This window comes from Helobdella robusta (assembly GCF_000326865.2).
Source record: "Helobdella robusta unplaced genomic scaffold HELROscaffold_2, whole genome shotgun sequence".
Lineage (NCBI taxonomy): Eukaryota > Metazoa > Annelida > Clitellata > Rhynchobdellida > Glossiphoniidae > Helobdella > Helobdella robusta.
In genome coordinates, this window is record NW_008704083.1 from 7,635,828 (window position 1) to 7,707,916 (window position 72,089).

General features: G+C 31.3%; 4 protein-coding genes across 4 annotated transcripts; 1 reads left to right on the forward strand and 3 right to left on the reverse strand.

Annotated features, from left to right (window-relative positions):
* Nucleotides 1-13,622: 13,622 nt before the first annotated feature.
* On the forward strand, nucleotides 13,623-21,761 carry HELRODRAFT_160655 (hypothetical protein; the record flags this gene model as incomplete). The annotated part of the gene is made up of 3 exons (XM_009017602.1): nucleotides 13,623-13,665; nucleotides 14,194-14,330; nucleotides 16,842-21,761. 3 exons carry the CDS (start codon nucleotides 13,623-13,625, stop codon nucleotides 21,759-21,761), a joined length of 5,100 nt encoding a protein of 1,699 aa, XP_009015850.1.
* Nucleotides 21,762-24,818: 3,057 nt separating this feature from the next.
* On the reverse strand, nucleotides 24,819-26,084 carry Syt7f (synaptotagmin 7f; the record flags this gene model as incomplete). Its single annotated transcript, XM_009017603.1, has 6 exons — nucleotides 24,819-24,929; nucleotides 25,083-25,282; nucleotides 25,386-25,425; nucleotides 25,515-25,590; nucleotides 25,707-25,845; nucleotides 25,910-26,084. The coding sequence occupies 6 exons, from the start codon at nucleotides 26,082-26,084 to the stop codon at nucleotides 24,819-24,821; spliced, it is 741 nt and encodes a 246-aa protein (XP_009015851.1).
* Nucleotides 26,085-33,208: 7,124 nt separating this feature from the next.
* On the reverse strand, nucleotides 33,209-34,851 carry HELRODRAFT_160658 (hypothetical protein; the record flags this gene model as incomplete). The annotated part of the gene is made up of 3 exons (XM_009017604.1): nucleotides 33,209-33,371; nucleotides 33,653-33,759; nucleotides 34,717-34,851. The coding sequence occupies 3 exons, from the start codon at nucleotides 34,849-34,851 to the stop codon at nucleotides 33,209-33,211; spliced, it is 405 nt and encodes a 134-aa protein (XP_009015852.1).
* Nucleotides 34,852-61,537: 26,686 nt separating this feature from the next.
* On the reverse strand, nucleotides 61,538-63,297 carry HELRODRAFT_160659 (hypothetical protein; the record flags this gene model as incomplete). The annotated part of the gene is made up of 3 exons (XM_009017605.1): nucleotides 61,538-62,316; nucleotides 63,048-63,155; nucleotides 63,249-63,297. The coding sequence occupies 3 exons, from the start codon at nucleotides 63,295-63,297 to the stop codon at nucleotides 61,538-61,540; spliced, it is 936 nt and encodes a 311-aa protein (XP_009015853.1).
* Nucleotides 63,298-72,089: the final 8,792 nt, after the last annotated feature.

Genomic DNA, 72,089 nt, shown 5'->3' on the forward strand with positions numbered 1-72,089 from the left:
TAGCAGTAATATTAATATTAGCAGCAGTAGTAGCAGCAGCAGTAGTAGTAGTTGTTATGATAGTAGTAGTAATAGTAGTAGAAGTAGTAGTAGTAGTAGTAAGAGTAGTGCCAAAAACAAAAATGACTGAACGACATGTTTGTCACAGCTACAACCGAAAGATAAAAGTTACTTGTTAATAAAATTAAGAGAAAAACTTCTTTGCAAATTGAAAAATCGTCCTCATCTAAAAATGAGTAAAATAAAAATACCAACTTTAATGACAAATTTCAAATAATGCGCTTCATGTACGAAAAATAAAATTTCTAAATTTTGTTTTTGTAGAGTCAGATTTAAACGGCTTGTTAGCTCCCGTACATGAAGTTATAATGTGCTATGAATTCATTCAAGAATCTCTTTAACGTCTCTGATGTTGATATCACATGTGTGTCTTCTAAACTTTGTATGTCAAATTCTATTATACGTTCTACTCTTATGTATAATTAATTTTAAACTTATATTTTATTTTTTCAGAAACATTTACATGTATTTTGTGGCATTTAGTAATTTTTTTCACTGGTTTAGTAGGAATGTAATTTTTTTTCACGACAAAAATATTTTTCCCAAACAGACAGTCTCATATATATCATGAATAATTCGTTTTTATAGTTTTTAGATCTTTTTTATTCAAACAAAACTCGTCTGGTAATGAATGCTACAAAGTATAAAAACGAAAAAGGTATTAATTATCATTTTGTGCATCGTTAACTGTTATTATTTTTGACAGTTGCAATTGAAGACGGCATTAAAACAATTGCAGTCCCTGAATTGTAATGAATCACCTCTCGCATTTCTCATCCTTTGACGTAAAAGTCATAAGAACGCAACAACATTAATAACAATATAAACAAACACTCAGGTACAACAAATAACAACAAACACCACAACACCATATCAACAAAATAACAAACTAAAATGTTGAAAAAATAAAATTAAACGAATCGACACTTAAAAAAAATAGTAAAGAATAAAATTTTATTAATTTTGAAATTGAGACAAAACAAATTGATACGTTGCATTAAAGCGGAAGGAAGAAACGACTGTACTACTATTTGTTTCGCGGTAATTATTTCGCAGAAAGCAGGTGACCACTGTACATTTTTTCTCAAAAAAAAATTTGATAATGTTATGCGTTGGTGTAGATACTGCTTAACTAACAATTATCTACTGCAAATTTTATAGCAGCGAAAAATATTTTGTCAAAATTTTAAACTCTTAGTTTTTTCAAATAGTAGAGACTAAACAAAATTTTATATCAATAAAAATATATGAAAGTATATTTTCTTAGTGCATTTGTAAGGTAATGCGCGTTGTGGGTTCTTGTTATTATTTACTTGTTGGCATGTTGTTTTGTTATTTAGATTCTGTTTGCATCAGCATAATGTTGACAAAAATAAGCCCTCACAATAAATTTCCGGAGGTGTAAAATGTAAGATGTGCAGCTGGCCATGGTCAGTTACATTACTTTTGAAACGATCTAACGGTTTTATATTTAAATATTTATAAGATCAATTGCACACATTTTTTAAGTTTTTTTTTTGCAAAAAGTAATAAAGTACCAAAAGGAAATCGCAAAAGCACAAGTTATGAAACGCATGCAACGCATCCAGAGATTTTCTGTCATTTCAAATTTGATCACTCCTATTTGTGATAAATTTTCTATAGAAAAAAATTAATAAACTGTAAAAGTTTTTGGCGTACAACTAACATAAAATGAAATAAATTTAATTTTGGATTATAGTAGAGTACCAAGTAAGAAAGGGGAGAGCGCTTGCGACCTTGACATTGACGAATGATGTGATAGCCTCATTTAATTCAATATAATCTTCTCGCTACGACCGGACAACTAACATCTTCGTTACTTGCTCGTCTGTTCAGTTGGGGCCGTTTGAAAACGTCGAACTTATTTTATATGTTATTAGGAAAAACTGCTTAAGAATTTTAGCCATAAACTACGCAAAATTGTTCCCTTATCAACGCGTTTTTTTTGATAAATTATTTTTTCAATTCAATTAATTCTTCTATTTTCTAAGGTTACTTTAAAAATTGTAATTTCTTGCAATTTTTACCTCTTATATAATATTTATTTGTTTATTTGTATTCAAAAACCTACCAATTTTAATGAAAAACTCTTCCTTGTTGTTTATGCATTTTCGATAGCTGAGTTTGTCATGTAGCGAGAAGATGTGTCCTTCACATTTGATTACAATCTATTTACTTCATATTTTTGCTTATTTATCTTTCATTAAATAACGATAAAAACACATCCAAGTAACCCGGGGTGAACAAAAGTCACCAATCAATTTTTTTATCATATATTTTTGTATGTATGTTCACAAAACTGAAATTGGTGATAAACAAACAATTTTATCTAAGTTATGGTATGTATTTATATAAGAACATTTCTTTTATTCATTTATGCCAAATCTGCTTTTGCTTTTTCTGGTCCTTTTTTCTCTGAAACTCTCTACATACTTCTCTGACTACTTCTCCATCACTTGCGAAGTTCAGAGCGGATCTCAAGACCCATCTATTTTTAAAATTCATTGAGGAGCGCTGTTGAACATCGCGGAAATAGCGCTTTAGAAGCTAATTGATTGATTGATTGACTGATTGATTGAGGACAAATTTTAAAACTTTTCAGAAGAAACGGTTTCTATTATGCTCACGTAAATGCAAATTGATTATTTGCATTTCAACAAACGGATTTCTGTTAAAATGAAAAAAGTTAGAAACGAAATAGAAGAACGTCAGATCAAAAAGACATCTCTTTTCATTCTAACAAAAACATATTAAGTAACGCAGAAAATATAACTTCTATATGATTCAAGTAATGTGCAAGTGAAAAAGTTAAGTGTTCAACACGTTGGATGCTGATGCAAGATAACTTTTAATTAAAATAATTATTTCAAATTTGGATTGCCAACCCATCTTGTTACCTGGTTGTTGTACCTTTATGCCAAACGACGAAAATGTTTAGTTGGTAAGCAGGCCAGAGCACAGTATGATATCACAGCCTGTCAGCACTGGACAGGTTGTTTTTAAACCAGGTCATCTCGCAATCACAATGATTTGGGCATGCATTTCTAACATAATTAAATTTAAAAAATGACAACTGACTGACTAGCTGTGAAAAATCGTGCATGTTTAATTTCAGATATTGTCACGCTCCGATATATTCAAACGACATATAACCAATTTAACCAATAACCAAATAACTTCCTTACTTATTCAAAGTCTTCTTTTTATACTACCTTCTCTTTTTTCTCCCAGTGATTTTTGGTATTGTGCAATGAACCATCGTAATGGCGCGCATGCTGTGTAGCAGGGCAGCGGTAGCGCCGGCGAGCACGGATAAATTTTGAGGTGATTACTTGCTACGTGGACAAATGACATGGCCTCAATTCTTCGTCTGTCCATCTTTAGATGCAAGCAAGAAACTAATGATGCAACCATTTTTCGGTCGGAAGTCACGTGGTATAATGATTATACATGATCTTTTTCTGGCTGTGCTCCCTCTTTTTTTAATAATTTTGTTTTTAGCACAGTTTTTAGCAGATACTGTTACAGTTTTTATTAGTTTTGGTTAAAGTTTTGAATAATTTATGAAATCTTTTTAAAAATCTTTTGTTTAAATGACGGACAATTAGTTTAATTATAAAAATTATTCTATCTGGTTGAAAAATCCAAAATTTTTATCAAAACAGTTGAAGTAATGAATAAATTAAGATAAACTTTTATACGTCAATTAACTAGATTAGATTGCATTACAAATTATTAAATTGCATCAAAACTGTTGCATCCCTTTGCAATACAAATCACAACACCAGATAGCATAACATTACATTGCATTACAGTTTATTCCACGAACTCTCACTTTACATCTTATTCCATCACAAAAAATTATCTCAACATATTTTTTAACAATCTCACATCAACTCACACCATAGCGCATGTTATCAAACAAAATTTGAACCAGGTGACGTTGAATCTCGTAACATCAAACCACGTTGCAACATGTAACATAGTATTACAATACATTACATCAAATGACATCAGATCAGATCACAACCTAGCAACACACATATCATATCATCGCATAGCAGTCTACTATAACACATCTCACTCACATTTTGTCAGAGGCACATAAAGTGGCAGCAGTACCACGAGGAGAAGTACGTAGCATTTGAAAGGGCCATAAATATTTCAAAAGAAATATCAGAAAGTTTTTCTAATGAAGCCTATTTCTAAATTAACTTGTAAACCATGCCTTCCGCGGAGTCAAACGCATAAAACTTATTTGCGTCGACATACACCACGCTCACATACACATGTGTGCGAGCACACACACTCACAGACACACATTTATACCGACCTACAAACGCATGTACATGCTTATTCAGGCAGGAACGTTCACGCAAACAGAAACACTAACAATTACATGAAAATTTTTGACAAAAATCAAGTACGAACGCCATTTTTATAAGTATTTCATGTTGATGTTTAAAAAAAAATGGACATTCATAAAAAATGTTTGTATGTTACAAACTCGTATAAAAATGTTTCAAGCTGAGGTGCAACTGACTGCACAGGAGTGTGGTTTGTCAAGTCAGAATGAAGTTTCATGATTTCAATTCTAATTAGTTCTGTAAAAAAAGTATGGGATGAAAAAAGTTTTGGTAAATAAAAATTTTTAAATTATATAATGAACGCAATGTTATCATTTTATGTGGGGAAAATAATATTAGATATTGTTAATTCAATAAAACTATACAACAACAACGTAAACATTATATGTATCAGAAACGAAAGATTTTGAAAAATTTCAATTGTAATGCTCTAGCCAAATGAATAAAAAATTTTCTTTAATACTTTTAAATTTTCGAGAAGTGACAACAATGAAGACGAAATAATGTCATAATAAAACATAATAACCACGATTGCCGTATAATCTGATTTGAAGATAATTAGATAATTTATTGAGAGAATAAGAAGGTTTTATATAAGATAACAAAAAACAAAATGTCCAATTGATCAAACCAAATAAATGAAATAAGTAATTTTAACATTTGAAGGTGGGCAGATGACGATGAGGATAATAAAAATTCAAAAATGGTAAAGATGAAGGAGATGAAAAGGATGATGATGATGATTATACAAAATGAAGTGCTGATGATAATAATTCACGATAAGATAACAGCGGTAGATCTAAATTTTCAATTGTCAGAAAGTAATTGGTTTTTATTTGTGCATTCCTCATTATGTCCCAAGCAAATCATTTCTATTTATATTACTTTCAAACTTTTTCGTTTTTCACAAAATTCGCAGAAAAAAAATTTTATGAGAAAAAGAATTTTTTTTTCAACAGCCAGAACATAATTTGCAATCTTTTTTATGTTTGCTCAGCGGTTAATGCTGTTTATTCATCAGATTTTTTTTCAACTTCTTCGAAAATTTATGCCTTTTTCCAAAACCGGCTCGGAAATGCTAAAACGGTCGTAAGAGAAGATAGTTTATTTAGCTATTCACTTGTGAATATGCCCCTCTGTGCTGAAACTTTTAACGAAAAGTGCTTTCAAAATATTTTCAAAAACGTGGAAACAAAATAGAAAAAAAAAGTTGACTGTGCATGAGTTTTTGCCTAGAAACTTTTTATTTGTAATTAATTTTTGTGATATTAGGCTGTTTTCGAAACTTTTTGTTTTGTTGATGTGAATTAAATTAAAATGAAAAGTTTTTTATTCAGTGTCGTTTGGACTTTAATTTAATTAAAAACGAACAATTTATGAAATAAACATATAAATAAATTTTTACGACTTAGATTTTTTTCATGGAGATCATAGTTTAATTTGGTCAACTGGGAAGGCTTTAATCAATTTTAAAAAGCAAATTACGTAAAAAAACGCCATAAACAAAAACAAAATGAAATTCAGTTGAAAAACGTTACGAATATCGCAACTATGTGCAATGCCGAACCAAACAATGAGACAAAATATTTTCCATCCGCCCACACCAACGTATCATCAGCGACATCTCGCACAAACATGGATCGCCAATGATGACACCACACAAAAGGTGCCCCGTTGGATGGTTGGTTGGTAGGCATGGAGGGTGGTGTCATGTAGCCGACCCAACATGGCCAAGTTCAAATATTGTAGCTTTCAAAAGTTGATGGTGTTGTTTGTTTTATCAGATGTGTATTTTGATCATGTTTGTATGTGTATGTGTTTGTGTGTGCGTGCGTATTCAGTTACTGTATATTTTTGCGTATCCAAAGTACATAAAAATCTGTATGCATGAGTGTTTCAACAAGTGCATATTTTAAAGAAGACTAGGTTGGTGTGTTTTTTCAAATATTTGAAGAAGCAAGTGTATTAATGAACTTACGTGCATGTGTATCTGTTAATGTTTGTGTGTGCGTGTGTGTCGGCCTGCGCAATTATTAATATTTGTGTAGTGAATTAACTAAACGATTTCTGTGAAATTTTAATAAAATGCACTTTATGGCGTTCAACACAACGAGTAATGTGTGTTTGAGCGTGTTTGTGTGTGTGTGTTTGTGTGTATATATGTGTGTTATTGTTTGTATGTTTATACATATATCTGTATTAGCGGTGGGCTTTCAATTTTTGAAACGAGAAGTTAGAATGCAGCCTTTCCCTATGTAAGGATTTTAATTAAAAGAAATGTGGAAGGGATCCAGATGAAATTGTATGCTTGATTCAACATATCCTCGTCATTTATCAACGCTTTGTGCCATTGGACAACAACTGCTAACTTATTTTGACCTGCAAAATATTAAATTCATCTGTTTATGCGAATGTCGCTCTTCTCATTAAAGCAGCACACGCAGCGCTTTGCTTGCGTTATTCTTAATGTGCGTCGAAACGTAAGTTTTCATTTTAATATTTTCACAAAATCTTGAATGGAAACACATTTCAATTTAAAAAATTTTTAATTAGAAGCCCAAATAAATATTTTAGTATATTCAGAAACACGTTCGGAGGCCAAGGAAATTGCAAAAAAAAATGCGCGTTTGTAATAACGCAGTGCGGCTCAAACTAACAAACAAGAAAATTATTATCAACAACAACAACAACAAACTCTCACCACTGCTACTTATCACCATCGCCACCAGCAGCAACGACAACTGCAGAAACAAAAGCAGCAACATGATCAGGACAGCGATGTATGTAACGCAGCAAGGTTCTCCAACATTAATCTAAGCAGCACATTAACGAAGGAGGCAGGAAGAAGCTTGCGCCAACCAAATGGTAATACTTGCCACAAACGCGCGCATTATGCCGCAGGACTCATAAACCAGAACACACGTGCAAGATCACATGCAAACACTGTGCCAAGGTCAATGTCATTTACTTGACATAACGCGTCAGTTTTCCTTTAATAAGACATTCGCGTGTCTGGGCAGCTGGAGCTGTTGATGGAACAAATGTGTAGTTGGTTGTGGTGGTGTTGTTGTTTCTGTGCTAGTGCTTTGCGCCAGCAATGTAGTTGGTTGGTTGTGCTTTTGTTTTTGTCGTAGTGCTATGTGGCTTTTGTGTGGCTGTGTTGTAATTTCAGTATTTGATTATCGGAGTGAGAAAGCTTATTGTGGGGCAACTTAGTGTGGGCGTATACTTTTGTTATGGTGGTGTCGCTGTATTATGAGGCTCAGCAGTTACGAAGCATACTTGCATGCTTATAACCTATGTTATCCATCGCTACACGCATATCTTATTCACATTACTTTATTTACAACCATCAAAACGCAGCAAAAGTGTAATGAATGATTTAATAAAACATGGCATTCGCAATAAATTGTGACGGGCGGAGTTTAAATTATCAGAGCCACGTTGCAGGTCGCATCTTATTCACGAAAAACTGAACGATAACATACGGAATGTTGAATATAAATGAATGAACCTTGTTTAGATCATGCATAGATCATGAATGTTTATGTGCTGGTCCGCTTATGTCCAGGCCTCTCTGCTCTTTAATGTAGATTCTCTGGGCTTTTATTGCTATCAATAAATTGTAATAAATCTATCATATGTACTAACGTGTATCGTGATAAATGTGTGTGTGTGTATATATATATATATATATATAACAACAAATATGTATATATATATATATATATATATATATAACAACAAATGACTGATGGTATTGAAAATAAATGTTATATGATGAGTTAAAGAGCTTTAATGGACATATGAATGGCTGTGCTCGATGAGTTTTTTTTTGACTCTTCCTGGCCATCCTGAGTATTGTTCTTTTTATTTCTTTGAGGGGTTCTAATGTGGTGGATCGAGAAGTTTGCGGTGGTGAGGGTTTCACACTTGTGAAGACGGTGACCTTTCTTGCTGATTCCCGTATTTTCCGTTCATTCCAGTTTTTGTAGGAGAGACTGATTTTCGAAATTCCTTATTTCGTTTACTTTATTTCTACAGTTCTCACAGAATTTTCAATATTTTCCTCTTTCATGGTCTGCTGGTAGAAGGAGGGGGCATCTCCCTACGCATCCCCTTGCTGCATTGGCCACTCTGTGTTGTTACTGGTGGCATTGTTGTTTGTTGAGGACGTTGATTCTCAATCATATTGAAAATATTTAAAATATTCCAAAATTTGTGAAAAAACTTGCAAAAAATTAGGAGAATGCAAATTGTAATTACAATAAAACTATTCATCAATACATATTTTTGATTGTTATCAAAGCTCAAAATTGACACACACAAACATATCCTGTCTTGAACTTATCACTGCAGATGTGAATAAAGTCCAAGGCAGGCAGATGTACAGCGTGTTGTTTCTATGGTTTGTTAGGCAAATTAAATAGCAACATTCATTGACACGCATTGATTCTTCGTGTACGCAAGACTTACTTGTTTGTGGGGCTCTGTACAACTCCTGTACACGCAAGTTGTACGTGTGGGGATTTTTTTGTAGTTTGTACGCATGTCTGTGTGGAGATTGTTTATGTTGTGGAGATGTTGTACACGCTAGGGAGGTTTATGTAAGAGATGATGTGTTTGTTGTTAGTTTGTAAGCATGTGGAAACGTGCTGTCTGGCGCTCATTGCGTTCGTCGGTGTGTTCTCTCCTTTGCTGTTTTTCGCGCTTATTTAAAATGCAAAAATACAACTTTGGTGGTTTTTTTAAAATTTTTGGTTTTATATTTTGTAAAATTTAAATAAAATTTTTTTCTTCATGACTTCGTTGTTGACGTACGTACGAAAATGTTTTCTACCATACATGTTTTTAAAACCAGGTTGTTTGTTTGGCTGTGTATGTTGCTTGTGATCTTCTAATTTGAAATGAAAACACGGCAAGACCGTAGAGGCTTGATATTTGTTGTTGGTATGCAAGCAAACAGCGTGTGGAAACAAGCTGCAAACATATTCACACGTACACTCAACACCGTGTACAAATATGAAAGTTATGTCGGTTGGCAGATGGAAATATTTGTTGTTTGTGCGACATCTCAATATGTAACCTGACATGAATTTTTTATCTATCTATTTGTTGGCAATTTTTGTTCGTGTTGGTTTTTTTCCAAAGAATGCTTGTTGAATGTGTGTGTGTGTGTGTGTGAGAAAGAGAGAATTGTGTAGTGTGGTTTGAATTAACAAAAGTCAACTAATCTCAGTACATGTTAGTTTACATAACATGTCTACAAGTATAAAACCCGTAAAGAGCAAATTGATAGAACGAAGTGCAGAAAGCAAGACGAGCGTAAACTGAGCAATAAAACTTATAGAAGCACATAAATAGGGTCTTCCGTATTTATGCATCCAACCAAGTGTAGAAAAGTCCTGAAAAGCGATTCACTCGACGACCCACAATACATTCAGTTTTTCTCTTGTAAAGATAAAAGTAAGGAAATCCATAGCAGTCACATAAACATTAACACGTGTGTGTGTGTGTGTGTATGTGTGCGTGCGTGTGTGTCTTGTAAACGAGCTTTATAGATGATTTGTGTATAGTGTGGAATCAGGCAGAGTGCTAAAATTATTTTCACATTGTGGATGGGTTGATGATGTATGCTGTGTTCAGGGAGCCCGTTTCAGTTTGGGGTGCAATATGTTTCAGCAAATTTTTCCATAATTTAGTGTACATGTTGGTATATACGGCCAGGTTTTTTAAATTAAACCGCCTTTGCCTGTAGAACCATGCTATTTCAGTATTTATAAGAAGTTAGATGGTTGATACTGACATATGTTTACAAAGTTTACAAAGTTATTATTGCATAATCATTTTACAGATTAATTTGAAATGTATGAAAATAAATATTTTTAATTTTTGTTATTTCGTTAACTGAAAACGTACAGCTAGCTTATTTAAGCACATGCACAATGGTAAACTTTCACAAGAACAAACACATAAGCACACATGTATACACAAAACTTAAATTACATATAGATATAGACACAAAAACATAACAAGTTCTCACTTACACATAGATGTTTACATACAGACAAGCATAAATGCAGATGTACAAACAGGTCGCAAACATGCAATCAACTTCCACGCAAACTCATACAAACATGTAGACATCATAAATGATACCATTGCAAATATGTTTGAACATTCCCTTGCAAATATGTTTGAACATTCCCTTGCAAACATGTTTGAACATTCCCTTGCAAACATGTTCAAACATTCTCTTGCAAACATGTTCGAACATTTCCTTGCAAACATATATGAACATTCTCAATCAACACAGTTTTTGTACAAGCATAAACAAATATATACATACACATATACATAAAAACACTTGCACACATGCACACGTTGAGCACATGGCGGTATAAAAGTCAGAATATTTGGAGGACATCTGCTTTATGATACGTGCGAATGAATGCAACATTACCTCCTCAATGTTTGTATAGTGGAATGAAATGAATGAATGAATTATTTTTTATTGTTTGCCTGCTTGTTTGTTTGTTCAGACGTTTGTCTCTTTGTGTTTGTTTGGCTGTTCATCTGTTTGCCTGTTCATATGTTGGCTTGTATTGATATTTAATCTTGCATTTGTCGGATAACTTTGCATGTGACCTGAATTTCTGCATTGTTTGAAGAACTTTCTCATACTTTATTAAAGTGGGTCATTATTGTTTTATTCATTGCTCATTCATCATTTAATATCACATTTTTCATTGCGTGATTAATTAATTTGAACTAAAATATACTTTTGAAATTTTTTTATTGCCTGTTTAAATTTTTTTATATTTTATCTGTTGATAATTAACCATTTCATGTCGTAAATCGCATAATTAAATTTTTTTTATAAAAACAAGTTTAAACGAAGTGCCCATAAATTTTATTAACGAATTTATCATGGCAAAGTGTAGTTTTTTATGCAGCATTATACTTTAATGATTACGCAGATATAATGATGTTTCATTATATTATCATATACTCATAAGTAGCATGATAAAAACATGTTATATTAACTCCTATATCACATCACATAACATCACATCACAGCTTATCATGTTTCATGTGAATATAAGAACATAATTTTTTAAAAATACAACAATCGAATCACCCTACATTTTTAAAAAAAATTTTGTGAACAAGAATGTGATCACAGTAAATAATAAATAATATATTCATTATACATACCCTATACATAGCGTCGGGAGTACTAAACTAAATAGAATAAAAACTAAATGAAATAAACTTGAAACAATTTGCAATGAAATTAAGCATAATAGCTTGTTACATCACATTAAATCACATTAAACCACATTACATCAAATTACATCACATTCATTTCTTTACGATCGGGGGTAGATGTGCATATATTTTTGGCCGCTTTTGAAACTTGTAAATATTTGAAGTTTGGGGTGATATTAAGTCGGGGTGAAATTTTCACAGATTTGTGTGGCGCAGAGAACAAAAAAACCCTCAAAAGTGTCATAAATTATTATTTTTCATTTCATAAAAGTTTGTTAACTCTACCATATTGAAAAAATGTTCTCAAAAATGGTAAACGTTTAGTGCTACTCCTTGGAGAACGCCCTTCTGCCTTTCATTAAATGATGTTATTTAATGCCATTTTTTCCATGGCAATCTGCTAAGGCACATTGTTGTTAATAAAACACACACAAACACACACACAAACACACTACACACACACCACACACACACACGCAGTGTATGCATATTCACGTGAATCAACTCATAACGCACGTTTGCATGTGATAGAAGCTGGGATCTCTTAACATTCGAACCACAACACTGTATCAACGGTGCCAAGCACTTTAACCACTGACCCATCGCGCCGACCAAAATACAAGTGACATTGTCAAAAACAAAATGATGACGCGAGAAAAGGATGAACCGAAAAAATTTCAGGTACTAAATTATTATTCGCGCTGCACCAAGCTACAATCCCTTGATGGATTGTTATTTGCCTGATACCAATAAACGAGGCATAAGTCTTAATAAAGCATGCAAATACACAGTAAAACAAATATAATACGGATTCACCACTAATACTATTACGATGACGACCGCACGTATGCTTCACTATCATCAACATTATTATTACTATTTTTATTTTAACATATTGTGTTTTAATTATTTTTATCAATATCATTGAACTGATTTAATATGAATTATAACTTTACTAGTATCATATTGTCATACTATTATTATCCTTATTAATATGACAAAACAAACCCTTTTGAAACTAAAATTTACATTTCTTCAACAAAAACTGTTCTAATACGAAATGTTTATATTCTTTTAATGAAAAATTTATGCATTGTTTTTCCATATAATTGTTCGTGTAGACGCGAGCGCTGGTGATATTAGCGCGAGAAATTGCCTACACACCCTCAGTTCAATTCACATCATGAACAAGGCAGTGGTAAGGTTTAGTATATAGATATTTACAAAAAATAATATAGAAACGTTTAACAACTTTTTGTTACAGAATATTGCATGGAAAAAACATTTTTTTATTTTTCTTCTTTCCAATTTTTAATTATTAACTTTATTTTGAGCGTATTATTTTTTTAATAGATAAGATGCCAATAAAATGTTTAATACCGGCTGGTCATTAGATCATCGAGCAGAAGTCCTAGTCCTCTTCAAAAGGAGATAGAGAATCGTTAGGGTAGGCGTGCAGCAGCAATAATATCGAAAATGGCTGGTAATTTTGAAATATATTGAACAACATGCTCACAGTTCGCCACATTTTATGAGGCGTTTTATACCTCCAACCAACTTTAAACGGTCTTTACATCGAGTAGATGACTTGTTTATAAATATTTGAACATAAATATAATTGCGTTTTCCAAAAATTTAACAATGTGTTATTCAGTGGAATATCATCATCAAGTTATCCATTATTGGTTCATGTATTTAAGCATAAAAACAATGAACGCCTAGAGGTCATGTTTCCACATCTCTTAGCGGTTTTACTTATTTATTCAAAGCATCGCCCAATACTCGCCACATAACTCATTTTATCGGGCCAGTAGCCTTGGCATATTTATGTCCTTTTGTTATCGGCACCTTCCTTCACGTTATTACACGGCCTCAAATTTCTGTCGACGAGACGCAACACACATGCGCACAACAAACAGACGTAGCTCACTCACATCACGCCACAGTCAGTCAGATCACGTCCACAATTCCAAACAGTGTTCTGTCACTGTGTGCATATTATTCTTCATCAGCTTGTTTCATTTGTGTGCGTGTATCCTATTAACGTTCTTGAACGAGAGAACGGATTCACGTTGTGAGGTTTCACTCGACGTTTCAGTGAATTCTGATTAGAACTTTAATTTGTAGGTCTTCATTCATTGTTAGTGAATAAACAAAGGAATCAGTAAATGGATAAACAAATAAATAGATGAATGAACAAAAAATTAGCAAATAAATGAATGTTAGATCATTATGTTTGCGCTTTCAATCCGTCAATGCCAATGTGTGTCAATGTAGATGCAAATGGATGGATTCTGTTAAACTATTCCTTTCAAAAAATCATATAAAGACAAAACTGATTTATTTTTACAGCTGGCAATTTTTGAATTTAATAAAAATTTAAAATTTCATCGGAAATAATTTATTCTTTACACAAATTAAAACGGCTCTTGTAACATCCTCTCGTAACTTATTCATTCAAAACTTCTTTTAGAATCTACTTCTGCCATTGCGAGTATTACAAACACAACTGGTTTGATGGAGTTCGTGGACACCAGCGCTCACGAGAAAGATAGTGGCATCGGAAGAACTGATGAAAGTACCAAAAATGAGGATAGTTCTGATGAGATGGTCAGTTGATGTGATGATGACATCAATTGTTGTTACGTGATGACGTGTTGATGTGTTGATTGATGTGATGACGAGGTAATGTAAAAATTATCGAAATCTTAAAAAATGTATCGCCATTTTCATTTTATCATCATCTTGATTTTATTTTCATCATCTGGATTTCATAATCATTTTCATAATCATTTTCATCATCCCCTTCATTTCATTATTGTTTTCATCATCATCCTCATCATCATCATCATTTCGTCATTACCACCATCATCTTATTTTCTTCATTTTCATCTTCCTCATCTTTCCCTACCCTAGCGGTCCATCGATGAGTTACCTTCAATAAAAAAAAAATTGATGCAGTACGTTTCGCACCTGGAGACACATGAACAAATGCTTGTCATCTGCCCTGGCCTCATGCTCATTTCAGCGCATCCACAAACAATTCATACAGCATAAAACACACAATCATATATTATAACATACAACAAACATTGACCATTGACTTGTACATTGCACACATTTGCGTGCAAAGTTCAAGTCAAAACAATTACATGTTTATATTATGATTGTACATAAATTAGGATAAATAACATATGTAAAACATTTTATGAAACAAAGCTTTACCTAATAGAAACTTAGAAACTTAATAAAAATATAAATAAACGAGTCACGTTTCGGAAGAATTGTCAGTTTATAACAAACAAAAAATTCATTTTATATTTCTCTTTCTTCACGAATCATTCTGGATCTAAAAATTAAATGATGCCATTGTATACTAATAGCTAAATTTTAGAATAAAATTGGTGATTTTGACTTACGGCTACCGTTGCAATTGAGCCATGTAGTTAATTTGCATGTTTATCGATGTAACCGTGCTATTTGATAATCTATCGCTACAGTAATAATACAGTATATTGAAAAGAATTGAAATGTTTTTTTTTACCTCCATAGCAGCTATTTCTATCTTTTTATTACTAAAAATGTTGTTTGAAATAAACGCATATGAATTTTTGTCATATGAGGCTATAACGACACGTCAGAACGTGGAATTTTCATTGTTGTGTATGTGTGTGTTTGATATAGTGATTGAAATGATGTGTGTGTGCGTGATATTATAATCATATTAATGTTTGTGTATGTGTGTGTGTGTGAAATGGTGATTAAAATGATGTGTGTGTGAATTGATGACCACATTGATGTGTGTGTGATATGGGTGTGTGTGATATTAAAATGTTCTATGTATAACATAATGATTGAAATAATGAGTTATGGTGATCATGATAATCTACAACAATGGTTATAAAGATGTACGCATGGTTGTTTGAACGTCTAATGTGTCTGTATGCACAGTAGCAGTACGTGTCTATTCGCGAAACCCATGTAATGGCATGATAGAAGAACAAAGTATTGGTTCTCTGCAATCGGAAACTAACTGAATCAGCTAATTTTGTCCAAATCCAAATTAAACGGTCCCATGAAAATTTTCGTAGTTTTATTTTTTTATTTTTAAACTTAAAAATAAATTTAAATAAACAGCTTTGGTTCAACATTACGTTTAGTCGTTTTCCTTAATATCTCTAAACCAAATATAACCATAGTTATTAATAAAAATACCAGCAATGAACATACAGGGAAGTATTTTTAAACAAATACAGAAAAAGCACATCATTGTAGACGAACAAACAAAATAAAGCACTGAACATAATCAAACTCGATCATAGATAAGGCATTTAATTATTCAGTCCAATACACGGTCACATTTAATGGATGGCTCTTTATGATATCTCATCTTTATAATTGCTTCCGTACCGACTAGCTAGATGGAAGGTTATATCGTTGAAACATTAGCATTATTTTGCCCACATGTTTTTGAGACTTGTAATTTTTTTTTAATTATTTTCAAAATTTTTTGCAGCCTACATTAATTGTTCTACATCTTCCTAACGAAGAAATTAATTAATGTTGAATCTATCACAAAATATTCTTCCAAATTATCAAATGATTCTCCAAGAACAAAAACGTCATGTCAATCATTGATTGTTTAATAAATTTTAATGGCTGTCAAATCTGTCTAGAAGATAAAAGTGCTTTATTTTTTGCGATTGTTTTACATGAGCTAACCGCTGACTGACCTAATTTGAATGCACGTCTGTCTGATCATCATGCTAGGATGTGTTGTATATACTTCTCTGTGCTGTCTTTTTCCGGTTTATAAGAATTTTTTTGTTGAATTTGTTGTTGCAGTTTTCAACATGTAGTTGTTCATAAAACTTTAAATGATTGTTTCGTTTTTATTTTAACAAATTGAATTTTGTAACTTATTATTTGCTGAAACTATTTATTAAGAAACTGAAAATAATACACGAATGTATAAACTAATTTAGCTTTTAAAAGTTTTAACAACAATTTTTAATTGCTTCTCATTTTTTTCTTTATTTTCTACAGACACGCGTGTATTCACTTCTTTTAACGTAATCTTAAAATAACCTTCAACTTCACGAAAAACAAATAATTTTGCAGGAAAATATTGAGAATCACTTCAGCGATTCGGCTCCTGTTAGGCACACAAAGCCCATTCATCTCAACAATCATTACCACCATCATCCTCAACATCAACATTTTCCAGATTCCCAATCGCAAACGACGGTATATCTGACTCAAATTCCAATTAATCTGCACCATCAACAACTCCAACAACAACAAACACTTTTGCAACAACATCGACAACTACAACAACATCGACAACTACAACAACATCAACAACTGCAACAAACGCGTGATTTTATATTGTGTCCTGTTGAAAATAGTGGCTACTATCGTTTCTATCAGGAACCAAATATATCGCCGAAGAAGATAAACTTCAGCAAGCTCGAGAACGTTCACCAGCTCAACAACTACAACGCAAGCCAGCGCGACAAACATCACCCAGCCCACAACAATCACAACCTACACAACGGCACTAACAATAGCGTTTGCATTTTAAACAACACCAACAGCAAGCAGAACAGTGGAGCTAAAAAAGATTTGAAGGAAGCATACATCATGCATGACAGTTGCAACACTAATAAACCGTGGATATCTGGAGTAATTGCCAATCAGAAAACTTGGTTTAGTGATGTCGAAAGTTATATTTACGACCAGCAACAACAACAACAGCAGCAACAACAAAAATATCACCTACCACGCTATCTTGCTAATAAACAAATTCAACAAATGTATCACTACTACAACCAATTTCAACCAACAGTTGGCAACAAACTGTTGAGAAAACGAGATGAACAGTTGGAAGAATTGGAAAGAATGAAATGCCAATGCCAGTGGAAGTTGCTCGAGTTACAAATGTTGAGAAACAAAAAATGTGTTGGCAACAATGTTGCTGTAGATGACAACTGCGTCTCATATCAGTTAAAAAATAATTTCAATGACATTATCAACAACAACAACTTACAGTCTAACAACAATAACTCCAGTAACATCAACATCAACGAGGCAACTTCAAAATACTTCTTCCTACAACAGCCCATAAAACCTTCATATCAAGGTATTAAACAACGATCTAAAAGCAGCGAGATTGATTATTATGCTAATGACCGATCTGCACTTTATATTTCGAATCAACATAATTGCAACAACTGCAACGGCAACTGCAACGGCAACTGCAACGGCAACTGCAATTGCAATAGCAACTGCAACACTAATAAAAATGTTATTGACGAGGATAAAAAAATCTATAATAACAACAAACAAAACAAAATTAACAACGTTATTATAAATAATGCAAAAACTAATATTAACAACAACAACAATAAAGTCATTGGCAATATAAATAGTAACAATAATGACAACAACAACAACAAAAACAACATCTGCAACAGCAATAAGAAAACGAGGAACGTCGACAGATCACACGCATCAGTTAACTTGAGTCCATTCCGATATGCATATCCTAAGATGGGAATAACCCAGTTGGAACAATGCATGAAACTCTTTCAAATAAACTCTCAGGTATTGAATGAAAACATCGCAAATAACATTTACACTAACAATTTTTACAACGCAAGACAGGTTCAGGATTTAAGTAAGGGTTTTTCAAATATCAACAACAATGGAGATATCACTACAGCTAGTATAAAAAACACATCTCATAACTCAATTTACGAAAACATAAAACATTTCAACTTAAATTTAAACGTCAACACTTTAACTGAGATTCAACATTATCCACAAACACAGCAACAAATTCAGCAGCAGCAGCGACAAAAACAACAGCCACGTACAAGCGACAACTTCATTAGTTCGCCCGCACGATACAAACTGCATAATGGCCGAATATTGAGGGTACCACTCGTTGCTAAGCAAGTCGCCAAGATTGATGACCCACAAAACTATAAAAACAAAAACACTCTATCAGACGACGCAATGAACAACAACACAAACAACATTATCACGAATAACAACATCAACAACAGCAACATAAACAACAATAAACTCCACAGCAATAGCTCGAACAACAGTAAAAATGTCATGCCCCAAAACACTAACAGCCTTAATATACACAACTTGATTAACAATAAAACTATCCAAAACAACACAAACAACAACAACAATTATAGCATAAACAACAACGTAAAGGATAAACATACCAAGAGAACAACATGCAGTAGACGGGATGATAACGTGAGTGAGTTTGTTAATGAGCGAGACATCACCGACGATCAGTGCATTGATCGTAATGAATGTGATCCGATGAAAACTGATGAGCAGACGGAAAACAAGCTAAAAAACAACAAAAACAACAACAGCAATACTAACGAAAATAAAAAAATTTGTAAGAAAAATAATAACGTGAACAAAATTTACAGCTCCATCTTTAATAATCGGATCTTTCGAACGGAGAAACGTGATGTGAAAGGGCCTGTTGGAAATATTTACAATGAGAAGAAAAACTCCAGTGCCGATCATGCCAAAAAAAATTCTCTTGCCTGCATTGCTACTAACCATGAAGATAGCACTAACAACAACACATTAAAAACTATCAACAAAAACTCCAATGACATTAAACATAATAGCAGCCAAAACCAGAGAATCAACATTTTAAATTCATTTTACGTCAACGGAGACGATATTCAACAGATCCTTAATTTTAATAATCCTAACAAAAATACTGACAAAACGTTTGAGAATAATCCAATTGTCAAAAAGAAACAATCTATAGACTGCAATAACAACAACATTAACAATTTCAATGACATCAACAACATCAGTCTCCATCACAACAACAACAACAACAACGACAACAACGACAACAACAACAACAACAACAACAGCCTAAAAAACATGAACATCAAATACATTAATACCAACGACATGAACAATAAAAAAAATACTAACAATGGCGGAAATCAATGCTTAGTGGATTCCTCAGAACCGAGTTATTTATTATCTAGGAGTCCCAAGTCTAAAAAAGAAAAATTGAATTTCAGCAAACAACAACAACAAAATCAACCACCACCACTACAACAACAAAAATTCCATCAATTGTTACAACAGCAACAACAACTAAATGAGAGAATGGAAAACGAATCAATAAATAACAATCAATATGCGGTTCCTTATAATGTCAACGACGACATTCAGAACAATAAAACTCCCAATGTAACCTCATTCCATTGCATTGCTGCCAGCCATCTTAATGTCTTTAACAATGCAAATAACACTGGAAAGGGAAATGTTAATGAAAATTTCTGTCACAACGACTCGATATACTGCAACACTTCAAACTCTTTTCCCCTTCCTAATGACGAGATGGCAGTCAATACATATCAGCATAATGAAGATTGCAACAATAACAACAACAGTAATAGTAAAAACAACATCAATAATAAAAACAATTACTTTCTTCGTAATATCATCAACAACAACATCGACAACATCAACAACAACAACAGTAGCAGCAGCAGCAGCGGCCACGCAAACGGCACCGCCAAAAACAATAACATTGATGAATGCTACAATTCCTTTTTTTACGACGCAGAATTCAACAAAAATAATTTTTACGACGCTGAAAATTGCAATAACGCGTTTCAATTATTTTACGAAAATATTCACGAAAATTTCCAGCGAGCAAAAAATCACGGTGACAGAATGTTTCAGCGGAGGTTCTCAATGTCAAATGCCGACATCAAGAACAACAATGTTTCCTTTTTTGGTGACAATAATGACATTAACAACAACATCAACAAGGACGCAAACAGTCGAGATACTTTTGAATCTTTTCCAGACATCATATCCGCCAGCAACCAGCAGTGCAAGTTGGCGATGGAGAACATTAAAAATGCCAATAACAGCAGTTATCTGCCTGACAATAATTGCATTATAAACGATTGCATTAAAAGAAATACTAAAAACAAAAGCCCTACTAACAAAAGCAATCCTTACTCTAACAATAACAATGACATTTACTTGACCGGCAACAATTTTTATGCAAGCAATAAAATCTGCCATAATTACCAAACGATAGACAGACATGATTATGATTCCAGCAAGTTCGGTGAAGAAAGCGATTGTGATTACATTGAAGTGGATGAAATTGTTTTCAATAGCAGCAACAACAGCACCAGCAACTCTAACCAAAACACCATCACAAATGCCGCCACAACTCAAAAGTCAGTTTCATCATTAATGACGACATCTACAGCTACAACAAATACAACAACAAACTTGCATTCGTCCAATCGCAGTAATTGTTATTTGAATTCTTCAAATTTAACCGAAGCTAGTCGGGAAAATGTAAAAAGTACAATGAAACAACAGAAAAAACTACTTCTCAGAGAGCGAGCCAGACAGTTTGAAGAGGAAAGAAGCTCGAAGAAAACAAGCAGAAACATTAGAAACATTAGCACAACAGTCAACAACCACAACAGTAATGAAATGTTGAGCAGTGGATATTACGGGACAGGATTTGGTAATTACAACAACATAAAGACCATTTCATCTTCGTCATCGGAAGATGACAGCGCTTATTACGACAGACGATCGGACGTTCACAGACGCCAAAGGAAAAAATTAAAAAATTCATCAAACAATTTAACAAGAATGACTGACCATAATTGTAACATCAACAAGAACTTCGACAGCATTAACAACAACATTACCAACATTTCGTTTGACAAATCCTTTTTTATATCCAACCAACAAAAGCATTTTCTCTTTGCCGAACAGCTCGCAAAGTTTCGAAAGTACAACACGGACACTGAGATCATAGCTGCCAATATGTTGAACCACGAGAGAAAAAAATTTTACTCTCCTGTCCGCTGGCCACTTAACCTCTCAAAAGTTAGCGACACGTGTGGAGTTGGAAGCAGTGGTAGCAGTAGTGGTGGAACGTCTGCCGGCGATGCTACACTTAATCATCAGATAACTTCTGCTACAACTGTCTAGATAGGCACTTTTGCATATTGCCGTTGTTGTTGTTGATGCTGGTTACTGAGGTTCATTGTTCCCACTGTTTTGTTAGTTGCGTTTTCGTAACGCAGGCAGACAGATGAATGTTGTTATGAATAAGTACAGATAGCGATCTTAATGTTTATAATATTAGTTCGTGCGTTATCTGGAATAAATAACCAGGGCAACGCTAATGATCAAATCAATCAAATGATTCTATTGCAGCTTTTCATGCTGCGATAGACTAAGGAGGACCACAGAAACATTTTCATCTTCAGAGTTAATGTTATTGCATTACAAGTAACAAATAAAATCTATTAAATTAGAAAAATTGTCTTATATTAAATATATTACAAATAAATTAAAACCTTCTAATTCAGATAACATGTACAAGTACACATGATAGATATAGGGATGATGAAATCTTATACGCATTTTAAAATAAAGATCACAAGCCAATATTATTATGCCTACTACTTAGATGCATCTAATACATTCAAACTTAGTAAAACCAGTAAAACTTAAGTATTTCTAGAAAAATATAAAAACTTTGTCATGGCTATTGATGCTAACTAGTTTTACTACTTTTTGATCTTAATTTATTAGCAATATTGCACTTATTTTAAAATCATTATTGTTATTATAATTACTACTACTACTACTACTACTACTACTACTACTACTACTACTACTACTACTACTACTACTACTACTACTACTACTACTACTACTACTACTACTACTACTACTACTACTACTACTACTATTACTACTACTACTACTACTATTACTACTACTACTACTGTTACTGCTTACTACTACTGTTACTGCTTACTCCTACTACTTTTTTGCTAAGACTTTTACAACTACTAATACTACTTCAAAGGTAATAATAGTTAAACAACTGTTTATTTTTTCAATTCTTCTTAATATGTTAATAAATCAAAGACATTAATAGGATCGATAACGTTTATAACCGTTTCAAAATTCCAAATATATATATATATATATATATATATATATATATATATATATATATGTTAATTAGTATAATACATTGAATTATATTAATTGAGGCATGTTATTTCAATTGTGTGTTAATTAAACAACTTGTTTATTTTTAACTATGTAATTGGATAGGTCATTTTAAAAATTAATTGAATTCATCTGTATAGTTATTAAACTTGTTAACCAATTACTGCATTTATCAATATAGCTATTGCTGTTTTTATATACTATCATATCAAATTCAACAATTATAGTTAATTTTTTAATTATAAAAATTTAATTGGTTGAAGAATTTTTAATTTTGTTTTGTTTTGTTCATAAAATATTTGCTAGGGTAAAAGGACAATATCGTGCTAGACATTCGCGGTTACTGTTGAAATATTCTTGTTGAAATTTTTAAAAGTTTGTCAATTTCATTGTTTAGAATTGTCGTTATTGTATTTTACTGTTAAGAGATTAATGTTTCCAGCATCAACGTTTAATATAACAGCTAGCTTATACTCGTTGTCTTACAAAAATGAATTTTTAACTGTAACGATCTGTCTAACAATAATGATAACGTTGCTCATATTCCAACAACTAACAATAAATTTTTTTTATTTTCTCATTTTTCCAAACCCGGGAATTTCGAGAGAAAAAATTAATTGCATGTTCGTCTTCGAATGATTTATAAAATCAAATCAAAACATGAACCAAGCAAGTATGTAAACACAACAGAACTTTCTTCGTGAAAAATATATAACAAGACAGCTTAAGGTAAGAGTTTACCACTATTCGTATTTAACAGTTAAACATCATTCAAAGCAATGTTAAGATCGTATATACAAGTTTGAAATTAACCATAAAGAGGAGTCAATCCTTCCCTTAAACTTTGGGGGCAAATTACCCTTTTGGTAAATTTTTTAATGACGTCAAACTCTTTAACGTTATTGGCAGCAAATGGTCTTTATTATGTAAATAGCCACACAAATTAAAGTAGTTTCAAGCAGTATTTTTTGTCAAAATTTCACCTTAACTTTCTGTAGACCACTTTGCCGCTCATGGGCCATCGCGTGTTGAAATACAAACCTATATATGATAGAAGTATACCACATCAATAAATCATTAGGGAATATCTGCTAACGCTTCTGTTACTTTCAAACTGTTTATTATTGCTAGCCACTGCTCTACTTTAACAAAATGTATCGAGTGTAGTCTGTAGATCTGTAATCTAAATGTGATTTGGATTATGATAATTCTCTAAAAGTCTTCGGAGCGATCAAACAATAGAAATATTGTCGTGCAATATTTTCATCCAAAAATATAATTTTGCTTGAAGAAACCGCTGCATCTCACGGAATTAGTTGAAATAGTTAGTCTTCACCAGTCTATCTGTGTATCATCCACATTTAATATTTCCTATGAGTATGAGTGAGATAGGTTGAAGAAATTTCAGTGTTAATTGAGTTTTTCTAGCATAGCATAAACGATTGTTATATATATGTAGCAATAAATGTTTAAATTATATATTATATATTATATATATATGCCAGTATTATCTAGTGATTACTTACATGATGAATGTGAGCTAGAAACTACTTGTGTTACAAATACACATCTGGTTAAATTACAAATTATAACAAACAACAGCTTCAGTGAACTACATATTAACATTATAGTAACAGCAGCTACGTTGTACGTAAGATCAGTTATTTTTTGACAGTTTGTGAAATTAATTATTAAGTTATGTTACGACGGTTCAGTCTGTCAAATCGCATGTTGTGTCGGTTATCTGATAAATAAATTGTTTCTGATAAAAATCTTCTCGTGGAAAATATTTAAGAAATGTGAATTTTCATAATTAAATTGTGAAAATAAACTGAAATCATTTATAGAATTTTGTTATTAATTTTAAATCATGTTAAGCTCATCATGTGACTAGAAACCAACATAATAATATGAAGTGTTGTTGAAGAGTGGAATGATGATAGTGGAATGACAGAAAGAAACGGAAAATGAAGTGACAGAACGATGGAAGGTGAAATTATGGAATGAAAGAATGAAAGATCAACTGAAGGATTTCAACATGTGCCACTTCTTCACATCAGTTTTACTTTTTGAGAACATCTCGTTCCAATGTTTTATCTCCATCGGACCACTTTTACTGCCGAGTAGAACCTGCAAAATTTGTTGTAAAATTTGTAAATTTTATAATACAAATAATTTCAAATGCCTTATTTACATTTGATAGTTTGAAAATGATATTTTTCAACTGAAAAATGCATGAATTGCGGTTCTAGATATTCAAGTGTAAACATTAATCTGACCTACCTGACCAATTAGTTCGTTTCGTCCCATTCTGTCGTAATCCATGACTGATATGAACAAACTCGTCTGGCGGATTTTTTCGTAAGGAACCAGAAATGGAAATTCTTCGTCAAAAGTTGGATTCAAACATTTTTCTTTTATTCCAGTTTTTCTCTTCTCAATTCTCTTGCCATCAAACATCAACCATATTTTTACGTAAGGGTCTATGCAATGATTTAAAATTTTCATGACAATCATTTAAAATTAGGTTTTACTTTTGAACTAATATATTAATAATTTTTAATTCAAATGAATTTTTATGATCACCTGATTGGCCGTTAATATCTTTAGCCTTAAGATTTCTTGCCTGAAGAATGCCAACAGTGATGACTCCATGCGAAGGTTTGTAGTTCAAGGACACTAAAAGTTCACCTAGTATGCCCTGCATCAATGAACCCATTTAAACAACGTTAATGAAGACATTCTTAACAAAATTAGAAAATAGAAAATGTTTTCGTTCGCCTCCATTTTTCTTTCATTTATAAAATCTTTTCAAATAGTTATTATTTTTGGTGAATAATTAATTTAAAATGTTATATGAATGTGGCAGTTGCCTGGTGTCCCTTGCAAGGTTCCAGAGTCTTCCACATGATCTGGCCAGTGGTCGAAAGTTGAAGTTCGCAGAGGGGTAGGGAAACCTCACCGATCGGATCGTCCCTGCTGAATCGGTCGTAGTCCAGCACTTGCAGGTACAACGTTCGGTTCAACAGTTTTGTGTAGGGAAACCCTGTATAATTGACACATATGCAACTATTAAAAAATGAACTATGGGATCTAATCTTTCAATAAACCTTCGAATAAAAACGTTTCGTTCCATTTTGGATTCAAGTTTTTCCGTTTAACTTTAGTCGTAAGTTTATTTCTTTTGTCGGGCAGTAGTAATATTTTGACGTAGGGGTCGCTTGTGCCACTGAAGTCTTTCGCAACTAATTCACTCGCTTGAATGATTTTGAGCGTTAGAACCATTTCACGACTGTCGTATAAAACTGCAACCTAGCGAGACGAATTAAAAATATTTTTATTATCTACTATATTATCGCATTATGATGGTATTTTGCTATGAAAATATGAAAGATAATGCTCGAATGTAATTTTGTTCAGAATATATGGCAAAATTAACCTAAAAGCTCAACAAAAAATAATTTTACTTGAATTTTTCCTAAATTTTCTCCACAGTACAGTACGGTTCGACGGAGAAGACGTCGTCGCAACTGTTGCTGCTGTTGCCACTGCTGTTGTTTGTCGCAAGTGGCGATGTTGTGTCGAGCATGCTCGTCATTGCTGTCGGCTCGGACGACGTCGACGGATCTTTCGCTCGCGGTGGAAATTTTAAAAAATTGTCGTCGATCTAACAATTTGAAATTTTTTGAAAATGTTAAAAGGACTTCAAGGATTGTTTTACATATCCCGGGCCCGGCATAAAAATGTAATTGCACAGGAGAGAAGAACAAGCAGAACCTTGTCTTGGATAAATTTGCAATGTAAGTATGTCGGCTATAAATTCTCAAAAATGTTTTTGTCTCTTACCATGAGGATTACGTTCTCTTAAATCAAAAATTTTTCATGAAAAAAAGATTAAATATTTATTTAAGGAAAAAGTTTCAATTTGCTATAAACATAATGATAAGTTTCGCTTCAAGGTAACTACAATTCTTTCAAACACATTTTAAATTTTAGTGTTATGTTAATTTTAAACTTTCATTTTTTTTAAAATAGCAGTTTTTGTTTTTAACAGTGAAAGTAAGAAAAAATTTCTCGGTGACAATCACAAAACATGAATCTATCTACTATAATTACTTATTCCTTATTCTCACCGCACATAAACTAAGGTAGTCATCACAATATTTTCTTCAAAAAAGTTTTGCTGTACGTGATACAATCTATTAGAAAATTGAAACTTATGTTGAGTGTGAGCAAGACCGATGGAGACCATCATTCCATCTATTCCTCATGCACAAAAGTAAAAAATTTTTGAAAGAAAAAATTGAAAAAATAAAGTGATGGAGAAAGAAAGGAAGAGTTAAGGTGGAGATTGTAGGAGATAATAAAAGGAGGCGAGGCTCTCATCACAGGAAGGAAACACATCAATCAAAAGTCGTGCATCTCTACGCTTACACGGATAAATCGTTCTTAATTACCATCACATACACAAACACACACATCCATACAAACGCACAGGCACACACACACACATCCAAACATGTACACATACACACGTTTATATGTAATAGTTTTTATTATATTTCTCATTTACCGTAGAGTATAATTTATTACTAAAATATAAGACCACTTTTTAATAGCTTGCATTATAACAACAAATAATGTAAAATTATTATCACGATGTTTACAATAATTATAAACTTAAACTATGGAAGGCGATATTTGTTTCAAACCAGCGACGTGATTTCTATCAGAAAAATATGAAAATGTTCGGTGATGGATGAGGCATTTGCATCTAAACCCAAGAGCGCACTTGCGATTTAGCCATTTTCTTTCAACGAAACGTTTTATAGAGTCCTATTTTACTATATGTTCAAATAAATGAAATCAGATAATTGTTCACACTGGTCATATAACCTTTTTAAAGACGTAGGACGCTGCGCTGTTGACAGATTGGTTGTTCTGTGGTGAAGATGACGAGAAAGAAGATGCAAGGCCATGAAGTTCTGACGAGCGGTTGCTACTGGTGGTGGTTGTGGTGCCTGACGCTTGATTGACGGCTCCTGATGTAGATGTGCCTGCTGACTGGTCGGCTTCCAGTGGACCATCTTCAAGGTGACTGTTATTTGTTATTGTTGTTTGTTTGTTGTTGTTATTTGTTGGCGGATTCTTATCTTTTTTGTTATTTTAATTTATCAATTTATCTTCATTTCATAGACCAAGCATGTTGTGAGGTATGTACTATATTATGCTATTGAGATTCATTTAAGAAACAAGCTAGTTGCCACTTATCTTTTATTCATTTCAAGTTAGCTTGAGCAGAATATTTTTGTGATTAAAATTATTCATACATTGAAAAAAGAGACTTGAAAAACTATTTTGAAAATAAAAAATTTGTTGATTGAACTCAAATAACTGAAATTAATATTCTTTGGACCACACAATAATCAACATAATGATGTTATGCGATGAATGCAAATGAACAACAAGCATTCAACGCATTGATGGCATATAATACATGTGTTCATGTACTGTACACAAAACGCAATCATTCATCACAACATGATGTCATCTGATGTATTCTGATGCATTCGTTTATTCTCTTGCTTGTTAATTATAAAAAAAATTAGCTTGGAACCTAGAAGAAATGGCATCTGCACGATGACGAATGTCCTATGCAAAACAAAATGGAAGCCACATTACATTTTTTGATGTGCTCTATAATTATCTCGCTGGCAGGAATGACAATGACGATGAAAACCGGGAAGATGAGGTAACAAAAGTATGATTAAATAAAAATTGTATGAAAATTTGAAAGTAAGTTGATACATTATTCTCGGATTTCTCATCAAATGCATGTATTTTTACATTTATTAATGGATTATATAAAACAATGCTCGTATCATTTAAACTGTTATAGAAAAAATTTATTTATATTCAAATTCTTTCAAACGATTTTTGACACTGAATTGAAATTAAAGACATCCGTCAGATTTTGCGAGAACCAAATTTCGTTGTTGTCTATTAACTTGCAACGGCAAAATTGCTTGCTGGATAACCTGACCGCATCCATCTTGCTCAACTGAATCCATAATTCCATCAATCTCAGCTGTCAAAAAATCTACAGTACACAAGATCCACCAGCCAACCCCTCAGACCTAATCATTTGATTCTCTCTTTTTTGACTTGATCAACCTGCATGTACGTTATAATGCATTGTACAAGTCGGTTGTGATACATGCTTCATACACCCACACACATTCACACACACCCACACACACACACTCACATGCACGCTGAAAAACAAACTCTCGAACAGTCGATCTGAAAGCGACCACACAAGAACATATTTTAATGAAAGATTTTAACAGACGTTCGCTTCAGAAGTGTATGTGTTGGTGTTTGTGTGTGTGTGTGTTTGTATGTAGTATGTGTGTATATGTGTTTGTGCGAGCCTGCATGCTATGTGGGCGCATTAGAAGGTGTAGTGGAAAGCATGCAGGCAGATGTTTTCTTCCAGTCGGTTCATCCATACTTTTTTGCTACTGTTCTATTATTGACATTTGAATATATGCACTTCCGTTTTTAAATAAATATAATTGTCTTATAAGAAGTACATGTATTGTTAAATAGTATTTTATATATCCAAATAATTAGATGTCGAGTCCAGTGAAATAGAACGCAAGCAAAAACTTAATCGCCATATCTATTGAAACAACACCAACAATTTCAGTTCAATAATTTCTTGAATTCATCTTCACATTTGTGTAACAACTCCAAATTTTTAATTTTTTACGGTGATATTTTAAACCAAACTAAGGATAAAAACTAAAAAATAAAATTGTTTTCAAATGTTTGCTGGAGCATGAGTAATAGCATCCTATCGTGTCATAGTTAGTTTTTGATAGAAACTAGAAGATGATGAATGGTTGAGCATTAACTTATCGGAGGGAGGCTTTGCATAATTTTCTGAAATTTAAACTGAATGGCTTTGGGAGTTTGCAAGTCAAGTGATTGACAACTTTCAAATACAAGCCAATGAATATGGAATATATATATGCTTCAAATCAACTTACTGGTGATGAAATATGACAACTTTTTTCAAAATAAGCAATGCAAAAAATTCTGTTATTGAAATGATTATATAAAGGTAGAACAATTCACACAAAAGTATTATTACTTTGTACGAAAATTGCAAACAGCATCAAAAAATTTACACCAAACAAATAAACTGCGAGTGAAAAAGCTATTTCTATCGTTACACGGATGGACATATGGACGAATAAAAATATAAACAAAAGAATTATAAGCAAAGAGAATAAATAAACAGACAAACAAACATAAACAGTCGTAAGATCAAATGTGCTAACGTACGAACGAAAGAACGAACAAAAACAAATGAATGCGTGAGTTAATTAATATATGAAGGAGAAAAAGATAAACAAACACTCCCGACTACACCTTTATATGATTGATGCGAAAATAATGATTGTTATTTTTCTCTCTGTTTTCTCAAATGTTTGCAGTCGGAATAAAATAATGGTAATATGAGAATAAATATTTTCAAAATATACATAGAACTTATAATGCAATATCAATATATGTACAAATACATGTAAAGTTAGTAAATTTTGTCTTTTAAAAGTGGAATGAATTTAATTCTTAAAACATGACTTTAACGATGAAAAATAAATAAGATGCTAAAATATTGCATTTATTCTCTTATAAATGTAATCTAGAATGCTAACGTGATAATGAAAAATCAACATCACATTGTCAGCAAATTGAAAAAAGTTACGAAAGTCAATGCCATTTTTTCAAATGTTGTTATATTTTTTGCTACGTAATCTGAAGTTATCAAAAAGTTAATTTGTTTTTAGCAATGATATCAAAAAAATTAAATAAGATGTCATGTACACCTGACGGCACATGTTAATTAATAAGCATAATTATTCTTTCTGATAACTTTGTTCTATAATGTTCACGCCATGCTAGTCTCTGATTTTTTATTAAAAATATTTATAATTAATATCTTTTTCACTCTTATTTATTTTCTTAAAAAAAACCACAAAAAATCTAAAAATTTTCTAGCTTAAGAGATTTATGGTTAGAAATATAAAATAATTTATTTTCCAACTTGTGCCATCTCTGATATATCTTATATAAAACCTAATGTTGTTTGTATATAAGTTACTTATAGATAAAAATAGATACAAAATATTTTACAATTGGATAGAATATAAGTGTGGCGTTTTGTATGGTGTGATTGAAGTTGATCATTTAAACAGTTTTTTATTTATAATACACGGTTCGTTATAATGTTAGAGTCCTGCTAGAGCTCTTTTTTTTTTATTTTATATCAAACCGTCAAAGGAAAATTAGAATTATGAACTTAAATTTCAAAAAAATTGTTAATTTATTTGCTTTTAATGGTTTTCACTACAAAATTTATTTTGTTATTATTCTCTTATTACACTTTTTAGCTACTTTATCTTTGTACTTACTAGAATCGTTGATGGTCAGACGGTTGAAAGTTAATTTTAGTTTTATTTGACGAATAAAAAAACTAATAAAAAACATTAATAAAAAAACCATAACACGAAATGGCTATTTTTCTGACATAAAAAAAAATTTATGAAATATTGAGAAGCAATCAAAGTAGAAGAGAAGTTTCAAGTGTTTCTATACGATCACTCTCATGGTACTATTTCCACTTTTTACGATTATTTTCAAAACAACTTCGCTGCTAAGTTAATGACATTGGTGCTATTTTAGTGTAACGAATGTGTTGTTGATGTTTTCATTATTGGTGTCATTAAAGTTTTTAACGTTTTTTTAAATTATTTACGGTAGTAATGTGATTGCTATGTATTTGTTGTTTCCATACAGGAGCAACATATTTCTTTTCATTTTTTTAAACATTCCATCATGTTAAAAATGAGATTTTTCAGCATTAATCATAAAATTGCATGGTGTTTTTATTCTCTTTCATATAAGCAAAAATTGTTCAACAAAAAATAAATTGGAAATATTTAAACAAAATTTCAATTTTAAAAATTTTTGACTTAACAAAGAGGCGAGAATTTTCAATTATTCAAACACGAATTACATTTTGGACTTGAAAAATATAAATTAGGTGATTAAGATATAAATTTTTTAAATAAAATTTTCAAAACAGATAACGCATTTAAAAATAGGAATTAACATGAAATGAAAAATTGTATACTAATAAAATTGGGCAACAGTTTGAATAATGTCTACAGTGTTTACAGAATTATAAATTAGCAACAAAACCAAGTATGCCGACGACAGTTCTAACAACTCCACCGGCAATCTGTAATGACACTCATATTATAACATAAAAAATACATTAAAAACTATCCCAGATCTGAAAACGGATTGTGCTCTGCTGACATTTTGCTAACTCTATTGAATGATTGCAAACTTAATTATCAAGATGTTAGGACAGTAGCATAATGAAATAGGAAAAACTTAAGTTTTGAAAAAATTCTCAAAAGTTTTGATGATCACTGCAACTCAAAATTTCTTAATTTTAATGTCTGTGTGGATTTTTATAAACAAAATCATCTATTCAACCGTGTAAGAACTCTGCACTTGAAAATTTTAAAACATTTTTTGTTTCTACGTGTATTATTTTGCTTTTAGTTTGCTGTTGCTTTCAATTATTCTTTATATTGAATTTGACGGCAAGATTATCGCCCCGTCATGCATATCAACATTTTAATAAATTCTTTCAATTTTGTTCAGTTCAAAATTTTTTGAAAATATTATTTTTTTTCGGTACGTTTGTAATATGACTACTATTGACGATAAATTCAAATGGAAACTTATGAAAGTATTGAAATTGATGGTTTAAACAAAACATCAGCAAATATAAAGATACGGTACTGTTTGTTTCAGGAGCTAGAGACTTACGTTTACGTATACTTTTTCAGATGAAAAAAGTTAATGAAGCAAGAAATTTTAGCCTAGGACGTCAATCGTTGAAACTGATGAAGTTGTTTGATGAAGCTGCAATGAAATTCATGCCACCGGTTATCCAATCCATACATACGTCAGCAGATGTGTTGCGTGGAGGTGATTATTGCTTGAAGGTTCAATTGAAGGTATTTTCAAGACGTGTATGTTCGAAAAGTGTGCGTCCAATTTATTTTCTTAAAGTACTTTTTTGAAATATTTGCTGACTAGTGTTGTGTTTTATAATCAAAAATTGTTTACAGCTCATTTTAAAATCGATTTTTTTTTCAAAAATGTTAGCTTTGCTAGCAAATTTTTGGCTTACTCTTTTTTAAATTCTCTTACGAATTTTCTGTTTATTCGAAATGTTTTAGCCGGCTATTATTTTTGATTTTTTGTTCGCAAACATTCGTTTAAGAATCCTTATTTAGCACCTAATTTTTTCCTAATTTTTAACCATTTTTAAGTAAACCCTCAAAGTTTTTTAGCTTCCTCCATACATTTTCAGTTTCACATGACATTGTTTCATTTGTACCAAGACTTTCTGTACTCAGTTGCATCTCTTTCAAAAGTTTAACTAAAATAAGGATCGAACTTATTTTCACGAATTTGCTTCTAAAAAAGATATGTTTTAATAATCGTTACAATTGTTTTATGTAAGTTTTTAAGAAGAACTGAAGGAAGTTTGCATGTTTTCAAAATAGTTCCGTAGTATGATTGTGAAAAATTTCATTAACTTGGTGAAAAATTCATTTTATATCGTCGTTAATTTTTTCTACAATCATTTGTTTATAGTATTTTCAATATCCGTTATGAGTATTTTTAAACGTCAACTCAAGACTTGTATGTACCGTAAAGAGCAAATTTTGGTTGGAACGCGAAATATTTGTAAGTACCTTTTTATGCAATTCGAAGTGCACTTTCTCACGTGGGCGCCTTCAATAACCTTTTCTAATGATTTCTTGAGGTGCCCAGCAGTGCTCACGTTGATTGCTTGATTGACCTTTATTTTAAGCAAAAAAATAATTTTCTTTGTTTTTCAATTTAAGTATGTTTTTTTTAGAAAATTTTCTTTTTCGATCAAATATCCCATTATATATTTTATATTAACTAATTATTGAAAATATTTTAATTATTTCTAATGAAATCATTTAAAAATATTGAACTTATCTGTTTTTGTCAAATAAACAAAAATGCTAGCCTATAGAAATATATATATATGTATATATATATATATATATATATATATATATATATATATAATTTGTATCTCTCCGATGTTTGAACATAAATGGTCACTGTCATCAGCACAAGCTCAGGTTTTGAAATGTTCTTATCTTATTCTGAATATTCGAAAAGCTCTCGTACCGTTACCTGGTTCAATCACCACGTTTTTTTTTTACAAAATTTTTCAACTAGGCTCATATTATTTCAAATAATATTTAAATATAAAAAAATGAAAATAAATTTTTGGCAATCCTTGAGGCGCAAAAAGAAAAATAAAGGATAACGTTATTGGCATGATTTGGTTTGAACTCAATGTAAACATAATGTTGAAATGACTTCCTATGATGTTCAAATCCAAATGACTATAAATAAAAAGAAGTACAACAGTGATGAATGGTGCCGATAAAAAAAATTGTGAATGTTTACCAAGCTGATGATAAGGATATTCAAACGATGAAGAAGAAGCAAAACGCAGCAAAAATTATGAAAATAATGATAAAGAAAAAAATGAAAATGTTGCTAAAGTTTGTTAGGGAGACGATGTCTGTGATGATCCTTTTTATTGTTCGGTGATGATATTTGAGCTGATGATAAGACAAATCAGTTGATGACAACAATGATGACAATGACGATAAAGATGATGATGACGATGATGATAAATATAATTATAGAGACGATAAAAATAATGTTGAGTTAGACGATCGCTGGTGACGTGGCTGAATGTAGAAAGAACTTGTTTTGTGTTACAGTAAGCATTAACATTATTTTTCAGTGTTATTAACGATGACTCCGACCGTGTATTTGCAATCTTTATGGCCGATGAACATGCAACTGTGTGCATAATGAATAACATGCCCTTCCATGCCATGTTATTCAGTTTATACCGACCACATCTGTATTTGTAGTGCACCATTCAAATGATCTTCTTGCCTCCATTTTGCTGTTGGCGTGTTAGGAATCGGCATTTTTTGTGTTGTTGCTAGTAGAATTACTTTTATAGATATTGGTATTTCATATATTTAATTTAGTTTTTATTGTTTGTTTTTTTTAATTCCGAGAAACTAGAGTACACTTTTTACTTCTATAGACAAACGATTTTGCTAAAATTAATTTGTGCCAACTGAATTGTGTAAAGATGCCTCGCTAATGAAGTAAACCAACAGAGCGAACGTGTTGAGAAAATGAGAAATAATTACAAAAACTTTGAGGAAGTTTAAGTTGCACGCCTGCGTTGAAGTACCGTTCAAACACGTCAGCAGTGGACAGATCTATCGAGAAGCAGGCATTCAACTTTGTAATCCGCATTATTAAAACTAATAAAAAAAACAAATCAAGAATCAGAAAGTAGATCAACTTCTTTTTAAACAACTTTTGCATAATTAAAAATTTATTAAACTGTCTATAAAAATGAAAATATGTTAAATATATGAAATGCAAAAATGTGTTAGCGTTCATACATATGTGCTAGCAAGATTTAAAATAATTCGTTTGTTTGTGACAAATACAACTCCACACTCCTACCTCACACGCAAACTGATCAACTTTCGATTGCAAGTAATGAAAATATCGATTCAAGTTTTTTTTTTAAGAAAAATTACTCACCATATAACAAATTTTTTCAACAAATAATTTTCTAAATAAAAAATTGCAAAAAAAATTGAGTGGCTCAGCTTAAGGATTATTTTTTCAGATTATTTTTTCATTGCAATATAAAAACGCAAAGAAATAAATTATGCTATGAGAATAAGTTATTGATAATTAAGAATTGTTTACTTCCAACACAAAACATTAACTAGAAAAACATTAGACAAATTGCATTAGCCAGCAGCTAGCAATAAATTCAGATAAAAGGAACAACACTGTATACATAAATATAGACATATATAAATATTCAGTAAGATCTGTCTTTAATACAATTACAAAATTTTGTGGTTGATTTTAAATGTTTCTAGTTGATTGGCTGATACTTTGGCAAACTAAACACCTATTACAAATTTGTGAAGATGTAGAAACTAGATTTATGTATATCTATGTACAACATTCAATAATGTATTAGTTATACAAAAAGTTGTATTTGAACATTCATTTATTATTATATTTCTACATAAATATGCACTTTTGCGTTATCTAAACCTGATGCATTGGTGCTATACAGGTTAGCACGAAGTAATAATGGGAAACTTTTTCGAGCAGTTCTCAAAGGATAAATCTTCGTCATCAATTACAGCGCTCAATCAGCGCTCCATCAAGCCGTAGTCACTCAGGTGCACAGAGGACAACGATCCATCCATTCATCTATAGTTCGTTCAAGGCTATTTTTCAATATTTGACTTTAAACGTTGTGAACAAAAGCTTGCTTGCATTTCAAATAGTGTTAAGTCATTACGCGTAAATCTAAGTTACAAAATTGCCTTGTAAAATGGAATAGTGATTCATGACTAACACAAATTTAGTGAACTGTGCGTGCAATTGTGCGTGTGTGTTTGTGTGTGTGTGTGCGAACGTGCATGCGTGTGTGGGTAAAATTGAATGATTAAAGGAGCAGAGATGCTTAACAGAGAACGTGTGAGACAAAATTTTGTGTTGGCATGACGGAGCGCATTCATCAGAGGACATGGAGCTTCCCTTGTTTCATTTGTTGGGCTCTCTTGCTTATCAACTCCGCTGCTTCTTCTTTACATATTTTCTCTGTGTTAATTTTTCTATTAACACACATAGGTCATTACATTTTTTCAATGATTTTTTCAACGATTTATTCTGAAAAATTATCATGAATGGATGAACTAGCTTACGAACGAACTCACGACCGTAAACGAACGAATTAGTGAATAAATAAATGAATGGATGGGTGAATGGATGGATGGGTAAGTGGATGGGCGGATGGATTAATGAAAAATAGAGTGAATGAATGAATGTAATCATGTCATTTATAATGTGAGGAGTTTCGATGCAATGCGACGTGATGTGATACATTGTTGTGTGATATACAGCAACGCCATGCAATGCAGTGTAACATAATACAATTAATGTTTGATGAATATGTTTGATGAACAGCGATGAATCGATTCCTTCATTCACCTGATTTGATGGGTCCCTGTCAGATATCTTGAATGATTGTTTCATCTACATTTGCTAGACTTTCCCATTATGTAGTACCTGTTTTGGTAGTTGTGCTTAAGTTTTTCTGATTTTATTTATCCTTGGATCTTGGGTATATTGCGTTTTTTTAATTTTTTTTAACATAAATTAAATTAAATTATGTTTAAAACTTTTTGAAATTAGCTTATTAAATCAAAAATTAAATGGCTATTTTTTCAAATTTAATAAAATTTAAATTATTTTGAATTGCCACGAAAGGGTTTCATTCAAAGCAAATATAAATACAAACATTCATTTTTTACTTTTAAATTTATTAAAATTTGCTCATGTGGTGCTAAATTATTATATTTGTTACATAGCAGACGTTGTTCTTGTTAAAATTTTCAAAAATGTTAATGGAAGTAATAAAGTAGAAGCCCGCCGGCTGGCCGCAAGGCAATATGTTACTGGCTCCAGTGCAGTAAGTCGAAGAGAAATTAACGTGACCAGAAAACTAAGAAGATGGCTCGGTGGGTGAGATGAGCTCGATGTTGTGCTGTCCCACTGACAAAGAACACTAATCAGCTCTAATTTATCAATGCTCCAGTTTCAGTAGTTCACTTTTTTATTGACAGTAGCATGTTTTTGCATGAAATGATGGATTATGTAATAGAAGCAGCACGAAACATCACATTCATCAAATGTAAGCACACACACACGTGCATATCTGTATAAAATGCTGGTGACGTTTTTATAATTATTTTTTTTGTTCTTTCTGTTGTTAACCTTTTCTTGGTCATTGGTTGTTGCGGTGCTTGTGTAAGATAATTACGTAGTTTTACGATCGTCTTGGATGAGCTAGCTGAATGAACGTTCGTCGCATGCAGTTCGTTGCAAGGTCGCTTCAAATGTTGCCGTCTCTGCTTATTTTCACATGCCTATTCATTCAGTTGTTGAATCTTTATTAATGTCACTTTGCTGCTTAAAACTTTATTTTTTTTTGAACAATTCAAGTCTCTTGGAATCAAATATTTATTTTTTCTGACAAATAATAAATTTAGAAAAACATTTCAGATTTCAACAGTAATGTTTAAGAAACCTTCGATTAAAAGTCAATATAATATCTCACATAGATATCTCTCATAAAATCCTAACAGATACGTACATTTTTTTTAAATATTATGTTTCAAATTTTTAACTCTTACAGAAGTTTTAAATTACATGACTCTTTTGGAACTCAACAAAATTTATTGAATCTTTTCAAATCAGCATTCAGCATTCACCTTGCAAACTAAATACTTTACAATTTAAAAGCAAACTGAAAGACAAATCTTATTAATTACTGACCAAACATTTTCGAAAAAAAAACATACCCAGATAGTAGTTGCAAAACAAATGTGTGCTGTGCACCAGATAAACACAAACACATAATAAATATACACAGCGCTGGCAACATAAAACTTCCAACTCATGTTTTCCTCGTGTAACTATTAAACAAAACTTGCGTCCAACACGTTCACAACGCATAAAATTCTAGCAAAACATTGCAAACAATGAAAAATGTAAACATGAAGACTTCAGGAAATAAATAGGTGTGGCACATGCATGCATGGCAGATTTTAAGCAAATATGCAAATATACATTTCACTCACACGGGCACAAAACATACAAACACTATACAAACAAACAAAATTTCATATGTGTAACAACAAACAAGCAAATATGCAAATATGCAAATATATATTTCACTCTCACACGGGCACAAAACATACAAACACTATACAAACAAACAAAATTTCATATGTGTAACAACAACAGCAACAACAACAACAAACAACAACAGCAACAACAACCACAACAGTAGTATGGAGTACATACAAACCCCCATCTGACGATGCTACATCATTCTCATCTCACTGGCAAGTGTTCAGGTACTGCTGTTGAAACTGATGTCTGCGGTGCATACGATGGCAGTTTTTGCCCCAAAAAATAGAAAAAATAAAATACAAAGAGAGAAGTAAAATGAAAAAGACGGGCGGGTTGAAAAGAATTAATTATTTAAGTTGATAAAAAAGATGGAAAAAGGAGCATATGTCAACTAACCTGGATGCTGTGACAGCTTGAAAATGAGAAAAAAATTTAAAGTATCATGTTTAACTTTTCACAGAAAAAAATTTTTAAATTTTAGATTAATAATCGTAAAGAAAAATTTTGGAAATTTCAACTTATGTGCGTTGTAAAAGCACTACTGGGTAGATGGTTATTATGTTGAATAATATTTTTCATGGTTTTAGTTAGAACTGTGTGAAAGTCAATTCGTGCTTTGAATAAAACTTTTATTTATTTAATTTTAACTTTATGTTCTTTTAATTCAATTAACGTTATTGCTTCTTAAAGCTTTCATGGTTTTATAAACTCAAATTTTTTAGTGAAATTAATAAAAGTCATCTATCATTATTAAGAAATAAAGTTTTAATTTGACATCACAAAAAAAAATTTTAATTATTCAAGCAGCCTACCTAACTTTTGTAAAGTTCATTCAATGAGAGTTTGTTTGCTGAAGTTAGAAAATGAGTGCATTTTTGCGGCACACGGGTTAAGAAATGTATTATAGCACATTGTACATATCGATAGATAATTTATGTTTTTGTTTTTACAAACGATTCATTTGTTTGAAATTAAATTTATTATATTGATAAAAATGTTTTAATATATAATTTCTGTTGGCTGTATTGATAATAACAGCCATCAAATCTCAACGTAATAATAAGAATGATGGTAGTACTTGTAGTTTTAAACATGAAGAAGAAAGCGATATTCGTGATTAATTAATAGAAAAAAATGATGGATGACATTCAACAGTTCTTAATCCCAAAAGTCATCATTGACATTCGCGAGATTAAAGATTCGCAATCATTTATAAAAATTTCAGTGTCACCCTTGTCTCATCAGCATTCTCAATCATCTCCTTTTTGAAATATTTAATTTAATTCTTCAATATTTATGATATATACATCATTAATATTTTCTGATAGATTGAATTATATAGATTCAATTGAATGATTTAGATTTGAACTAGTTAAAATGGGTTAAATAATCTCGTTAAAATAAATGGGTTTCATTGAAAAAGATGAGATTAGACTAAATTGAAATTAATTAAAATGGTTGAAATCGGATGGATTGCATTAGATCGACTTTGATGCTTACCTCCAGGAAATAAGTTCTTCAGCCGAAGGATGTACCAATAAGTGGTTGTTGCTGTTGTTCAGGTGCTTATGGAAAGAGAGTGTGTTTGAAATATTCTATGCACTCTAACGTTCTCTAGTATGATTCAATTGTGGATTCAAGTCCGAGATGAAACGATGGAAACTGATGTGACAAGTAGAACAAGCCTAACAAATTATAACAAGATTTTCATTTGGTCACGAGAAAATCATGGTTTCATTCAACATTTGCTTTTATAAAACTGTGTTTAAAAATTAATTTGTAATCAAAAACTCCAGAACCATACTAACTCTTTTCCTATCATATTGTTAAACATATTACTATTGATTATTCAAGTTAAACATTGAATAAAACTCATTATAAACAACTAGTTTGACGTGTTAGAAGCCAGATACATCACAATTCAAAGTGAAAATTCGAAAATATTTTGTGATAGTTAAAACAAACATTGCTGTCGACTACCACAATTGAATTTGTTTTCAATTCATTTTAAAAAATAAGCCAATAATAACGACTAAAGTAATTTTTCCATCTGAAACGTTGTGACAGTAATAGCTAGAAAAACTTTAAGAGACAAATAATAAAACGTAATCTGCCAATAAATGTTATTTAACTTTTACAAATTTCGTTCCAAACGTGAAATTGACAATAGTAATAGGAGTTTGAAAATGCAAAGTCGATGTAAAAAGGATTAAAAAAATGAAAACATTAGCCAACAGTTTTGAATGTTAACAGAATCCCTTTGAAAATGAATTTTCAGAATTATAAAATTTTCAAACTTTACTTATGGGTGCGAGCCATTAGAAACGAAACTTCTACATAATTTCTTTGCGCGGTGGATTATAAACAATATTTTTCAAGCTAAAGAGACGAATAAAATAATTGAAACTGTTTTTCACATTACAAAGTAACAAAATTTTCTAAAATTTTCTGAGTTTTGTCAATTAAAACTTAACATATTTCTGTCAGATTTTTTTTTCTCAAAAAGCAGACATGAATTTTAATAAGGTCCTCTACGCAAATTTTTATTTTCTACACAAAAGTTACTAACAAAAACTTTTTAGTTTTACAAAAAGTAAATGTAAATTGAAAAGATATGTCGATATGTGAATTAGGGAAATTTTCTCAACAAAAGAATAAATTACAACAGGAGTGGGCAAACTTTTACCGCCTATGTACTTAAATAGCAAATTTTTTCGACCCGAGGGAAAATTTTTTAAGATTTGTGGCTCCTTTTTTTTGGTTTTAATATCTGGCTGACAACCTTTTTTGAGAACAAGGCCTCACCGGCCGCATAAAATGGTTTCTGCGAGCCGTAGTTTGCCTACCACGGATTACAAGATAATCTTTAAAAGTGTTAAATTATAAAATCATTTAAGATTGAAATTAATGGATTCAAATACCGATTTAAAAAATTTGTTATTAAGTCAACTTTTAATTTGTTAATCATTTTGACTTTTAGGTTCTACTTCATTATCTCGATTAACCCAATGATTTTAATTCAATTTCTTCAAATTTATAGATTTTCAAATAAATGGTATCAATAACAGAAACATATCAATCAAGAACTTGATGAATGTTCATACCAAGATATTTATAGAGATGACAGCAAATTTTACTTTATTAATATTCAAATAAAACACTCCAATTCATCATCATTAGACCAGCCCCATCACATCCATTAAATGATCACTCAGTGCTCGCTGTCAGCTGCACGCATGTGTTACATGCAAAATGGAAACTGTTCCTACTTGGCATTTCATGTTCGCACGCGTTCACTCACGTTCATTCACGTTCACTAATGTTCATTCACTCAGAACCCCCACTTAAACAACAGATGTTTTCGGGCTTGTTAATTTTTTACTTGCAGATTTATTTATGTGGGAGCATGTACTATAAATCAAATGGATTTGGTTTGGGATAGCGGGCAAAAGATTTAATGCAAGTAGGAATGCAGCATTATTTAGAGTAACAATAAATTCACTCTGATGCTTTTTGTTTTAACGTTGAAACTTTTTCATAAATATTTAGAAAAATCGAAGTGATCAGGTTTTAAGAACAATTTAGTATACAAATCGTAACAATTTTTAACAAACCGAAATACAAAATTTATAGTGTGATGGCAAGCCGATGAGCATTCTTTCAACTCGTATAAAAAATACTTTAAACACAAGAGGTTGCCGGAACCGTTACATTCCTATTGTAACATCATGACGCAAAACGGAATGTTCTCGTTGAAAGATTCCTAACGGGAGATTGGACAATTAATTCTCCTCCATGTAAACATCGGGCAAATGAAATTACATGCACCTAATTAATGGTTACACATTAAAATGTTACCGACGCTCCATGTTCTGTGAAGTAATTCCAGGGCAGGCGCGATTGGAAATGTGAACGTTTAACGCGTTCATTCAATTAGTTGACATTGGTTAAATTTCAGAATTTTTTTCAATTTATTTTAAATTGAATTACAAAAATTGCGGATATTTTATTCTAATAGAGTTTACGTAGGAATCAACTAAATTTAAATAAAATTAAATATTCAATAACAAATGAATATTCATTCTACATCCTTACTGAAACTAAAAATTAAAGAACTCACACATAAAGATCATAATACCAGGATGACAATGATGAAGGTGATGACTATTACGATGATAATAAATAATGATAATGCTGGTAACTACATAACTATGATAATCATCAAGCTATATCATCATCGTCGTCGTTGTCATCATCATCATCATCTTTGTCATGGTCATCACCATCATCATTTTCTCCTTCGTGTGATCCAATGCAGACGGCAGATAGTCATTTTTCTTATCAATACGTTTTGACATGGATATAGAAGAGTGTAGACCCTATTAAATTGTCAGTTCCACATCCTATTGAGTTCATCATCACCGTCATAATTATCGGCCTCATCGTACTAGTCATCTTCATCATCATTCATCGTCGTCGTCGTCATCATCATTCATAGTCATCATCATCGACATTCATCATCATCGTCATCACTATTATCAATAGCATCACTATTTTTGTTACCACTGTTACTGACATCATCGTCATAATCACTACAATCATCATCGTCATCATCATCGCCACCATCATTATCAACATTATCAATGATGTTACTAGAATTGCTAGTGTTATTATATCATGAGAAATTGCATCACCAACGTCATCATCTACGTCAACATTGTTTATTATCATTTTCCAGGGAGTCAGAAATTCTATTTCCATATTTATCGAATTTATGATAATAGAAAAAAATCAAATATGTGAATGAACTATAACAAAAATATTTTCACCATCGTGCCACAATCATCATCTTCCTCATCGTCAATGTGAACATCATTATCCGCATCGTCATCGTCACCATCATTTCTTTTATCATCATTATCGTCGTCATCAACTTTTCTCTTCATTTCATCATGATCATTATGTGTTTTAATTAATTTATTTTTTATGTTCATTTTAATAGTAAAAATTAATAGTAAAAAACAAATTTTTTTTAAAGGCATTCAATAGCTTGTTATATAACTACACACAAGATAAAACACATAATTATAATAACAAATAAAATAATTTCATGAATAATAAACGCTCTCAGAGTTGAATCATCGAGTCAACGACAGAATTGTTTTCATTGTATGTACGCCGTACATCGTACACACGCGTCCTGCACATCTGATGTACGTAACAACGTAACCATAAAGACGAAAGTAGGTATGGTTTGACTTCAATGTTGCGCAACTAAATTTGGACGCATTCATTGGTTAGCACGCAATAGAATTTAAGTTAAGCGTTTTTCGGAAAGTTTTGGACAAATTTTATAATGTTTAATATATTTTAATTGCTAGATGAAAGCATTAAAAAATTGAAACCAACGTGAATATATTAGATCTATTAACTTATTCTAAGCAACATTAATTTAATTTAAAAAATAAGAATAATAATAATAAAACAGAGAAATAAAACGCACCCGATGCCAAGGAACTCGACCATGTGACGTATAAATGGAAGCAGACGTTCTTCAAATAATTCGTAAACATTCAGGTAGTCGGCCATCTTGGAAAATTTTGTTTACAATTTATTTTTATTTTCAATTGGTTACATTCACATGTTGAGTCGTGTTTCTATAACGTAGCAATGTTTTTAATGTTTGTTTGATGTGAGGATTGGCACGAAAAAGTTATGCCTAATTTTGGTGAAAAGTTTTGGCATTATTATTCAGAACACGTCGTGAATACGGCCACACACATCCTGCTCAGCAAACAAGAGAATGCGATCGTCAGGGGTCATCGTAATAATGATAACATCAGTTTTGTGTTTCATTGTGAACAAGCAATCGTTTCAATCACGAAATAGTGATTAACATTATAAGATCTTACGACAAAAAAATTGAAGTTAAATTGAAAGTGACAGTTTTAACTTTACCATAAAATTTTTAATTAAAAAAAAATTGAAAAAGGAATCCGTTAAATAAAAATTAAGATATTTTTAAATTCTCCTAATTGTTGCTCATCAAACCAAGTTAGTGAGGCACTTAATAAATAAAGAACATTCACATTAGCAGGCAAGACTGGCCATTCGTGTGCATAATTTGTTGGTACCTGCTGTTTATGGCGATGCCAGCATGCCTGCCATTAACAGCACAACTGTTAACTACAGTAATTTCATGAGAATCAACTTACGGCAATATATTTGACACGTAACGTGCAATTAAAAGTTTTAGAATCTTGCAAATCCAATTTGTCCTACACATTATGAAATTGTTGAGTGTATCACAGCTAGCGTTCTTACCTATTGAGTTAAAATAATTGTTTTAATTATACATAATAGTTTCTATAATAAAATAATGATAAAATAAAATTGTACTACACGATGAAAATTGATTAAAATCAACATAGTTTTGCTATATTAGTTTTTTTGTTCATTCTGATGTTTGCACTGAAGCACATAATTGTTTTTTTCAGAAAGTGCAATTTTGAGAGAATGTGCTAAAGAAAAAGATTTTGAAAAATTACAATAAATGTTTACTGAAAAAAAATTTGTCTAAATTTGTGTAACAAACTTGTCTAACTCTTCAAAAACAATATTATTTTTCTTTATTTTTTAAACGTTCTTAAGCATTAGGGAAAACATTTCAAAGTAATTCAGACTGGACAAAAAAAAAGTTAATCAAGAGAAAAAGAATATTCAGGAAGAATAAAAACATTGGCGATGCATGAATCCGTATAATTTATATCTTGAGATGAGCTCGGAACGCCTTCTTTAATTTCAACTGACGCCTATTTTATCTTAATTTAATGGTCCATCCAAGCCCATTCTACATCACTCCAACTATACAGCTAGACTTGTCTTCTTATCCTACAGCATCTAATTGTTCTTACCAATTGAATTTAAGATTGATCTATTAATAACACAATTAAAACAATTAAAACCTTAACAAGAAAAACATTTAATGATCATTTCTTGGTTTAGAAATGTTGTGAAGAACATTTTAAAAAAACTTCTAAAATACAAAAATTATAAAGTGCAAAACTGAACAGTAGTAATCTGGACGGCGCTGAAAATTTATTTTATTGGTAAACAATAGGAATTTTTTTTAGAAAATATTTAAAGATTGTTTCAAATTTCAAACGGTTTTATAATAAAAGAATGTGTTTGATGTTAAAAAAGCAAAAATTTTCGCCCATTTGTACACATTCTTAAGTAATCTTATTCAAATAATTAATATTAACAAATATTAAATCTGTTAAAAAATTCGATAAAACAGGAAAGGAAAGTGGAAAACATTATTCTTTTAAACGTTGGTAGGTAAAAAAAAGATGAATCGGATTAAAGGCCGATGAAAAAATTGTTCAAGGGGAAAGGATTGATTAAAAATTTTGCTTAATGCTGAATAAATATAACTCCAGATCTTAATGTTACCGATGTTTGCTTATTATTTTTCATTGGTTGCTCTGAATTTTGTGTTTTTGCGTTTTTGTTTCTAATGCCTTTCTCTGTCTTTTGTGTGTTTTTTCTGTCAATATTTATCGTCCTTATCGATTTCCATAAATGTTCATAGTTTTTGCAATGCAATTCATTTTTGTAGATATGAAAATTTATTTGAATTGGTTTTTATGCACGTTAAAATATATTTATGAACCAACCTTGTGGATTTATTGGCGATGTTGGAGCCTTTCTTATAATATCATGTTGTTAAATTTCACAGATTAGAACTTGCAAATAGTCAATATCATAAAACTTTTTCAATAGTGGCAATTTTTTTTGTCACATTGCATGCAATGGCAGATTAAAAAATTATAAGTTTTTAAATAATAAAATTACTTTTCTAAACATTTATATTTCCACGTGTCGTTATTTGCGTTAGTTTCTCCGACAAGTTCTTCTGTTTTCTTAGGAGGAACGTCTGAGGGGTAAATAGGTTTGACGAAGAAGTTGTTTGCTATGCTTCTTCTTCAGATAACAAGATGGCACTGGCGTCAAACAAAAAACTTACAAAATTTTAATAAACTACGTACACAACTAATTATTATGCTTACGTGAATTTATGTATGTATAAGTTGCAAACAAGTTTTGTATTGAATGAAATATCCCTTCTAGGCCTGATAAACCATCTGCATGTTCTTCAAAACATCAACTCTTTATAACTTTAACGTGATAACATCATCAAAACACTTTATAAGTTGTAATGAGTTTTTCTTTTTCAAACAATTAAGCAATGCAAGATATAAAAACCAAAACTGAAAATTTTAAGTGATCGGTTTTTTCAATTATGGCTGAGTATTTACTTTTCTTTATTTCATTTAGTTCCACAAAAAAAATGTAAACCAAAATTACAAACCTTTAACAACATTACAGATAATAATCTAGTTAGTTATTAAATCGAAATTTAAAAATTTAAAACGACGGAACTGAACAAAAATACAAGAACGCGTGTGTTGTTGATGTTCTCCCACCGACCAGATGAGATTAGATGAGTTGATATGCGCAGAACACGCACAAGTTGCTTCTGTTCGAACGTATAGTGCACTACTCTTCATATGTTTGTTATATACATATATATTATATACAAACCTGAAGATTTTTCTTCAAAAAACTGCATAATTTTTGAATGATGCTTCCATTCAAATAATGATTCACCTGAATAATTTTTTCTTTGTGATAATGAACTCTTTGAAATTACATAATATTTAGATGTGGTTTGGTTATACCTTTGCTATAATTCTATGTTGACTGTCTTAACGGTAGCATAAGTTTATACAGTTCAATTAAAAAAGTGTGGTAGAATTTGTCTAGAAAGCAACTTTTATGTTTTTATATTTTGTTTATGTGGCACAGTAAAACCATTTTCCACGCGAATAGATGTAATTTAAATTATGCATAAGACACAGAATCTGGCGTTCTTTTGATGTTGAAAAACAAGACGAGGAAAAATATTTAAAGAGGTTTTTCTAGTTAATTTGTGTGGGATTTTGTTGATTGTGACGCAGAGTCTTGTAAATGATGGAAAGAAATTTTGAGAAATTTTTCGCTTGATGTGACATTTTTTGAGGTGTTATGAATAACGGTTTAGGAAAACTTGAGCATCTAGTGCTGTTTTATAAAGCTAGAAAATTAAATTTAACGCTTGGATGATAAAAATAACAAATGAAATTGTATAAACTATGAAACAAATTTACAAAAATTTAGTAAAGAGTTTTTCTCAATTTCTAAATTAGGTTAATGGCATTTGAATTAGTTGTTTTTCATATAACTATACCGTGCTTGAACTATTTACTTAACAGAGGTTCTAATTGTTTGGTCCTGAGAGAATAAGTAGGTAAAAATTAATAATGACAAAATATAACAAAATTAATGTAATGCGTAGTAAATGATCTTTTAGTGGAAGTTTTATTTTAAATTAGATGATAAACTTTATTTTCAATGTTGTTACATGCACTGTATTGTTTTTAATTCGTTTCTACAGCGGCTTCTAGGAATAAATCTGCTCTGCATTGAATTTCTCCCAAGTTCAATGAAACATAATTTGTGAAATTTTAAAATTGAAAAACAAAATAATACCTTAAAAATCTGACGTTATTTGCAAATGAAAATTTATCATCCCTGATAAATTGGAAGAGCCCAAAAAGTGAAACAGATGTCTCGTTCTCATTCCGTTTTGAACGCTGACGTTAGTGGATCTTCTTTCTTTATTTCATTGAAATTTTTCTTTCAAGTTTTGAAATGAAATATAAAAATAAAATTTTTTAGATGTTTTTGAACAAAAATAATAATATAAATATAATAATATGTTTAGATATAAAAAAAAATCGAACTATTTTGGATATTTGTGAAAACTCGGTAAAATTTGGCACCTATGTAACTTTGATTTGTGTTATAATTTGATTTTCAACAATATTATACCATCTAACAATATTTTTCAAAATTTTTCATATAAAACTAATCTTGTTGAATAAAGAAACAACAAAAAAAAGGGAATTTTTTGAAAGTTTATAAACCAGCACGTTTTGCATTCATCTCAGTTTATACAAAAAGAGAGACCAGGCTCACAAAACCCGCATTAAGTTTCTTCATCCTTTTTCATGGAAACTGATGTGAGGTGATCTTTTGGTTCTGTGAGAAACAAACTAATTAATTGAAACGAATAGCCAAACAGATCATGTAATTTATATCTGTTTCATTATCTGAATTGAAGAATTTGAATTCACCACATATTCGTTATTATATATTGTAATACGTTCATTTAAATTAAATATTATTTATTTCGAATTTATATTATCATATTTATTTAATAATAATTCAATAGTTAATATGAGTAAATATCTAAAAATTTGTAGCCAATATTATCATGAAAAATGTAGAAACCAGTATAGAGCAGCATTAGTATAAACGACAGTACATGAATTGAAGATGTCAGTACGGATAATATTAACGATAATGGACTTTCTAACCAGCACTGATGATAACAACTGTAATATTTTCATTATCACCTACAATGACGGTGATGGTGAATAATATCATCTTTATCATCTTTAATATTCAATTTGATATAGAAGAGTTTTATTTAATTTGTTTAATGGGGTTTCCCTTTGAGATTTTAACTTAACTGACGCTATGTCAACAGTAACAATATTATAATTAACGTCACAAACACACAAAAAAATATTTGAAATGTAAGAACTAAAGTGAACAAACTCATCTTATTCACCGTCAATATCATTGTTGTTATCATCATAGTCATATTCATCGTAATAATCACCACCATGTGTATTAGTTCATTAACTCGTTCATTAATGTATTCGTCCATTCAACCATTCATTCATCAATCCATCCATCCATTTCCCACTCATTTATTCATTCATTCATTCATTCCTGGTAGATTATTAATAGTGGCAGCAGATGCGGAAAGATATGCGACGTTAAAATAACAAACGAACCAGTCCTATTAACTACCATACACAATGCAATATTTTCAAACATAAAATAATACAATACAAAAAGGTGTAATACGTGATACAAACAATACAATATACAATACAATACGTGATACATGACATTACATAGTACAACACAACAGCATGCTATAGAGAACGTTGCTTGTACAAAACAAATATCATACAAGATATGTATAATAATATGTCTTTAAGAGATTCAAAAAATTAGATAATGCAAAATATCTATATAAAATTAAACATAATTGAAAATAATCATAATATAAATTGTTTAATAAAATACATTATACAAAATTGAGTGGCAATAAGTAATTAAAAAGTGGCAAAATGCAGATTAATAAATACAATACAATATTTAAAATACAATACAATACAAAAATCCAGCACAGTCAATATAACGACAGACAAAATAATAATGTAATAAAGCAAACAAACTAGGAAAAAATTTAATAACTATATCTCTATATTAGAAAAGCTAACAAATAATTAATAAAATGCATAATTTCAAAAGACGACAAAATATATTTTGGCAAAATGAGTTTACTAATATTAATGTGTTGTATAAGTGTTTTTTTGAGTTGTTTTATTTGTTTATTGGCGAACACATGAAAGACATTTTCCGAATATAACATTCAAATTGATTTTGTGACACTAACAGGTGTATTTTTGTCTTTTATTCTGTAGTCTTATATGACATCTATTAACCAAAAAAAGATTGGTTCCATTCAGTTAATCAAAAATGCTTGAAATAATGAGTTTTTACCTATCAACATGACATTATTCCAACTTAACAGACACATTAAAAATTTAACACAACCGGCTTGAGACGACCTGATCTCAATGAATTTTTAAAAATAGGTCAGTGCAAAGTAAAAAAAAAAGTCCTTATAATTATTTAGCCATTCTGACAACAAAATGTTGAAAAACTAATTAATGTATAAACTTTTTTTACTAATAAGTTTGTTTGTACAAGAAAATGTTACTTTATAAATTTTTTTTCAAAATAAAAGTCTATATCAGCTAAAAAAAAGCCGTGATATAACATGAGCTCATCTTGCGATTTCATTATTTAAAATCAGCCATCGTTTGTTCAATATTTTTTATTTGCAAAGTTTAGATGTGTTAGAGGAATGGGAATGTTTGATTATCTGGGTGTCTCGATAATATGGCCTGTGTTATGCAATATCATGAATAAAAAATTGACAGATACTAGAAAATAAAATATATAAATTTGTCAATTGAAAACAAAAAAAAATATTATTTATCAAGAAATATATTTTCGCAAACGTTTCTGCTGTGATGGAAAACCTGGAAATGAATGCTGACACGCGCAGTTGATGCAAGAAAAATTTGTGATTACAAAAAAAAATTAACGTTTGTTCGCTCTATTTAATCTTGGTTATATGGTTTTATTCATTCCTTTTACGATGCATACTTGGATGAAGAGTTGTTTATTTAATTACATCTAGAAATACCAATCATATTTCTCTACATACATTTATACAGTGGCGGATGAAAATAATCTTGACTGGGGAACATTTTTTGAAAATGTTTAAATTTTGACGGGTGGGGCAAAATTTTGACGGTTTTTTTTTCTGCTTTTTACTGACTTTTAATAAAAATACTGCCCACCGTATCACCACCACCCTCCCCATATCCGCCCTGCAGTCAAAAATGCTACATTAAAATGTAAGGGCTGAGATGATCGCATACTTCCAACTTGCTGATGACGGTGAATCAACAACATGCGGTTTAACTAATGCAATTTTTAAGCAAATTAATTCAGCTAAGCGTAAGAAATATACTTTTTAGACAAAATAGTCACCATTTTGCAAGTGTTTGGTAATAAATTTTTTATATTAAAATTTTTTCAATGTTTTTCTCAATGTCAATTTCTTGATTAAAAACCAATTTGTTTTCTAACTTTTATAAAAGCAATGTGAGTTATACTTTTATGTCTGTTCTTCAAATGTTTGCAAATGTTTTTTCATGAAAGATTCAAAAGTTGATGATTGTGAAAAATATCGATCGCAAAAACTTGCGTAGTCCAGAAAATTATCAAACTAATTTCTTCTGTTTTCATTTCATTTTTGTGTAGTTGAAGGTCACATTACTTTGCAATTTTATAGAGAACGACGCATAAACAATGTAAAAATAATAAAAACAGTAAAAAATGAGTGTTCTTTCTCTGAAGCAGACGATAAAAAACTAATTTCATTTGGTACGGAAAAAAATATTGTGTCCATAAGAGGAACATTTTGCCGTTTAATTACATTATTGCACCGCCAACTCGAGATGTTCCACAAAACAAGAAACCAATCAAAATTATTGAAATAAAAAAGAACAAATTAAACACACGTTTAAACACAGAGAATGTCTTGAATATTTCAGTCCAAAGAGCTACAGAGTCCATCAAATTTCATCATACCACACAACTTAATACACACACCATACATCTCGCCACGCCAAACCACATTACGCCACACCCACCACACCACAACACAAGTAACCACACGACGGCAGCTACAAACAACAAGCGACTGCAAATATTTCAACATTAGCGTTATCGAGTAGACGACCATAATGAATGTAATAAAGTAACATCGTACCGCAATTAACAGACCTACATTGGTTGATACAGAAAACTATCAACCTAAACTCAGAATCTTTATTATCGACTAAATGTTTTTTAAATACACAAACATATGTACACAATTGTACACAAAAGAGACATACACCAAAATAAACATCTTGTTTGAAACTATATGCTATATAGGTCCATATTTTATTTAAATATTCAAATGCTTAAGCCAAAATATATGATAGAATTACGAGCTTTAAATTAAGAATCTATACTTGTTATGTTCTAAGTAGATATGGATACGCAGTCTGGCTAAACTTATTTTAATGGTGTAATAATATTCTTAAGTATTCTCTGGTGCATGATTTGTGTATTGCGGTTTGTTATAAAAAGAAACTTCCTTTTGTTTTCTAACAAAAAATTTCATTACTCTCCAACGAAGAATAATGTGCGGCAAATATTTTTGTTAACGAAAAATAAAAATTAAAAGGACTGGTAAATAAAAAAGATGGAGTGTGATAACGCAAGGAAGAACTAAAACAACATTCATCTTTTCTTCATATTCTGTGTATTCACTCGTGCGTTTGCTCTTTAAAATGTACGTACACGTATATTCACATTTTTATACAGGCTTATTTATGTATATTACCTATAATATGTATAATAATATGTCTTTAAGAGATTGCAGGCGGGTATTAAATAAGAATTTGCCTTAATTTAAATCTCTAGGAAAGATGGGAGCATTAAATTGCGTCTGATGGATGCATAAAGTTACCCTTTACACGTTGTCGCATTAGGCAGCATTATGCTGAACGTGACGTGAAACTTTGTTGAGGGATGAGATTCATCCAGACGTGCCTCACCTCGAGTCCATTCTGTCTCTCTCAGTATCCAACTTTGGGCTACTCACTCAAGTACATACAGTACAATGTATGTGTACATATTACATATTTCTTTGTTTTCTCCTGTGTTAATTTATGTGGTTAATAGTTTGCAATTACGATATTGTTAAAACTAATTCCAATTAAAATAACAATTTTTTGTTTGTGGACTTTGTTTAAACTTAATTTTTCAAATAAAATTTGCAGCATATCTGCAAGTTGCATGTACTTTTGTATTTTTCAAATATACAATCAAAATCAAACAATAAAGACCTTTCATAAGCTCATTTTTTACAGAATAATTTTACATATGTTCATGTATTGAGTGTATGAAGCTAGAAAACCAACTAAAGACCAAACAAATAACGAACCTCTAACAGCACATTTGTGGAATGAGGATGAATGAATAATAAGCTGAGAAAACCTCTGAATGAAATAACTTTCAAGCGAATGACAAATCATTATTACATCACAAAACAACTACACACAGGCACGTACACACACGCACGTACACACATACACACATATACATATACGCTCACAGGTCAAACAATGCATTCGCACACGCACATGCATGCATGCATAGAGATATACAATCAGCGTTTTGGTCATAAACATATCAGCCGTCACGCCTTTTAAACAAAATACATGAACCAACCCATTAAGAAAGACACCCATATGCACATGTGCGTTCATTTAGTCGGAAATGCAAATTCCACATTCACACACTTTCCACATTTTATAACCACATGGTTATAAAACGTGTAGAAATTATAAATACAAATGCATACACTTGTGTACACATATACATAAAAGTTTAGAGACTCTTGCGCACAAATACGCAAACATGGAAAACGACGTATGCATAAACATCAATAGCGAACGAACAATGAATGATACGTTTGTTTTGTGGTTGTGCTACATACGTGCACGCGAGTGTTGAACAATGATGGCGTCCCTCACGGTCTTTCTCATCAAGTAATGTTCATCTGCTCTCCTAAATATCTGCGTGTGTACGTACGTGTGTGTATGCGTTCATGTTTATCAGTATGTTTGAGCGTAAATTGGGTGAATGAATATTGTTACTCGCAATGCATTTAAGTTATGTTGCGTTTGTTTCTGAGTGGCTACTGTTATGAGATAGTTTTTTCATTTATTGAGTTGAATTAGATGTTTAATCAAAAAGATTTTTAAGATTTTACATTTATAATTATATTTTTTTAAACAGACAAAGACTTTCATTTATTTAAAAATGCAAGCTAATCATTATGTTTTTTTTCAATTTCAAGTCCAATTTCTTGCCAAAGAAATAAACATAACTCTACATTGAAAAAACAAAATCTAAAACTTCTGAAAAATAATAAACAAAGAATGCATTCCACATGAACTTTTGCAAAATTTTTGAACATTGAAGCCCCAATATACAGAGGCATCTTGTCCTAAATAACCTGGCTCCATATATATCAGGCTTGTTAGTAAATCGCAACTTGACATTTCACAGCATTGGTAGAAACGTGAGGTAGGGAAGGTACCATAGCAGCAGTGTATAATCTCGTTTGGCATTCCGTATTCATTAACATCTGATGGTCAAGTTGTTTATTGATGTCGGGAGATCACATTGTGGCGTGACATTTGATCTTCTGTACGGAGGTAAAAAATGGTTTCCGTTGGTCTTTCCGTTGTAAGATGAACATTAGCCGTTTTCATAGAAGAACAATATGTTTCTAATTAGTTGATGCGGAATTTTGTGTTTCTCTCTTTGAAGATATAAAGCTTCATGTTCTGGTGTCAGTGCTATGCAGGGAAGTGTGTTTAAAAAATAGAAAATGACAATTGGAAAGTAATTTTAAAAAGTTTATTTTCTCCAATTATTTTTCTTCGTTCCTAAAAAATAATCAGAACGGAAATTATTTATTTTATGAAAATTTTTTTTAATTTTTTTTTTCAATTACATCATCAAATTCTAGATACAGAAACAAACTTGTGGCGGACGCAACATTTGCGACTTGATTTGAAGACAGTGTAGCAGGTGAATTTGTTTTACTATTTCTTGTCCATTCATCGATTGATTTTTAACATCAAAACCAAATCCTACAACATTTTAAAACTAATTACTGTTTTTTAAATTGATTCTAATTACAATCAAATTTTTATTTAGAAGGTATTTACTATTTTTGAAAACTAAACCAAATTAGAAACAATTTTTGTTTCAAATAACTAAGACCTTCGCTAAAAAATGATCCACTCAGCAAATTGAAATGTCAAACTTTTTCATGATAAAAGTTTGAAATACTTTATTGTAAATAAAAAAAAATCACCACCAGGTAATGAAAGCTATTTCAACTGATTTAACGCAGCTCGTATGTAAATAATGCATATTAATAATGCAACAACTGCTTCATGTCAGTGTACATTCAGGAAACTTGAAAACCGTGCAAACCACGCTAATGCTTATACTACCTCGAATAAAAACTGACTCAAACACATACAAAAAAACATAAACAGGAACACACAATCTCAAAACACAATGACACACAGAGGTATGTAGAATCAGGGACAAGCAGTAACGTGTCATAAATTTATGCCCACTGGCTCGCCGTACCAAATATGCTCGATGCATGGACGTGATAACAATGAATGAGCAGCAACAATGAATGTTCCATTGAATAGTTATGTACATGTATGCAAGCAGCTGAAAAGTGAATAATATTTGAGAAGCCTGGTAATTATTCATACATTTATTATCTAACCTATCAATGCTTTCGTAGAGTTTATGGTCTAATTTATCTTCTCAGTTACGTGCGTACATTGGCAGTTTATTAGCTATAAAGAATAATGAAAATTTATTTTATATGCATGCAAATAATAGTAAATGCATTCAAAAGTTAAGTACATAACCGATCAAATTCAAGAAATTCAATTAATAATAGCAGACACATGCGTAAAATTGATAAACAGTGTTAGCAGCAACCTAGATGTCAATATCGTTGAATGAATAAATATACCAAAAAACAAATGAACAAGCAAAAATTGAATTGTTGGCATGATGAAAAATATGTTGAAAGATAATCTGAGCGGGCAGACAGTGAAGGAGGATTCAGAGGAGAATACTGAATTCATGGTGTCACCATCATAAATTACCTAGCATCGCTCTGCTCCGGTTAAAACATTCGTGAGAAGATTATCATACAAATGTTCCACTTGATATCTGCATACACGTGAGTAAAATAAATATTTATTTGTAATAATAGCCAATGTGATTGCTTTCCAGCTGATCTATTGATTGAGTAATGCCTAGCGCAAACATTGTTCACTGGTGTGACGTACACAATCTTTTGTTTGCCTTCACAGATGAAGTACTCGCGCACGGCAAACAACACATGCAGAAACTCATGCTTAGACACATGTACCAACACATACAAAAACACATACACAAACACGCACACGTGGGATGCCAAGTTTGGAACGTCTGATAGTATTCTAACTTATATTCGTAAGAAATTTTTATAATTTTCTTTGCATGAAAAACTGCGCTTGTGTGGAAATAGTAAAAATAATAAAAAAATTATTCAGTAACATTTATTTAATGTTCTTGGAGTTGTAATGGGTTAGTCTGTAATATGGGACGTCATTATCTTCTTCGTTCTACAGCTTATCTTGATTTATTACATTTACACTTTTCGTGCAAAACTGTGAGAAAATTTGGCAAAGACCTCGTAAAGAAGATTTTATCTAGGAAAACATCAACGTAAGCAGAGCAGCAGCATGAATGTATGCAGGCGGCCATTACACCAACCAGCCGGCATTGTTTGATGGTCGTTAAAATTTGCACCCGAGCCAAGTTATCTATCCATTGAATTTCAGAGACATGTGAATGAATGACCCGTTCGATAAACGCCCTAATGGACGGGCGTTATACCAGGCTTGCAAGTTAATTTTAAAAATGTTTGAATTCCAAATATTTGATGATAGTTTCTAATAAGATTATTACTGATAACGTTTCTTGGCATATTCTTACTTAAATGTTAATGTTTGAATGAAACGTCGGCTTACTGGAATAATGAACATCTTTTATATCATGATATCATTTATCTATTACTAAAAAGCCATAAGTATAGAAGGTTATTTTAAATTATTTGTGAATAAAACTCAATACAATGTTGATATCGGTATATTTTTTGATCGCGAAATTGTATTATAGAAAAAGTGAGTTTTGAAAAAATTTTGAATCTCAAACTTGATAAAAAAAAATCTATAAATTTTATTTCTTGCTGTTGATTTTATTTAGAAGAAAACAGTATTTATACCTTCCAAAGTATATGATTTATTGTATAAAAAATATATTTTCAGAAAATAAAATCTTTCCAAAATTTTCACTTAAAATATTTTTAAATTTAACATGAACTTCCGAAAAAAAAAATGAAAAAATAAATAAAGTTAAGAACACGCGATTGTGTGGATGCCATAAAATGATGAATGAAGCTATGAACTCAAGCCACAACCAGCAAGCACCTTATGTACCCACACAAATTTCAACTATAACCCTAACCCTAACCCTAACCTAAGGCGATTATCGCACTATTGTATTTAATCGCCTATAAATAGTTTTCGTAAATGTAGTAAAAATTTTGTACGAAGTACAGTGGTTTTTATGATAACTCTTGAAAAATTTAACCGGTTTAAAAAAAATTGAAAATATTTAGGAGATTAATTTGACAATCTAAATCATTTTTGTTAAAAAATTTCATATAATTATTTTCATTGGTTTATATAAACAGTAGTAGTCAAATTTTTTTCCTCATCTTTTAACATTCATGAAAATATTTGTTGCTATGCATCACCATCCGTCATCATACCGTTTTTTGTCATTTGATTTTGTTTGTTATGACATATTTGTAAAATATTTCTTTACTATGTTTTACCAGGTTCTTACTGTTATAAATATTGCTAATTTTTACTATTAATATAACTATTTACTGCTGATTAGTACGCTTTACTTGGGTGTGTGTATATTTGTAAACGCGCATCGCTCCTATTCACCCATGCAAACACATACAAAACCAAACAACACCCACACCACATACACACACACACACACACACACACACACACACACACACACACACGTATAGACAAGACAACATTCATTTGTTAGTACTTAGCGTGTAAGTAATTTAAGTAGCATCATAAGACACGTCTCTGCTGTCGTCTTGAGAAGAGGCTTCAATGTTTTTGCCACAGATGGATGTACTGTGTATGTTTTGTTTTGTCTTGATTATGTTTTTGTTTGTTTTTGTTTCGAACCTTGTTTTTCTGTGTAACAGATTCAATCTTCAAATTTCTCAGAGTTCAAGACACAGAAACACGTTAGATGAATAAAAAACTTGTGGCAAAATCTCTTAAATGAGGAGTAATCCTCAAATAAGAAGCAAAAATTTTTATGGTAAGTATTGTCAAGTTGTTTATTTTTAAAAATTTAATAGGATTATAAAAAAAAACATGAAATCAAAAAACAAACTTGTCAAATTTCATACTAATAATGAGTTGTTTGTATTGAAGAGCAAGAGGCAAGCAGAATTAGGAAGAAGGGAGTAATGAGGAAAATACTGGGTTGCTCGTCACAAGCTGTCACATCTGCTTCTTCCCCCATTTCTCAATTTCAACAACAAACCTCAACTTACACTTTTACATTTTTGTTGCTAACATCTGGTGCAATAACTGTTAGTAGTTATAATAGCATGTAACAGGTAAGTGAAATGCTGATTATCATGATGTCTAACCAACCAATCCCCAGATTGTTCGTAAAACATATGAATATTTTTGAAAATCATTTTAAAAGAGGTCACATTTATTTACAAAAAAGTTGAATTACAACATTAAACATGAATATTTTTGGAATTTACCATATTCTAGGGTACACACCGATAAACACTTACACAAAAAATGAATACGACATGCAACATGTATATAAAAATACGTACATACACAAACGTGCACTTGGACATGAACATACACACACAAACAAACACACACACAAACAAACAAACAACAACATGGACGTAGAAAAAAAACTTACACGAGTAAATACAACTGATATATGTGCTCTCTTCAAATAACGCTAATAAACTATATAGCTCCGTAGTGCAGTGTGCTACACCAGCATCAACGTCACCACTCATCCTTTGCAGATAAATAGAAAAAATAATTAAAAATGACATAATAAAATGATGTATTATGTCCGCTGAGTAGGTTCATATGTTCAAATACAAGCAATACATCTGCCTTAACTTATTTAAAATTTACACCTCAATCATTTATAATTTCTGTTCTTCTTATTTATTTGAATGTGTACGTGTAGTGCTGTTTATTTCTGCAGGCAGTTGCCTATATCAAACGAAGAAGGATGTCGTACATATGAAGAAGCAAGACACACAGCACAACTTCTTGTATGTGCTGTTGTTGATAGACAAGACGTGCATGTCGTTAGACCAGACGTGCATGTCGGTAGACCAGACATCCGTGTAGCTGTACAACACACTGATCATCACGTTGCAGTAGATGGCGTGAATTTTCGATGATCATTGTGGGGAAGAGTTTTATTATTGCTGTTAAGATTACAATAAAAGGTATTTGCAGGTTGTTTAAATTCTGGTGATTTAAAAGCAAAAACCATTTACCGTACCCTTTTTTCATTCAATGTTTTTTCATCATTTAGCAAACAGCTAAACACAAACTTGTAAAGCAGAATTTCAAATTTACCAACTTATATTTAAAAACTTACAATCTGCTTTTTTAGTTCAAATTTTCAAATTGACATCTGGTAGGTGTTAGCAACATTTTGTTAAAAACAAAAACAAAAAAAATTCTTGCAATGATATATAAAAAGTAGATAAATAGATGCCACTACATTTTTTGTTACATAAAATCATTGAAAAACTATTTGCAACCAATTGACTGCTTATCATTTTAATTAAATACACGATTAAAATTTAAGAAAAACTTTAAAGTTAAATGTTTTGACGTGGGTGTTCACTGTTCATTACAATCGTACGTATAGGTAGAGGTTTAGTTGAACGAAACGCTTTTTTTTACACTCATCGCAGCGCAATGGCGTCTGGACTGCTATTGAATTCGCTTTCGTTAAGAGGAAATTAAGTAATTGCTTCGCTGATTTCTTTTTTTAAATATTTTCCAAAAGTATTAAATTTTCATTTCATTTATAAAATTAGTTTACACGTTCCATAGAGCACTTTCTCAATTAATTTTCTATCCTACATACCCGGCAAACTTACTGCTACTGTTTTATAATAACGACCACGAAAGACTAGCCATTCAATTTACTGATTGAAAAAGTCTTCAACCAATCATTTCAATCAAAAAATATTGCGTTAAATTTAATTTTTTGTAAGAAAGAACTAAAATATTGAATGATGTTAACAGATGATAAAGAACTTGATAGTCCATTCCAGTAGCAAATTTCTAAACGTTTTACATGCACGAGGATGTTCGTTTTAGTAGAGGACTCTAGTGAGGTTTTTTTTCACAAATTAGCATCGATGTACTACAGTTTAGTTTTTTGTAGCTAAGCAATAATAACTTTTTATTAAATTCAAACGTTTTAATTAGTTTTAGTAACGAATCGAACGGAAAAAAGTCATTTAAGTGTTTACAAAAAAGTAAAGTATTGACGATTTCAAGATTTGATGGCAGTTATACAATATAAAATAAACAAAGTCATCAATATTATCCATGAAGATCTATTATAATACAAAGTTTATTAATTGCACTTGACGAGAGTATAAAATAAATACGTAAGAAATACTTTTTATAAAAAATCAAGTAAAATATAAAAACTGTAATAAAATTAACATCAATTCAGTATTTGTAGACAATGATGCCAGTTTGTAAGACATTTGTGGTGTGACGTATGAAAATATATAATATGATATATGAGTAACATTGCTATCTCCATCTATATCTCCAAAATTTGCTTGCTTACATCGGTGTACGAAACGTACACAACTGACAGTCATACAATATAGGTAGACATATCATATAAACAAAGAGTACTAAAATATTAATCTAAGATTGTATGGTTGATGAATTAAATAGAGTTATTTCAATACTTCATTGAGGCATCAGCATCATGTGAAGAAATGTTAAAAAAAAGTTTCCAAATTTACACTTTTAAAACTAATGATGAAACATCCTATTTAGAAATTACTGACACGTGCTAACAACAATCGACTATGATGTGCTTGCCTACAAATAAATATCATCCACTGATAACAACTTTCTTCGGAAAAACTTTCGCTGGCGGTTTCACTGCAATTTATCATCACCATCAATGCCAATGCTGTTACTCTGAGTGTTGTTGTTAATGTTGCTGTTGTTGTTGTTGTTTGAGTTGTTTTTGTTTTCTTCCATTTTAGTTGTTTGGTTGTTATTGATGTCGTCGTCAGAGAAGTTTGCACTGAATAGAAAATCATTGCTCTTGTACTGTTTCTGACCCAACATCGCACTGAAATCATTTTTGTTGTTGCTGATCTGCTTATCGCTATCGTTGGTTTGAGCAATGGAATAACAAATACTGCTGTACAAATCGTTGTAACTCTCGTTATTAACCCTCCCAGAATTTAAACACGCGTCGGTGGTAATATCTTTGGCAACAGACGCAGCATCTATTTCGTCGATCATGAAGTTGATATTTGTCTCGTTGTTACTGTGCATGGCGTTCTTGTTCATATCAGCATGTAGAATGTTGTTGCTGTTCGGAGTTCCACTGTTGCAAATGTTGCTCTGTGTTGTTGCACTGGTGTTGTTGTTGTTGTTGTTCTTAGTTTTGTTGACGCTGCTGCAGTTCACCTGACCACCAAGGTTAGCTACTGAAGCTGCGCCAACGTAGTGGCTTCCTGCGTTCTGATTGGTCGGTTGGGGAAGAGCTATGCTTTCAACTATCAACGACAAACAATCCAGACTCGAAACGCTATTGGACGAGAGAGGTGATGACGTAGAAGATGATGTCATCGATGGAGAAGTCATGAGGAGGGAAGAAGGTGTCGTGGCAGGGGGGTAAGGGGTGTTGTAGCGCACTCTGAACTCTGTTTAAACAGTTAAAAGTTATTTTAATGTTTTAAATCATTAAATATAACAATAAATTTGGTGACACAAATCACACTCACTTAAAATCATCCAAAAAAAAATTTATTAATGTAATTATTAGAAATATAATTTAAATACAGCAAAATTTTTTATGAAATAATTTCATTTTAATCTTTCCATCTTCCATAAAATTGACGATGGCTGCAAGGAAATGATAATTTCGTCATAAAACTCAAACTCCCTATCATGCCTCTCTCTTGTTAGCTCCAGGTGTTAATCTTCATGCAATTTAATGGCATTATATTTAATGAGCGAAAGAGAGTGAGAGAGTTAGTCTATAAGGAAATAAAGATTTGAACTGTAGGAAACATTTGCGATTTAAATATGAATTTCGGCTGAAGTGTTTTTGCTTACAATATAACAATCACGCGCATACACACACTTACACATTCACCACACGCACAAACATACACACATGCACACACACACACTCACACACGTCACGCAAACATACACACACTCACACACGTCACGCAAACATACACACACACACACATTCATTACTTAATGTACTTGATGTGTTATGACATTTCGATGAAATGATGAAAATCCATTGAAATATTTTAATTGTATCATCAGCAACTTTATAATCCTCGTCATCATCATCATCATTAGCATTGCCATTATCATCATCATCATCATCATCATCATCATCTTTATTGCTATTGACGTTGTATCATCAGCAGAACTACATCAAAGAAATCAATCCAAATATTCAGTCTAATCATTATCGCAGTCTCGTCATTGTTCCACCAAAATATGTTGTCTGTCTGTGTGCCTGTGTGTGCATGTGTACGTGTATGTCCGTGTGTTAATATGAATGTGTATGTGTTAATGAGTGTGTGTGTGTCTATATGTGTGTGGGTCTCACTGTTCGTTTGTGTATGTCTGTTGGCGAGAATGTGTGTGTTTCTGTGCATGAAGTGTTGTGTGTATTTTATTATATATGTGTGTACATGCGAATGTTTGAGTATATGTAGAAATATTACATATTTAATTTGTGGGCGTGTAAATATTTACTGTTTATACACACGCTTATTCAATTATATCATCAATTTTAATTCTTTCGCAGAGGAATTTTTAAACTACTCCCAACTATAAAACTTATAAAACACCAAGTAAAAATGATCCAACAAACGGTATATTAATATTACAATAGTTGGATATGTATATATAACATAAGTTATATACGCGGTTATGTATGTAACAACAGTAATGGTAGATGTGTGAGTGTAGTTACTTAGTCCTAATGTATTTTTGCACGGAGCAAGAAGGCGTGTATGTGTGTATTCAAATGTTCATAATTGCCTTCTGTGGTTAGTGTATGATCGTCCGATGATTGTAACATTTAGGCAAAATTTTGGCTTGTGGAGATGCTAGAGGAATGGGAGATTTGTAAAAATTATTTATTTGATATTACTTTTTTATTATTTTAAAATTTTGTTTATATTTCAACATTGCCATAATTTTGTACACGTTTCATTTTTTATTTTGTGTTTAATTATTTTATGCAATCATTTGGTGAACTTTCACAGTGTGTGCCATACATACACAATGTTAGGTGGGATCTGTATGATAGAACAGCTATATCATTGATTCTCTTTTTTATACATAGACATTTACAATTCTATTATAAAATCATGATTTTTCTATGCGTGATATAGTAGCATTTATACAACAAAATTTTATTGCTCATACACTAACTAAAAAATAAATAATCAATAAATTTCGTGCGTTAGCGTTTTTATGTAAACAAAACAACAAAAAGCAGCAAGCTCAGAACCGATGCTTTATGTTTATAACAACATACTAATGCATGTATGGAAGACTAAATACGCATTTCAATACGCATATGTACGTTTGTGTGTGTTTTTGTGTGCGTGCCGTGATTGTGTATTTGTTCGTGCATGTGTGTGTGTGTGTGTGTGTGTGTGTGTGTGTGTATGTGTGTGTGTGTGTGTATGTGTGTGTGTGTGTGTGTGTGTATGTGTGTGTGTGTGTGTGTGTGTGTGTGTGTGTGTGTTTCCCTCTAAAGTTTGCAGATATATTTGTAAAATGTTGAAAAGTTTACGAGTAATTATACAAAACATCAAGGAAGAAATTGTAAAGGGTTTTATTATTTAAAACTTTTGAATTTCAATTTAAAAGTATTTGCCTAATTGTTTTTACCTAATTATTTGTTTATTTGATAAAAATTATAAACAAAAATAACACTTTATGAAGTTTGTTGGTTGAGGAGTTTACACGTTAGAGAGTTTACATGTAACATTTTATTTTAGTGCGCATGCGTTCATTTGAGTCTGCAAATTTTTGCAGCTGTTTCCGTCAATCACTGTGGAGAAGAGGTGAATTGATGCGTATAATAGCTTCTATGAACATCCATTTCTTTGGTTAGAGCGCTCTCTACACACACATACAATACCACATATATGCATCCATACCTACAAACACACACACACACACACATACTTGCTTATATAACATACATTTATGAAATATTTGTATGTCTGCATATAAGGTAAGGTATAAAAACATGAGTCTGTGGAGAAAAGTATTTGTTTGTATGTGTTTGTATTTCGTTGTATTTGTTTTTAGGGTTTTGTATGTACTTCGTGCAAATTTTATTTGTGTGTTTTTATGTAATTTCATTTGGTATAAAAAAATTTGATCCTTAAGTGTTAAAAATGTTTGATTAAGTTCTGCTTGTTTTTCCTCGTGCCTAGTTTTTTTATGAATTCCATTTGCAGTTTATTGTTATACTATAATGATGTATGCCTGTGTTTGTTCGTATATGTGTGTGTGTCTGTGTGTGTGTCTGTGTGTGTATATACATATTTGAAAGATCAGTTACAAACTACACGTGCAGTATAAAATATCAATCAAGAGTATACAATAACGGTTTAGTTACTGACCGTTGTTACTTTCGAAGTTGTTTCTTAGTGGTAGTAACGTCTCTTGTACCTGCAAAATAGTTTTTTTTTTAATATTTTCATTCTATAACAAAATCATTTTTATGTACAGTCTTTCGAATGAATATTTAAAACATATTTTATACAAAAACAATTTTATTTTTTTATTATTAGTCTCATTTTGAATCAGACTAAAACCATCAAAAAACTTCAACATTCAACAAAAAGCAACAACCTATGGCAACAACCTAACCAGTGATAAAATTTACGAAACGCAATGCACTACCTAATCCTAAAAAATCAACATGTTTAAACACACATACATAAGCACACTCACAAATAAACGGCATTCACTCACAAACGTGCAAACACACACACATACACACACACGCACACACACACACATGTACACATACACACACACACGCAATTTCTGGCCCGCAGACTTTTAAATTGAATGCGTGGCCAGTAGGTTGGCTAAACAAAACATTTATCTGTTAATTATCAACTGTTAATTTCCAAAAGCTATTTTCAATTAATGCTCTATTTTAACGCTTGTGTAACGTTTCTTCCGCATGTTAGCGAGTGTGAGTGTATGTGTGTGTGCGTGCGTGCGTGCGTGCGTGTGTGTGTGTTTCTATGTCTATGTGCGTGTGTGTGCGTGTGCAGATGTAATGATGCTCACTCTTGAATATTTTTTTAAACTTTTGTATTTTAAACTTCAAAGTCATGTAATTTTTTTTATATCAATCTTTCAATTAAAACATTTTAAAAATTAATGGAATTTATCAAAATCAACAACAAAAATAATAAAAATAATACATTACAATCAAAAACAAACAACAAACTATTTAAGGAAGAATGTAAATATGCGTATGACATACTGCACGATAAATTATATTATTTATTAATATGGAGATGAAGATGCAGAAAATATTCCAGGAACTTCTGGGAAAGTAACTTTTATCTCGAGTATGAAAACCTCTTTGATAATCCGAACAGCTCTCACGCACACTCAGCCGCAAAATATTTTCAAATTATTTAACGGCATCTTCACCATTGCACTTGCAGATTGTCTTGCATCACCGTCTTAAATGACGCTTACATGTTCGAGTTTGGATGTGTTTTCCATTTACATTCTATTACAATAGTAATCAGGGTGTACGTTACTACGGAAAGTCTCGAACGCGATACTTTTCCATTCAAGGATAGGTCTCTATGATGGCTCTTCATAAAGAATGTTAACATTTGGTTTGTTATAAGGAGTTTGCTCTGAGAGCAAACGAAAAATTTTGAGTGCATTTCTAAAAATGTAACTGTATTGAAACTAATATTTTTTGTCCTGATATTTTTACTATTTAAAATTATAAAAATTCACTTACATTATATATATATATATATATATATATATATATATATATATACTAAATATACATGAAAAAAAAATAAATAGACTCAAGAATGAATGTTCAAAATAGGGAAAAAAATACGGGAACAATTTTCTACTGATCATGATCAAAATTGTTAAAAAATGAAACAGTCTCAATTTGTGTGCCAATCAAAATTAATTGATCAAAACAAGCATTGGTAAACTAAACTATTTTGAGTAAGTGTCCTGTCCATATAGAATGTAATATGTATAGTTTATATATTCAAAGTGAGGAATATGTAAATCAGTGCGTGAACCGTGCTTTTGACATTCAGACATTTCAACATAATGATAGCGAAACGCCTCAAATGTTTCAAACACCTCTCAACAAACACAACACCTTTAAAAACATTCACAAACAACCACTCACTCAAACAGATAAACACACACTCACATGGATTTATATTTGCATGTGTTTGTATATGTATGTATATATGAATATTTTTAAAACAAAAACATATACCGTGTTTGTATATACGTATTTTATTTATCTAATCAAAATGGTAAAAAAAATTCAATCTAAAAACGACAGTAGATAGACGAAAATAGATTAGCAAACAAATTGAAAAAAAAACTCCATCACGTTTGCATCAGACGAATGAAAGCTGATGAGTTTTATTTTATTCGCTCCTTGATAAAACATGCATCCTATCCATTTCTAAACATCTGGGCTGAGAACACACGCACACACACACACACGCACACACACATACACGCACACACACACACACACACGTGTATGTGCTCAACCAACTAAGTTCATATATCTATTTTATCTATTTGTAAAAGCATATTTGTATGATAAAGGATACACATAGCATCGTTAACACTTCTACAAATACTAGCTTACGTACAAATACATCCAATAAAGAAACAAATATACACTCCGTCAATCAATACAAAATTTTGCATAGATACAAACATACATGTAAACAAACATACAAACACATGTTAACATGCAAATATAAACTGACATACAAACAAGCATTGTATACAAACATACATGTAAACAAACATACAAACATATGTAAACACAAACAAACATACAAGCACGCAAACAATAAAAAATGTTACACGTGCACCTTGTACATTCTCCGTGAGAAAGGATGTTTTAATAACGTAAATGAACAACCGACAGGATGAACCATTATTTTGCATGCTAATATACAGATATAAGTTATATATGGTGATAAATGTGGTGATATTCAACAAATCAATTCTATTAAAAAATAATAATAATTACAATAATAATCATACACAAAATGGAAATGATTTGTCTAGTAATTTGGTTGAAAAGAACAATTCAACTAACATGTTTAATTGAGTTATAAATAACCTTTTACAAGTAGTCGCATGTCTTTAGAGGTGTCAAAATGTGTTTTTGCTCATACATTTCGTACATGTTCGTTTGTTTAAATATTCATCAAAGCTACACTTTGTTAATTTTCCACAAAACACAAAGTAATAAAATAGAGACCAAAAGGATATAAATGATAAATGAACGAAATGGTTGTAACAAAGGCAAGATCATTAACTGAGCCAGCCACCACAAACAAACACAAACAACAAACAACAACCTCACATACGTAATGCATACATAAGACTTATGCAACATTAACATAGCACATAGCATCTTCATCTTTGTATGTGTACGTACATAAGCCTATATACATAACATACATAGCATATAGATATATAGATATAAAGATACATATGGATATGTAGATACATAACATCCTCCAACCCAATTTCTTCTGCTTCTATGATGGGGTCAAGCATGATAAATTAAAAACACAATGAGTATTATGATGGCGATGATGGTTATGTTAATTATGGTGGCTTTTGTGATGATGACGATAATGTACATGATGATTATGGGGATGTTTATGGTGATGAGAATTATGATGATGATGCTAACTAATTTTTATGGTGATGATGTTAATGTTTATGATGATGATGGTGATGATGTAGATGATAACTACCAAAAAATGATAACGATTAAAACATATAATTTTATGAAAGATGAAACATGAAGTTAAAATCATTTTTTAAGCAACTTGAAAATACAAAATAATGTAATCTTTGGAAGATAATTTGTATGCGAATGCGAGTAAATTCTAAATTCTGCATAACTTGGCCTAACAACCAGTCAGAAAGGACCAACCATCAAACAAACAAACGAACAATGGGAAACCACAAACAACACAACATGACAAACGAACGAACGAACAAACAAACAAACAAACGCATGAAGAACATACTAATAACGACACGCTTTGTTGGGAAAATACAACAACATCGTCATCATGTACCAAAATAAAATTAATAATAAAATATATTATAATAATAATATTTATAAATCAATGAACTACCGTGGGGAAAGAGTTGGATTATTATTAAAATAATAATAATAATTTTAAGACAATAAAAACAACAACAGAAATAAAAATAATAATAATAATAATAACAACGGTGATGAGAACAAGACTTGTATTTAGATGGAAAACAAAACAATATATTTGAACGGGCTGATGAAAAGAACAAAGAAACAATTATTTGCCTCCGTACCGCCTATATTCTGTTTTCGCAGGCATCATCTTCAACATCTTCATCATCATCATCATCGTCATCTTTACCATCATCAGCATCATCGTTATCATTTTCATCATCTTCACCTTCATCGTCATCTGTTATTGTCATCACCATTGGCACTGTCATCGTCATTCACCCAACGTTTTAACCGTCATTTCCATTTAAATTAAAATATTCTTTTTAACTGTCACCATCATCACATAACCATGTGCATGTTAACCGTAATTGGTTTCATAATTTTATTTAAGGTTTATTATTTAAAATTGAATTTTTTTTTAATTTTCTAGCCGATCAAAATTGTTTGCAAGTTAAAAGGTATACCTACATGTGCAAAGAGTAGATTAGCCAAGAATAAATTTGAAAACTACGGCAACATTGAAACAGTTTTCGTGACTGGAAATGTTTAGTTTGACGATTTAGCGATCTCGCTGAATGATATGATGATTAGAAAAATGATCGGTAAAAGAATGATGTTTGTAGAGAGGGTTGCATTATAATGATAGTAGAGATGGTGTTGATAGATAAGGTTGATAATGAAGACGATGATGTCGGTAGTGATGTTGAAGATGATGGTCGTGTCGACGAAGATGAAGTTGACAGCGAGGATGAAGATGATGATGAGGAGGAAACCCTATACAGATAATCTACCACAGAGCTGGCTTACATGATGAACGCTTATCTGTTCAAACTCAACGTTACATAAACTTAATTATAGGCCTAATCGGAAAGTAAATTAAAAAAGAAAAGTATGCGAGCCATCATGTTAATGAAAACGGTAATTATGTTAATGGTGATGATGATGGGTATAAGAATAAAATTATCTTCTGTTAATTATTTAAAATATCATTAAAAGCACGCAGCTTTGTTGTAATATATCATTAACCGAATCGTTGAGTAATGTTTTCTCAATAGTTCCTAGTCATTCTATCGTTATGTTAGTTGAAAAAAAAACAATCACTAATCTAGATACTAATGAAATGGTTGTAATTGGTGCGGTAATTAAAAAATTGGTTCTCAGAAATATTTCAAGAACAACAATAAAACAACTGACTGCAACTATCACGGTTGCATTATTAATAGCAAAGAAATTTCATAAAAGCGTATTCAATCAAATTTGTCTATTGAACGTTTTTGACGTGAAAATTATAAAAGATCTGTTGTAATCATTTCTTAAGCTTCATGAGTGAGTTATAAAAAAGAACTTGAATTGATTGAAATCAACAATAGTTCCTATCAGAAACGTCTTAATTTTTTTAAATTCAATTAAATATCCATCCCAAAGTACAAAATTTAAAAACAAAACGAAAATCATATATTAACAATCAGTAAATGCAGAAACTGCTGCTGCTCGCTAAAGGAGGTTCAAAACAATTTCGTACCAACAAGCATACAAACATGAATGAAATACACATCTATATGTTTGTGTGTATGCCATTTTTAAAACGTGTATGTGTGAGATGTAGACTCTGTGGCATGCATGCGTGTATGTGTGAGGTGTATGTTCTGTTGTATGCATTCGTGTATGTGTGAGGTGTATGTTCTGTTGTATGCATGCGTGCATGTGTGAGATGTATGCATAACCTGGACTGCATTGCTCGAAACCAATTATCACAATAAACAAACCGCTCTCCCATAATATTTTTTGACGTAAGTTGATGCATAAATTTAAAAGTCGCTCGCATGGGTGCACATGTGACCTCGGCTATAAATCTTTGCTTTCATAAACACCAAAGTAGAAGCTGGAATATTACTATAATAGATACGGCGATAAGTGCAGAAGGTAGAAAATAATTAACTGGTAAACTGTTTTCGCAGTGAAAGGAGTTTCGCAAATTATAACTCGTTCAATTTTTATACTTCTTCAACAAATAACCGATGAACAAGCAATATATTTTAATTATTATTTTTGAAAGTACAGACTGATTTTTTCTGCACCAGGCAGTGAACAATCACAGAATTTATGTATAAATCAATTTCTGCTATAATTCTTTTAATAAAGTAGAGTAATAAAACTATAGCCGACTAATAATAATTTTTAAATATTGCAAATAAACAAAAGTATAATAATATTATTTAACAAAATTCGTCCAATATGTATCTAAAACTTCGTTTTGTGTCACAGAAATATTTTCATTACGATGTCATAACACGCTTCCCTACATAAGTCAACGTGTCAAGCAAGGTCAAACATATTCATCTTGACGCCATTTCAATCATCTTTCCTCATCATTTCCAACGCCAATTATGATGTTCATTAGTTTTAACGTCATCGTCTTTACTATCGGTAAAATCAACACAATTGGAAAATTGGTAAAAAAAAATGCACACCAAAACAGAATCATCCACATTGTTATCATCACAAACCAAAATCGAAATTGCAAACAACATTAACGTCACCAACACCATTATGAAAAAGCAATTACCATCTCTGATCATCATCTTCATCAGCGCATAAGTTTATCGTTTTCAAAAATCAAAATTATTTATTGTTTTACAAATTTCAAATTTTAAAATAAATGACCATTCGTAAAAATTTTTTCAAGTTTACGTATCATCGTACTTCTGTAGAAATACACAGCCACTGTCAGTATATATCATGTCATACGCCAAATTTCCTGACATTCAATACATTGCAAATGAGAATAGTAATGGTGAAATGGTGAAAAGAAGTAAAAATTGTGGTTTCTGTAAAAGCTCTTAATTGCGTAAAAATTAAATGTATGCCATCCGTGAGATAAATTTAAAAACCCAAAACCTTGTGATGTTTGAGATAGCTAGCTGA